This window comes from Rhinatrema bivittatum, chromosome 1 (assembly GCF_901001135.1).
Source record: "Rhinatrema bivittatum chromosome 1, aRhiBiv1.1, whole genome shotgun sequence".
NCBI classification, from domain to species: Eukaryota; Metazoa; Chordata; class Amphibia; order Gymnophiona; family Rhinatrematidae; genus Rhinatrema; species Rhinatrema bivittatum.
Genome location: NC_042615.1, coordinates 575,901,942 through 575,974,030, shown reverse-complemented (window position 1 = coordinate 575,974,030; position 72,089 = coordinate 575,901,942).

Sequence of the window (72,089 nt, the reverse complement as noted above, 5' to 3'; positions counted from 1 at the left end):
AGGTCACTCCATTGATCTTCAGTGATTAAAATCAAGAAGCTGGACTACAGATCCCATAAGGGTAGAGCCCAGCCCACTACAACTGGTCCAACACATCTGAGAGTATACCTCTACTTGCAAGATACTACCTGGAAAAACATGAGCTTACAAATCATCACACTGAATTAAGCTATTCAAGCTCAAATCTAGAGCTCTGATGACATTAAGAAACTAGCATACACTTATCTATGGGAATGATCTTGTATTGATTCATTTGAAAAAAAGAAAGAAAAGACAAGATTAGGTAAAATAATTAGAACTTATGGATGGTAAATTCTGCTACATTTTGGAAAGCTTTTGTGAATGATACCATATTTGATATGGTACATCATAACTCTGAGGTTCCTGGAAGGCAGAAGGAATAGATTGTAGATCTCTAAAGGCTAGAGGATGAAAATGAGAAAAGCGTGTCCAGGGGTAACTTGCTGGTGTGGCGGTTACTGCTCATAACAGAAGGTTTAGTTTTAGTTTATTAGCATTTCTATACCTATACAGCAGACATGCCTTCACAATGGTTTACAATTAAAATTTGAAAATGCAATAATTATAAAATAGGAACAGATAAAAAATACTACAAAAGAGAAAGAATAAATAAATTAGCTGTTGCAGTAAAAGTCAACTAAAAATTATTAAGGACAAAGTAATCGCAAATAAAAGCTTATATCCTAAAATAAAAGACTAAAAATAAATAAATACCTAAGAGTTAAGCACTTGATGTTAATCGATGTTCTGTAGCTGCTATCTAGGTTTCATGCTCTGTAAAGAAGTCTCATACTCAGCAAAAGCACATTTGAATAGCCAGGTCTTCAAATCAGATTTAAATTGCTTTCTTTCTGCTAAAAGTCTCAGATATGTTGGTAAAGAATTCCAGACTTTTGAACCTGCAATAGGAATGGCACGTTCTCTTACATTGCTGAGTCTAGCTGATTTGATTGTAGGTATGGAGATTGCTACCCTTAACCAATATTCTACAATTTTTATGGGTATCTTAAGGCTTGGGGATAACTGTACACAGAGCAATAGTTACTACCCTTAAGAGAAACATTGAAGTAACTTGCATAGACTGGCAGTTACTATCATAAGAAGATCATTGGGCAGATTTGATGGACCATTTCGTCCTTTTCTGTCATCATTTCTAGGTTTCTCGGTTACTAAATAAATGTTTAAAGCTACATATAACTGGGAATCAAAGAGTTTTGAAAGTTGTTTATTTCTCTGCTATTCAGGTCAGACTCTAAACTGTTATGTGCAAAAAAAAAAATGTTATGAACATTTCTGTAAAGTGGTACCATGTAAGAAAATAAAATTCTGTGTTATTTGTTTCAAGCTCATTCTTTTTTCTGTTAATCCATTTCATTCTTCCAGCATTAGGCAGAATGAAATAAAATTGTGTTCCATTTATTTCACTATTCTTTGAGACAGAAACAAAAGGGAGTACATTTTTTGTTTTTGCATCCTAGCTCCTTCACTCTATCTGAAGGATATGGTTTGGCAGGGTGGAATTACCCATAACTAGGGGCCTTCATTTTGGGTTTTATTGTTCTTTATTTTTCCTGGAAATGTATCAGTGTTTATTATGACAAGAACAAAAAAAAACAGAAGAAAATCAGTTGAACAAAATATTCATTATTTTTCCAGAGTTTATTTTGGTGGACAGAAGTAGGACCATAAAACAATATTAAGCAGACTTTCTCACCCACCCACATAGCAGCATTCCCATCTCTACCCCTCATCCATCCCCTACCTAGCATGTCCTTCTCTCCCCTTCCCCCACTCTGCCAAGAATCTCCCTCTCCCCCACCAAAAGCATTCATCCTTACTGGTGGTAGCTCCAGGCTTCTCCTCTCTCCCTCGGTAGCATGCATACCGAGGTTCCTGTGCTCTGCAGTACTGCACTTCTGCTTTTGTGCAGGGCTGGGAAGTACTTCTGGTGGAGAGTCCTGCTTCAAACGCATTTGTGGCACCAGACAGCAATTACTTTGGCTGCTTATAGGGTAAGAAGGCAGGACTTGAAATATGGCATGGGAGGTACTGGTGGATGACCATGTTCACTAGTAGGGAATGGGACTTGAAATATAGCATATGCTTTGGACCACACTGGCTTTCAGCAGTAGCCAGAGGCCTTGAAATGTTGCATCAGCAGCTCTGAAGCAACTTTTAAATCAGCTTAAATTAGGGTGAATATTGTTTTAAATTGATTGCCACATTTGGAAAAATCCAGGAATTTATAGATAAAATTCAGTTTAAACTGAAAATGAAGGACCCTACCCATAGCTTAAATTACCCAGTAAAGGAGTGGAATTGCAGGAAAAGGTGGCAGGGCCTTATCCCCATTGTGTCCAGGTTATCTCAGGTTGACAGGAAAACAGTTACATCAGTACTAGCCTCTTACTCCTTGGCACCATGACAGGCGGAAAGCTCCCGACTTGCTATAAAGTGACAGTCACAATATTTCTACAGGTTTCTCTCTTCTACTTGCTGTCTTCCATATTTATTACAAGATTGAACTTGGGAGGTTGTCTGATAGAAGGCAGTTTTGGTAATATTCAAAGCCATTTAACTGAATAAATCTGTATTTAACTGCGAAATTTGGCTTGACTGAAAGTGACCCTCATACATCAGGCTAAAAGTACACATGGTCCCTAATGCTGGGCATACTTTTAGCCAGGTTAAAAAAAGCACTCATGTGTGTGGGGGGAGGGGGGAGTGTATACCAGAGGAGGAAAACTGTATATATACATTGCATTTTCAAATGTATGTACACCATTTTGTCCTGGAACAGTCACCCACACAAACATCAGATGGAAGATATGCATGTTATGTTTTTGTAAGGATGTGAATCCTGGGCTGAGGTGAGAGATGTCTCCGCCCACAGGGAGGAGCCCTGTGAGCCTCACCATCGGTAGGCATGGTCTCAGCAGCGCAGGACACAGCTGTTAGATAGAGACTTTATTATGAAGGAAGTAAGGCAGAGCCCGCAGAGCGGGAGATGCAAATACAGTTCTGAGTAATGGGTACACCCAGGGTGATGCCACTGATGGTAAGGTCCGGTAGTGGCCCGCAGAGCGGGGTACACCGAAGATGTCTGCAGTGAAGATGGTTATAGTGAGGTAGTCAGAGATGCAGAACCTGGAAGTGAATCTCGTAGCTGGAACGACACTACCCTGCAGCACAGGGTATACTAGAACAAGTTCAACTGAGAGGGAACGGTAATGGCCCGAGGCACAGGGTACACCGTAGGAAGGCTTCAGTAAAGCTAGAATCGTAGAAATCTGTAATAGACACTCACAGGTGGAAGTCCGAGGAGAATGTCCTGAGAAGCGGGACAAGAAGAAGTCCAAGGCAGAAAGACCCTCCAAGGAGCAGATAGCCAGGACACGGAAGGGCCCCCGAGAAGTGGGTACTCAGAGTGTCCACACGCTGAGAGAGAATCTGGAACTGAAGTCCAAGAGTGGAGCAGATTCAGCAATGAGGGAACTCCTTGCTAACTTGAGGAAGCAACGGGCCGGTCAGCCTAAGTACAGCATTGAGTTGATGTCATCCGGAGGGGACGCCCCCGAGGTTCCCGCCATGACGTGTACAAAGGAGGCCCTTGCGCGCATGTGCGTGTTTTGGCTGATTTCAGAAACAAGGAGGCGGTCGTCAGTGCCCACGCCATCCCGGGGATGCTGGGGAGTTCGGTGTTGGTTGGCGGAGGCCGCCATTCTTCCTAGGATTGATGGAGCGGGAGAAAAGAGGTGAGCATGAGAGGTCGCAGCCATCTGCAACCGACGGGTGTAACAATGTATGCCTTTTTATGTTCATATTTTGCAGTAGCTAATTTTCAAAAGAAACTATCCAGATATTGGAGCTCTCTTTATGCAAATTAGCTGAAAGGTGCATGTGGATAAAACTGTGTATTTTACTGTAGCTGGCAACTAAGCAGTCGTCATCTTAATGGCTCACCCTGTTTACTCCAACTGCTTTACTAGTAGGGGAGAACATTTTTCTTCCCATTCTTAGTTTAAATGCTGGTCTAATAAGGTCTTGAAATTGACTAAGAAGTAATATGGTACCTTTCCCTGACAAAGGTAAACTAATGAAGGCAAACTTCTACATAGATCGTAATCCTTCCAAAAACATCTCCAGTCACCAATAAATCAAAACCATCTTCTTTGCATCAGTCTTTTAAACATGAATCAAAGCTCACTGTGAATATAATTCCTCTGACACCTGTTTGTTGCAGGTAGCACTTCTGAGACATGGGGGAAGAGGAGTACATCAGCAGTTTGAGATAGAGCTAGCAATGGGGGAAAAGAGAGAGAAAGGTTAGAAGGAAAGCAGGGGAAGAAGCAGCAGAGTAGGAAATGGAGAGTAGGGAGAAAGAGTTTGAATGGGAGGAACAGAGACTTGATGATGCAAGTTAATAGACGTCATAGGAGGAAACTAATACTTAGAACAAAAAGGAGGATAAAAGAGATTTAATGTGGAGGATATTCAGCTCAGGAAGTCAAGATGAAGCTGCAAAGAGCAGAGAAAGGAAGAAAAAAATGGAGAGAATGAGAAAAAGGATAGACCAGGAATTATGAGAGAACAAAATGAAAAACTCTTTGAAGGCATAAAACAGGAAATAGAGGAAAGAGATAAAAGGATTAGGAAAAAGACAATAAAAAAAATAAAAGGGAAAAAGAAATAAAATGGAAACAGAAAACATTTTTTATAAAGCAAGAAATTATTTTAACTCATTAAACAAAGGCTAAAACAGCTATTTTATTTATTTAAGGAAATGTTTTAAAACTAGGATTTTCAATGAAAAGGACTTTATGCATAATAAATACTATAAAGTCATCTACAAATATATGTAGTGTCATAGAATCATCACAGAATTTCAAAACATGGGCTGCATACTTTTCTAACCTCTGTTTCAAAATCTAATCCTGATCTGCTACAAGAAATGAGGGCCATTCAATCAGGTGCAAAGTGGGTTCCTAGAGATTTACAAACATCTTTAAAATAGACACACTGAAAAACTTGATAAGCATGGAAAAATTCTGAAGCTTTCCTAAATTAGATTAACAAACATTCTTTTTTCAATAAAGTAAAAATGATCTAAAGTATGTCTAAAAATCAACTTTAAATCTTTGAAAAGCCTGAAATAGATTTCCTTTTTAGTTTTTCTAAAATCATAAAGCAGTTTTTTTCCTAGCCACTTTGGATTTTGTGGGCATTCTTTACAGTAAATGATAGTTTCCATTCCTGTACATTTTCAGCTTACATGGAACTTTGACATGAGTATGAAATAACCACCAGCAATAGAAAGATGCACGTACAAGCTGAAAAAGCATGTAAACAGGAGCCACAGAGAACATAGACACACTTAGGGCCAGATTTTCAAAGGCCTGAGCGCGTAAATCCAGAGGGTTTACATGCGTAGGTGGGGGTTACGTGCGCTGGGCCTATTTTAAAAAGGCCTGGCGACGCACATAAAGCCCCGGGGCTTGCAAAAAGGGGTGGTCTGGGGGCGGGACATGGTGGGGCAGGGCAGTCCCGGGGCTTGCAAAAAGGGGTGGTCTGGGGGCGGGACATGGCGAGGCAGGACAGTCCGGTGGCAGGGCGGGGATGGGGCCAGATGCCTCCCACATAGCAGCCATTTGCCGCTGTGTTGGAAGATCGCATGCTGGCAGGCTGCCGGCGCGTGCAACATGTGCCTGCCTGGAGGCAGGCGCAAAAGGTAAGACACACACACACACAGAAACACACCCTCACATACCTTATTGAACTTCCCTGTCTATTATGCACACACAAAAGTGAAATCTCACTCTTGGTCATATACACAAATAGGGCCAGATTTTAAAATGGTTACACGTGTAAACCTGACTTACGCGCACCGGACCTATTTTAAAAAGGCTCAGTGATTCGCGTAAAGCCCCGGGACGCATGTAAGTCTAGGGGCTTTACAAAAGGGGCACTCCGGGGGCAGGGCAGGGTGGTCCAGGAGAAGGGCGAGGGCAGGGTAAGGGGCCTCTGACAGAGCAGCCATTGCCACTGTGTTGGAGGATCGCGTGCTGGCAGCGTGCCGGCACGCATAACTTGCACCTGCCTAGTGGCAGGCGCAAAAGGTAAGACAAAGGACGGGGGGGGGGGGAGGTTTAGAGTAGGGCTAGGGGGGGAAAGGTTAGGGGAAGAGGTGGGAAGATCAAGTTAGGAGGAAGTGAAGTTCCGTTCCAGGCCGCTCTGATTTCAAAATTTCTAAGATGGCACCGGCCATCCATTGCTCCTACTATGTGACAGGGTCCGACCAATGTTCTGGTGATTGAAACACAAAATTATCTCCTTTAAACTTAACCATACATTTGCATGGATATCTTAGAAAGAAGGAGGCTTCTATGGCCAGAGTGTCCTGCCACATAGCCAAGAAGCCCTTCCTTCTTTCTTGAGTGATCTTGGACAAGTCCGGGAAGATTCTCACAGATTGTCCCATGAATAAGATGTTTGATTTCTTGAAATACTTCTTGATAACAGCACTCAAGTCACTATCAGTTAAGAAGGAGACCAGCAGTGTAGCTCTTTCTATCACCTCATAATTAGAAGACTCCAGATAATCTGTTAGATTGTCCTAGTCGACAGCCGGTGCTTGTGTTTGAAATCCCAAACCAGATGGCAAAAAATATACTTTATCCAAGGGGAGGAACGCTTCCAAGGAAAATTCTAAAATATCAAGGAAAAATCTCTTTAAAGTAAAATGTAGTAGTTCCCCCACCACCCTTGGGAAGTTTAGAAAGCTCAGGCTTTGGTGTCTCAGCCTATTTTCAACAAATTGAATCCTTCTATTCAGGATATCACCATCTTGAATTAAGGAACTTTGTACTCCCTTAATTACATTTATCTCCTCTTATTTATTTATGTATGTATGTATTTATTATTTATTTGGAAGTTTTTATATACCGACATACACTCTGAGCATCACATCGGTTTACATGAAACATGAACTTGGCATGGTAGCACTTTACAGGGAACTAGTCATAAAAAACAGGTAACTTAAACAGATAACAGATGAGAACACTTAAACTTAGCTTAAAGGCGATTAACGTGAGCTTAAATTACAATATTTATAGTATTTACAGAGGGTATGTACAGGGAGGGAGATAGGGTTAAGGATAGTTCAATAAAAAGGGGGGAAGGGGACGGGGAAAAGGAGGGGGGAGTGGGACATAGAGAGGGTGAGGAATGGGGGGTGAGGACTAGAGGGGTTCAGGGGGGGGCTTTAGCCAGTGTTTAGCCAGTGTCAGTGTATGCCATTTTAATTAGCCAGGTCTTAAGTTTCTGCTTGAATTTCTTTGTGCAGACTTCCTGGTTTAGGTTAACTGGCATAGAATTCCATAGGGCGGGCGCGGCTAAAGAAAGCGAACAAGCTTTTGTTGAGGCAAGATTGTAGAGTTTGGGCGAGGGTGTGCTTAGGGTGGCTAGGTATTGATTTCTGGTCGGTCTTGTGGAGGTGTAGAAAGTTAATGATTCTTCAATGTGATTAAACTTTTTCTGATTTTCCTGATGTTTCCTGATGTTGTAATACATTTTTTTTACATACTGTCTCCAATTGTTGAGATAGTGTATAAAATTTAAGAGAACAATGTGAGATAGCATTACCCATATTTGTAACAAGGTCCCATATTGAGTCAAGAGTAACTATGGCTGGTTTGTGAATCAATGCGAAGGTTTTTTCTTCAGGCAACAACTGCCTCTCACCTTCATCTCCACCGCTTGCTCCATAAGATGTTTCCTCCGGGTGAAGCACAATTGATCCTCCCATTTCGGTCTCCAGATCCTCTAGCATGGGAGTTTTTTCTGCAGTAGCTCCCTCGGCATCAAGGACTCGAGAAACCTCTCCGGAACTCGGCCCGGCAAGCTGCTGCAGCTCCTCTCGCACAGACAGTGGAGGTCTGATGTCAAGTGGGCTCAGGGATACTTCCTCTGAAGCTGTAGTGAGCTCTCCTTCACTCGCTGCAGCGGCTGGATCACCCGGCCCCAAATGTATGGCTGTAGCCATGCTTTGCTCGATCGTTCACTGCACGGAAAGGGGGTTTCAAGGGGAAGATTTTAATTTTCCCCTTTCTTTTCGCCGGCATTTCACGGGTAAAAAAAATTGCTGAAACAAACTTTCAAAGAGGCGCCAAGCAGAGCATAGCCGGCGTTAGGCCGCCATCATGACTCCTCCCCATTCCTCTTGGCTATGCAACAAAGTTGATCAGAAAAGATACAGTGATAGACAAGAGTTCTAGTTAATAATTTGAGCAAAGTGAGAAATATGAAAAGTAACTTGGGGTGAATGATCACAGTATGCACTCTAATTACATTTAATGTTAGAACAGAAAATAGAATAATGTTTGATTAGAGGAAAAGCAAACGCCAAAGATATTGAAAGTAAATGAAATGTTACTATGTGTATAAGCTGCTGTATTTGGTACTTTAAAGTAGGTGCTTAAAAATTCTCAATGTTTAGGTAATAATTTTGCCAAAAACTAATAAAAGTTTGTTCATAATTTGCCCTCCTTTCCCATTACAGTAGCTGCATGCTGACATACAATAAAATATTGAAATTCAGTCACCTACCCATAGATGTTTCTAAAACTTAGCTCACTTTGATTGTCCAGCTGCATTTAACAATACTCTCAGATAACTCTTCCCACAAAATGATAGCAGAGAAATCTTGGAAGTCAATTTTTATCTGCCAAATAAGGTATTACAGTGAATTAGAAAGTGATAGAATCCAAATCGAGGACACTATTCATACATAAGTTATTGAGTGAATGTTTCCAGCAGACCATGACTAATTCTGGGCATCATATCATAGAATATGAATTATGAAAGCCGAAAAGTCAGATAAACCCAGGGAAATGTAAATGATTCTAACCATTAGCAATCTAAAACATAACGATAAGTCATCTCGGACAGTTTTTAGCATGTGATACTGCCTTCAGATGTAAATTAAGATTTTTCACATGCAATTCAGGTTTATTTCAATTATGGTAGAGTTAAAAAATAATGATTGCATATAAGGAATATTTAAAAGAACCATGATTTAAGACCAATGTTCAGTATTCTAATAGAGAAAAATCTAAATCCGGCATGTGTGGAAGGTAGAGAATACATTTTGATTTTGTTGATGCCTAGAGTCTATAAAAGAAATGGAATGGGGAAATTTAGAGATGAACAAGATGGTAGCAAGGGGAGTTAATTCTGAAACATACTTTAGCCTTTTGTTTTAGATTTCTTTTGAATTTTTGCTGTGCACATGAGACTTGGTTAAAGACAGTTTATGGTGATTTATTTCTATTGATCGGAGGTTTGTCCCTGATTTTAAAGGCAACAACATTAAGACTCATTTCTCATCTGTGCAATGAAATACTCCTTAGAGTTATATTCAAGTTTTAAAGAGGCCTCAGAAAATTCCACCAAGACGAGTGAGCTAAAATGAAGAAAAGCTTATTGATCTTTCTGTTTGTTTTGCTGAAAATACACACAACATTGGGCCACAATCCAAGTGACAAAGGAAAAATGCCATTATGAGATGAAAATAAAATATTTCCTATGGACTAGGGCAGACAGTTCGTGTTGTAATGAATCAGATGGCTGACAGTTTGATGTAAGAAACATTCAAAATTGTTCGCACCATGATTATTTACTGCAAAACCATCTTTCTTAAATCTGTGTACAGCTTTGCTTTTAGCACATGCAGATATTTAATAGCTTTCTATGCATCCTAAGAAGGGGTCTCAATGGTCTCAAAAGGCTATGCACTGCAATATATTTGTTTGTCAATTAAAAGGTATCACAACATACAAAAAATGCCAGTTTTCTCCAGGGTCAACACAGCTACTTACTTCTTCTGTTATTTTGCATTTATCCTGCAACAAGGTTTAAAAGTTTAATACCAATATTAATGATAGATATCCATGTCTAACTTTAATGTAACTACATCATTCGCTCAGTGGCGGTAAAGGGAACAATTACAAACAATTAACAGAAGAGGTAACAGTGGAGAACAGGTCGGAACTCATTCTTAACTTATCATAAAATAAAATAAAAATAAATCCTTTCATATCATCTCGGGACCAGGAGAGATGATAACTAGTGCAAACAGCAATGGGGAGTGTGCTGAAGTGTCCGAACTGGTATAATCGCTTGGGAGAGTAAGGTTGCAGGCGATGGGTGATTAAATGTCCTGAAAGGCTTGGCTGAATAGTCATGTTTTCAGATTTTTTTTGAACACGGAGGGGCAAGCTTCTTGTCTGAGGTCGGGGGGTAGCGCATTCCAATGGTGAGGTCCTGCTGTCGATATGGCGCGTTTTCTCAGGGATGTTTTGGCTTGGGGAGCATACAAGGTGTCTTTGTAGGCCCTCCTGATTGGTCTAGAAGAGGTGTGTGGTTTAAGTTGAGTGGATGTGTGGAGGGCAGTGAGGTTGTGTATAATGTTATGAATGATCATGAGTACCTTGAAGAGGATCCTGTATTTAATGGGTAACCAGTGTAGTTTCTGAAGGGTAGGGGAGATGTGTTCTCTTTTTTTTTGGTGTTGGTGAGAAGCCTTGCTGCTGAGTTCTGAACCTTCTGGAGGGGCTTTAAGGAGTTGGCTGGAAGGCCGAGTAGAAGGGAATTACAATAGTCCAGTTTTGACAAGATGATTGATTGCAGTACTAGTCTGAAATCTTGGAAGTGCAGGAGTGGTTTTAGGTTTCTGAGGACTTGGAGCTTAAAGAAGCACTCCTTCATGGTGGTGTTCACGAACTTCTTGAGGTTGAGCTGGTTATCCAGCAGGGATGTGAATCGTGTCCTCGATCGTCTTAACGATCGATTTCGGCTGGGAGGGGGAGGGAATCGTATTGTTGCCGTTTGGGGGGGTAAAATATCGTGAAAAATCGTTAAAAATCGTTAAAAATTGAAAAATCGAAAAATCGAAAAACCGGCACATTAAAACCCCCTAAAACCCACCCCCGACCCTTTAAATTAAATCCCCCACCCAAATAACTTAAATAACCTGCGGGTCCAGCGGCGGTCCGGAACGGCAGCGGTCCGGAACGGGCTCCTGCTCCTGAATCTTGTCGTCTTCAGCCGGCGCCATTTTCCAAAATGGCGCCGAAAAATGGCGGCGGCCATAGACGAAAAAGATTGGACGGCAGGAGGTCCTTCCGGACCCCCGCTGGACTTTTGGCAAGTCTCGTGGGGGTCAGGAGGCCCCCCACAAGCTGGCCAAAAGTTCCTGGAGGTCCAGCGGGGGTCAGGGAGCGATTTCCCGCCGCGAATCGTTTTCGTACGGAAAATGGCGCCGGCAGGAGATCGACTGCAGGAGGTCGTTCAGCGAGGCGCCGGAACCCTCGCTGAACGACCTCCTGCAGTCGATCTCCTGCCGGCGCCATTTTCCGTACGAAAACGATTTGCGGCGGGAAATCGCTCCCTGACCCCCGCTGGACCTCCAGGAACTTTTGGCCAGCTTGTGGGGGGCCTCCTGACCCCCACGAGACTTGCCAAAAGTCCAGCGGGGGTCCGGAAGGACCTCCTGCCGTCCAATCTTTTTCGTCTATGGCCGCCGCCATTTTTCGGCGCCATTTTGGAAAATGGCGCCGGCTGAAGACGACAAGATTCAGGAGCAGGAGCCCGTTCCGGACCGCTGCCGTTCCGGACCGCCGCTGGACCCGCAGGTTATTTAAGTTATTTGGGGGGGGGTTCGGGAGGGTGGGGGATTTAATTTAAAGGGTCGGGGGTGGGTTTTAGGGGGTTTTAGTGTGCCGGCTCACGATTCTAACGATTTATAACGATAAATCGTTAGAATCTGTATTGTATTGTGTTCCATAACGGTTTAAGACGATATTAAAATTATCGGACGATAATTTTAATCATCCTAAAACGATTCACATCCCTATTATCCAGCATGACGCCTAAGTCTCTGACAAAAGGAGCGAGTTTGATGGATAAGTTGGCTGATTGTGAGTCAAGTGGTGATGTAGGATAGGTGGGAAGGTTGTCTTGAGAGATGATAAGAATCTCCGTCTTGTTGGTGTTCAAAACCAGGTTGAGTGTGGAAAGCAGGTGGTTAATTGCTTGAAATTAACTTTAACTATAAATGGCTTGTATCTCACAAATTCGTGTTTGAAAAAAATGAAATTTGTGAAAAACAACAAATAATAGCATAAAGAGATCAACTGCTTAGCCAGTTAAGATCTGACTTAGCCAGCTAAGTGGGCCTGTTTGAATATTTGGGAATGCTGAGCGGCCACCATTTATCTGACTAAATGTTTATACTGCTAAACAGTTGGATAAGTGAGGGGTGGGACATAGTGTAACGGGGCAGATCTAGATTTGATGATTTTCAGCCTTAGTTAGGTTGATAAGCCTAGAACAGGTAATTGGTTGTCCTATTGTTAGCCAAATAAATTTAAGCAGCTAATTTTAAGATAGATGAGTATATTTAGTGGCTCAACCTGTTTAGCCACCTAGTAGCTTTATATTAACCTTCTTAACTTAAATAAAAATGTGGGGGTTATTTTATGTCACTGTGCTGTTTGCTATATCCCACTCTCTATGCTTTGGGGGTTTTGATTTCATTATGTTGTTTTGCTTGCCATAATGTGTGCTCTATTCTTTGGGAGTTTTGATGCTAATATGCTGTCTGCCATACCCTGCACTCTACCTCATAGGGGTTTTGATGGCACTGTCCTGTTTGTTATACATTGCATTCTACACTTTGGGGATTTTGATGCTACTATGTTGTTAAGCATTCATCACATTCTACATTTCAGGGGTTTAATGCTACTGTGCTGATTGCCATACTTCGCAATCCACCACTTGGTGGGTTTGATGCCACACTGCAGTTTGTCATACCTCATACTCCTTGGGGGTTTTGATGACCATGCGCTGTTTGCTATTTCCTACACTCTACATCTTGGGGTTTTAATGCTGCACTATTTGTCATAGTTTGCACTATATCTTTTAACGGTTTTGATGCCATACCCCACATTCTTAGAGGTAATTTTTTGAAAGAGTTGCTTGTGTAAAACGGCCCATAAATGTAAGTAACTTTATTTTAAAAGCAGCGAAGTACACATGTATGTGCGCTAGCAACAGAACGTGAGTAAAAAAAAGGAGTTTGTTAAGGGCAGGTCAGGGTCATTCCAGGGTGGGGACAACATTTACACGTGTAAATCCCGATTTTAAAACTGGCAAATACAGCACATGACTGGCTTTAACTGTGCATATTTACTTCTGCACTTTTTCAGGTGTAAGTCAGAATAAAACTTGTTATATGCAAAAACTGACTGGATGAGGGGTCTAGGTAAACTGGGGGGCATTCAGGCTGTTGTTCTCGGATATGAGCGGCTAGGCCAGGGATGGCCTGCAAGGCGGGAGACTCTGCCAAGTCCATGGCCTTGGTAACCTGTTGTGCTGGAGGTGGACCCTTGGCCTGGTGCAGGATTGGTAAGGTCCTCTGGTCATACCTAGAAAGCGCCTGCCACCAGGAGGTGGAGCACAGGAGGAAACAGAGGCTAGCTGAGGCTTCGCCAATAGCAACATGGGGTTTCCGCAGGTTGAGTTCTTGTGTACCCAGGCTACCTGGTCTTAGGTGGGCCTTGCAGTACCTGTAGTCAGACTTGGAGTAGTCACGTCAGGCAAAGGTCAAGTTCCATGCAGCACTTAGGAGTGGTCAGTGGTCAGGCAGAGGTCGGTTGCAGGCAGTGATCAGGAGTAGTCAGTGGATATGCAGAGGTCGGTTCCAGGCAGCAATCAGGAGTAGTCAGTGGTCAGGCAGAGGTCGGTTCCAGACAGAAGTCGAATGAAGTTGGTGAACAGGCAGAGGTCGGATCTAGGCAGCAGTTAGACAAGGTCAGGAGCAAGCAAAGGTCAGTACCGTGAGATCAGTCTGAAGGGTACTACCAGGAATGAAGAGATGAAGGAACAGGAGATGTTGGAACAACATCACTACCTTCAGATTGCAAGACACTAGTACCCCAGGATCCTTCTCTTTGTGGGTGCACATCAGTCTTTCACTCCCCATCACATACAGATCTTTTCAATTACCGCATCCCAGATGAATGACACTTTACTTTTTGGCATTGAATCCCAACATTCTTCAAGCTTTCTTATATCACTTTTTATTCTCTCTACTCCTTCAGGCATGTCCATGCTGTTGCAGATCTTAGTATCATCTGCAAATAGACAAACATTACCTTCTATCCCTTCCACAATCTCACTCACAAATATATTGAATAGAACTAGCCCCAATACCGATCCCTGTGGCACTCCACTTAACATGGTTCTCTCTTCCAAATATGTTCCATTTACCATTACACATTGTCTGCTATAAGTCAACCAGTTTATAATCCATGCCACCTCTTTGGTGCTCACTCCCAAGCTTCTCATTTTATTCACAAGCTTCCACTGTGGGACAGTATCAAAAGCTTTGCTGAAATCTAAGTAGATCACATCATGCGTTCTTCATTGATCCAATTCTCTAGTCACTCAATCAAAAAAATCTATTGAACATGTCCTTTGTGGACCCACCAGCATATCTCTGAGCTCCCTTAATATCCTGGGAGATATCTCATCCAGCCATATCGCCTTGTTCCCTTTCAGTTTGCTTATCTCTTCCTATACATTCTGTTCTGTAAATGAAGTTTTGTCTACCTCATCCCTATCTACAAACTTGTCTACCAGCCATGGTCCTTCTCCAGGGTCTTCTTTAGTGAACACCGAACTGAAGTATTTGTTTAATATTTCTGCTATTTCTTTGTCTCTCTCCAAACATTGCTTCTCATCATATTTCAGTTTCACTATACAACTTATGAGCTCCTTTCTTTCTCCGACATAGCTATAAAATATTTTGTCACCTTGCTTTACCTCTTTGGCAATTGTTTCTTCTGCTTGACCTTTTGCTTACTGATTTCTTTCTCCTTCTCCCTTAGTTTCACCAGGTATTTGTCCCTATGTTCCTCTGTATGGGATCCTTTATACTTCTTGAACACTGTTCTTTATACATGAATTTTTTCAGACACCTTCTTTGAGTACTAGATCAATTTCTTTTTCCTCTTACTTTTGTTTCCTTTTCTAACATATAGATTTGTTGCCTTTGTAATAGCTCCTTTTAATTTGGCCCTTGTTTTTCCACCTCACCTATTATCTCCCAGTCTTCTAGTTCTTCTTCCAGGAACATCCCCACTTTGACCAAGTCTGTATTTTTTAAATTCAAAACCCGGGTCTATGAGTGACTTTGTTTTATTTATTTGCAATATCAAACCATACCATCCGATAATCACTAGTACTCAGATGGGCACATACCCAGACATTAGAGACATTTTCCCCATTTTTGAGCACTAGCTCAAATATCACATTCTCCCTTGTGAGCTCCATTACCATTTGTTTAAGCAGAGCCCCTTCAAGGGTGTCCACTATCGTTCTACTTCTTCCAGATTCTGCAGAAGGGATACTCCAATCCACATCTGGCAGATTAAAATTTCCAACAAGCAAAACATCTCTGTTCTTTCCCACCTTTTGGATATCTTCAACCACATCTTTGTCCAGTTCTTCTATTTGAGTCAGAGGTCTGTAAACTACACTGATGTAAATGGAGGTCATTGGTCCCCAGATAGATAATAACATTGATACTGGAGTCTCTACTTTCTTCTATAATTGCATTGACTATGTGGTGGGTATTTCTAATGGCTGAATTTCCTGGAAGGCATTTAACTGTTGTGTTCCCATCAAAATTATTTCACAATTCTTTTAGATACCAAACTTTTTTAAAATTAACAAATACAGGCCTAGATTCACTAATACCGCCAGACTCTTTGAATCGCGCAGTACAGGGGGGTGGGGTAGCATGGGGCAGGCCTGCGTCAGCTGGCAGCGATCACACATCTGCGGTGTGATTACTGCCGGCTTTCGCACCCAATAGCGCCATCATAAAAGGTGGTGCTATTGGGCGCGAAATTGGCAGCGAAAAGTCCCTTTTCTTGTGTAATTGCTTTGGAAAATGACCCCCACAGTTACTTAATGCAGACCAGCAATATCTATAGCTTGGAAAAATATAGAGAAATGTAAAACCATGCAGCATAGAAATGGAGATGAATTAAAGTCAGCAACAAAGAAATCTATATTTTGGCTAACTTAAAATAACAAATCAGCTTATCTGGTCACAAGGACAGGTAGCAATGTCACTGATGTACCACCTTAGGGATCTTGCTGCCACTCTGTTTTATCTGCTAAAATACAGACTCTCCACCTTGGGGGAGTCTTACTGCCACACCCCAGACTCCACAACTTGGTTTGTTCTTGTCACTATAGCTATCTACTTTGAATCCCTCATGGTATCTTGGAGTCTTCATGCTACTCTTTGTGTTGTTTTGTCCTTTATAAATGGCTTTATTTCTCCTTCATGGTGCCTTAGCATGTTCATGCCACTCTTGATGCCACTTTGTCCCTCTCATGCTGCCTTCAGGGTTTCATTCCACTGCTGTTGGTGCTCTCTTTTTGAGCCTTTGAATGTTCTTCCAATTCTTGTTGCTGCTTTGCTCATTTTTTTTTTTTTAATTTCAAAGGGTTGTTTATTGAAACTTACCAGTCAGAACAAAGTAAACATGCCTTAGAGGACTCCCCGCACTGCTGGTACTCCTTTGCCCCTTCATGGTGCCTTAGGCTATTCATACATTTTTCTGCTACTTTGCCACAGTGCCTCATAGTTCTCCTCTTTCTGAGGATGTATGCCCATAAGTTTCATTAGAATTGTTTGGAAAACCCCAATTTTGGAGCGCAAGATAAGCTGCATTGCTTCCCCTATTGAATTTAATGGAAAAAATGCATATTGAATAAATAATCACAAATCCAGAAGCAACCTCCTCTCAAATAATCACTCAAAATCGAAGCAAAACCAGAGAGGGAAATAATATGTAAACCTATTACCAAAAATCTCAATACAACACTAGAGACATATCATCAGCACATGCTCAAAATTATTTAATCTGCTGTCTCTCTGTCCCGCAGGCAGTTTTTAGCCTTCTGAGCAATATTCATATAATCATTTATTGTCTCATGTCTCATACTCCCACTAATCAAAAACATTTTTCTTAATACCTTACTTATTTAAATACTGGAATATCCTTTATTATAGCATCTACAAATCCCAATATGCATCAGCCTAATACCAATATTTGCAAAATGAATACTTAGCCAAACTGAAGATCACTCAAAACCCGACATGGGCCATGTTTCGACTATAATAGTCTTCTTCAGGGGAAAAACCTTTTTCATAATAATGGCAAAATATTCTCAGATCCTAAAATGCAAAACACAGTAAAAATCACACACACTGTTTTATAAAGGCATCCTAACCTCAAACCGCCTTAAATGTGGATTAAAACTACACTCCAAATTACTACCGCCATTGCACCACTAGTATCCTACAATCCCACTCACCAATTTCCAAAATTCATACAACAAAACAAAAGGATCAAAAAAGCTTACCCGGACAATACTGAACGTCTCTCAAGATCTCAACATGGCATCTCAACGTCTAAGTTACGTTCTCAAACCTACAACTCAGATTTAAATCACCCTCCCGGAATACATCACCGGAAGCTGTAGTCTGGTAATAGGTTTACATACTATTTCCCTCTCTGGTTTTGCTTTGATTTTGTATGGAATAAATAAACAATTTTTTTTGTTTGAAATGAACAAACAAATAGAGGCATATGAAATAAATAAATGAACCAAATTGAAAATGTAGTCTCTGCACATACTAGGGATGTACAGAGGGATGCCATACATTGCATTTGGGATTCGTATTCATCGGGAGGCAGATACTTTACTTTCGGCAACGGGGACCCCCCCAATATGTACATGCGTTGATTCTTATTCATTTCCAGGCTAAAATTGAAATAAGTACAACCCCCCACCCTCCTGACCCCCCCCAAAAAAACTTACCAAAACTTCCTGGTGGTCCAGCGAGGGGAGGGGGGGGGGGGGGTCCGGGAGCCATCTCCTGCACTCACACCCTCGGCTGCCAGTATTCAAAATTGCGCCGATAGCCTTTGACTTTCTATGTCAAGGGGCTACCGGTGCCATTGGTCAGCCCCTGTCTATGGTAGGAGCAATGGATGGCCGGCACCATCTTGTGCTCCTACCATGTGACAGGGGCTGACCAATGGCACCGGTAGCCCCTGTGACATAGTGAGGGCAAAGGCTATTGGCGCCATTTTGATTACTGGCAGCCGACAGCCCGCGTGCAGGAGATCGCTCCCAGAACCCTGCTGGACAACCAGGGACTTTTGGCAAGTTTTGGGGGACCCTCCTGACCCCTACAAGACTTGAGAAAAGTCCTTGTTGGTCTAGCGGGGGTCCAGGAGTGATCTGCACTCGGGCCGTGGGCTGCCAGGATTCAAAATGGTGCCAATATTCTTTGCCCTCACTATGTCACAGGGGCCAACTGTTGGCGCCATTTTGAATCCTGGCAGCCGACGGCCCGAGTGCAGGAGGTCACTCCCGGACCCCTGCTGGACTTTTGGCAAGTTTTGCAAGCCAAGTACAAGATGGTGCCAGCCCACTTGACCAGAAATCCCACGCCTCCCCTTTTCCTAATTTGCATTGTACCATGCGTTAAGGCATTTTTCACATGTGAAAACGCCATTTAGCACTTTGATAAATGACCCCCTTACCTTGAAAAGTTATAAAACATCTACAAGGAAATTTTCAGTAAAACGTCACACCAATCACTAAGACTCTACTCTTCCATGTCAGGAAATGTCTCCTTCGAGCCTGAGTAGGTCTGGAGACATCAGGAAAGATATTAATTTTCTTTCCACAAAATAACACATCTTTGTTTTTAAAAAAATTCTCAAAGACCAATTCTTTATCTCTTTCCATGGAAAAGGAAACAATGTAGCACTCTTATTGATAACATCCAAAGATTCCTCTAGAAAGGTAGAAATACCAGGACTATTCACATTAACCTCACCAACCATTTTACTAGATTGGCTAGGAAAATAGAAATTTTTTGAAATAAGAGGGATCATATTCTCTTCATATAAAAGTATTTCTTGGATACATTTTTTAAACATCTCATCAGGAGACAACGATCTCGTTAATGGAAAATTAACAAATCACAAATTTTTTGATCTCATCAGATTCTCAATATTTTCCATTTCTGCATGTATTGTTAAACTATCACTAATATGCATATTTTCTACATTTTACATACTCTGAACTAGGGATATCCAGAAGGAAAAAAAATGTTTTGATTCTTATTAGTTTCGCCAGGACCCAAATTTGTTGCATTCATTTCATGGGGGGGAAACCAATTTGTTTGATTTGTTTTATTTGTTTTTTGATTTCCCATTAAAGTCAATGGGGGAAGTATTTGCAGCCTATTTTTGGCTGCAGAATTGGGGTTTTCTTATCAATTCTGATCAAACATCTGGGGAGCAATCATCAGAATGAGAAAAGAGTTCCAAAGTACGTAGACTGTGGCAAAGTGGCACCAAAGTGGCATGAATAGCCTAAGTCACTTTAAAGGGGCAAAGGGGTACCAGGAGTGGCAAGAGTGCTTTAATAGAGGTGCAAATCAGCAGTGAGAGTGTCAAAAACACACCACAGCTTCAAAAGAGAAAACCAATAACAGATGCATGAATCCTCGAAGGCAGCATGACAGACAAAGTGGCAAGACAAGTGGCATCAACATCCTACAGCACATTGAAAGGGGAACATAGCAAGCAGAAAGACTAGCACCAACACACTGAGGAACCATGATAGTGGCAAGAACACCACAAGGAGTTGAGTGGGTCATCTGATGTATGGCAGCAAAGCAGAGTGGCAGAAAGTTGATAGGGTCAAGACAGGCTGGCAGAGCGGAGGTAGTCTGGTCGCTGTGGTTTTGATAGGGGCAACACAAGCTGGCAGACTGTAGGTAGTCAGGTTGCTATGGTGTTGATAGGGGAAAGACAAGGAGGCAAGACAAGACAAGGCTCAGCATGTGGCGCGACTGTCAACCGGGGTGTACTGTCCGCCCGACCCATCTTGAAACATGGACCAAGGAGTCTAACATGCGTGCTTGGACCTGAAACATGATGAACTATGCCTGGGTGGGGTGGAGCATTGCTGCTGTGCACAGGGCCGGTGCAAGGGTATTAGGCAACCTAGGTAAACCTTACAGCCTGGTGCCCTACCCCTACCTCCCCATACACAATTTTAAATTATGCATTTAACACATATTTTACATGAAAAGTGACATTCTAAGGTAAAATTAATATATATGTTACTGTGATAATTTCATGCACTGTTGTACATGAAACCTTTGTATCTTGGAATTCATATGGCTTCATACCTATTGTAATATATTTCAGCATGGTCCTCCCATATCAACACAGTATTATCTTCCAATACTCAAAGAATAACAACCCTACCTATGAAAAAGAATACCACAAATATTACACTGGAATCTAAAATATCAATACACCTCCTATCAGGAAAACAGAACAGGCCAAGCTAAAGTTACTACAGATCCCTACAGAGAAACCACATATTAAAAGAATGCTTCATCTCAGTCTTTGCATGCAGAACACAAACCCTCACCAAATACAGAATAAAGCCAAATAAAGTATAAATAGAAATGTGCAGACAACAACTGAACTGTAAAACGCATCACACCAGACTCTATACAGTGCAACAATGGAAAAACAAAAATTTCACCATTCCTCATGAAACAATCAATAAAATCAAGATAAATCATTAATCATAATAGTAAAATCATACTAATAAAATAATTTCAAAACAGCTGATGAATAGAATATCCAATAATTAGACTCATACAAATTTTGAAAGCTTTACCAAACACCAATAAAATATTTCAAACAGCAGACACATCACATACTACCCAATAATTAAAATGGTAGTCAGTCAAGAAAAATGAACTTAAAAAGTCACCTTTACTTACCCTCTCCAGCAGTTCTCCTACTCCTTTCCCTTGCAGGCCACACCAGAAGCAGCAGTAGCTGCTAAAGCTGTCCTCACTGTCCCCTTCCTTAGGGACCACAACCAGTCTCTTCTGTCTCTCACACACACACACCAGACACACCCTCAGGACCGGTTTCTGTCTCTCACACACCAATCATCTCCCCAACCAGTCTCTCTCTCTCACTCTCTCTCTCACACACACACACACCAGTCATCTCCCTGATCAGTCTTTCTTACACAACACACGTCACCTCTCTGGCCAGTCTCGCTCAATCACACAATGTTCTCACTCTCTCTTACTTACACACAAGCTCTCAATCACACATATGTTCTGTCTCACTTACAAACAGGCTCAATCACACACATGCCCTCTCACAGCCACAAGCCAGCCAAAAACATGCTCCATCTCTCTCTCGCACACACACATTGACACCCTCCCTGACTCACATATATACCACAAACATACAGAAGCACCCTCCCGATCTCACATACATGAAGCACCTTCCCTGTCTCACACACAGAAGTACCATTCTTTTCTCACATACACTAGGGATGTGAATCGTTTTTTGACGATTTAAAATATCGTCCGATATATTTTAAATCGTCAAAAATCGTTAGAGCCGCGATACAATAACAATTCCCCCGATTTATCGTCAAAAAATCGTAAATCGGGGGAAGGGGGAGGGCGGGAAAACCGGCACACTAAAACAACCCTAAAACCCACCCCGACCATTTAAAATAAATCCCCCACCCTCCCGAACCCCCCCAAAATGCCTTAAATTACCTGGGGTCCAGAGGAAGGGTCCCGGTGTGATCTTTTACTCTCGGACCTCGGACCTCCGTGCGTTGTAGAAACAAAATGGCGCCGGCCTGTCATATGACAGGTCAAAGGTAGCGCCGGCCATACGGCAACACGAATCGACTGCAGGAGGTCGTTCTGGACCCCCGCTGGACTTTTGGCAAGTCTTGTGGGGGTCAGGAGGCCCCCCCAAGCTGGCCAAAAGTCCCTGGGGGTCCAGCGGGGGTCCGGGAGCGATCTCCTACCGTGAATCGTTTTTCCGTACGGAAAAACGATTTGACTGCAGGAGGTCATTCCGGACCCCCGCTGGACTTTTGGCAAGTCTTGTGGGGGTCAGGAGGCCCCCCCAAGCTGGCCAAAAGTCCCTGGGGGTCCAGCGGGGGTCCGGGAGCGATCTCCTATGCTCCTGACGTCGGGGGACAAAAAAACAAAATGGCGCTGGCGCTACCTTTGACCTGTCATATGACAGGCCGGCGCCATTTTGTTTCTACAACGCACAGAGGTCCGAGGTCCGAGAGTAAAAGATCACACCGGGACCCTTCCTCTGGACCCCAGGTAATTTAAGGCATTTTGGGGGGTTCGGGAGGGTGGGGGATTTATTTTAAAGGGTCGGGGTGGGTTTTAGGGTTGTTTTAGTGTGCCGGTTTTCGATTTACATGATTTACACGATATTTAAAAAACCCGAACTGCGACGATCCGATTCCCTCCCCCTCCCAGCCGAAATTGATCGTTAAGACGATCGATCACACGATTCACATCTCTAACATACACATCATACATACCCACACACAGAAGCACCATTCCTTTCTCACATACACATACACAGATCTCAAATACATATACACAGAAAGGCTCCCAACTGAACAGCTCATCTCCGTCACCGGATGGCTGTGCCGGTCTTCATTTCTCTGGCGGTGGCTGGCAGCAGCCATCTTCTTTTCTTCGGCCTATTCTCGGGCTGCGCCGATCTTGTTTTCTTTGGCCCCGCCGGCCTGCTCTCTGTCGGCGGCTGACTGTGCCGGTCTTCATTTCTCCAGCAGTGGCTGGCAGTGGTCATCTTCATTTCTCCGGTGGCAGCGACTGGCAGTGGCCATCTTCTTTTCTTCAGCCCTGCTGGCCTGGTATCTTCATTTCTTCAGCCCAGCGCCCTCAATGGCCTGGAGCAGAGGAGGCCACGTGATCTGCTAGTCCAGCCCACCGGGGAACACCCGATCCCCCGATAGGCCAATCCGCCCCTACTCTCCCATGGCCTTCTATTTCTAAAATACTGTGGCATGAACCAAAAGAATGGAAATGTTTGATATGTTGCATTCGTGGGGGTTCGCCATGCATTTCGTGGACCGATGAATGCAACAAATAGGGACCTAAACGTTGCAGATTGCGCATTCAATCAAAACAAATGCACATCCCTTCTCTGAACCTTTAAAGATAGAGCCTTAACAGAGGATTATAACTCATTTAACTTTTTACTTGTTCCTCAATAGATATTCTAATTATATTTACCATAGAAGAGAGATGAGCATTAACCTGAGATACATTAGAGTCCAATTTTACTAGCATCCTCCACAAATCACCCAGTGTGACATTGGATGGTTCTTCAATATTCATTTGAAGATTTCCAATGTCCAAGGATGGTTCCCACTGGATGTTCCTTGTAGGTGTAAAGCTGACTGGGCTATTGCGGGAGAGTTCACCATAGAAGACTCCAACAAACCCCCACTCAGATTCGTGGATTCAAATCCGGGGGAATCCTCCCCAGTTGTAATACCTGGGGGTTGGGAAGGTATAGGGCCGTTGCCAGGACTTAAGGAACCACTCAGGTTGCCCCTACACAGTCCTCCTACAGCAGAGTAGTCAACCTACTCATGTGAGCATACCAATGCAGGCAGGGGAGGAGGTGATAATCTTAGCCTTCCTCTTCTTACCCATAATGCCGAAAGTTCCATGGATAAGGAAGGAAAAATCAGTCTCACCCAGCCAAACAGCTGAAGTTGGGCAAAGCCGGACAAAGCCGCTTGCCTTTTCAGTGTGTGTGACTTAGGCGATGCACCGGCGGCAGCAGTGCGCTATTCCACCGCGGGATTTAAAGGGCCCCAGCGGTCGCCTGCTGATGACGTCAGCAGTCAGCACTTGAAGCAGCAGGGGCTCAAGATGTTGAACAGCTGGGTTACCTCAGTTGAAAGCCCCTGGGGCTGGCTGGCACATAGGGAGAGCTCACTCCAACAACTTCCTCTCTCCTCCTTGAAGTCCCCTTGCTGTACATTTCTAAGATCCCAGTCAAGTTCTCCTACCCTTCTGCTTTCTTGGTTTTATTGAGGTTTGTTGTCCCCAAAAACTCTCAGACAGAAGGAAGAAATTCAGGCACACCACACTGTACTTTGTTGTTAATCCTTAGAGGTCTTTCTTCCACTCAGAATTGCTGCCATAGCTAGGTTTTGCACCTTATGAGTCTTCCTATCACTCTACTTTGCTGACATACACCAGACTCTAAACTTTGGGATGTTCTTGCCACTGTGGAGGATTGCTTTTTATCTCTTATGGTGCCTTGGCGTGTTATGCCACTCTTTTTGCTGCTTTGTCCCTCTCTCACCCCTAGATTTATCAACATGCTATATTTTTAGCAGAAATAGTGCCCGCAATAAAAATAAGGGGTATGGTTAGGCTAATTTCCAAGCTACCGCATCAGCAATTTCCATAGCGCATGCTACATTATTACCACTTGTGTTCATTCCCACAATGCATACGTTATTTAACACATTGCAGAAAGAGAAAGAGCTAGAGAGACTCTGTCACTCTACTATTTATATAATGCACTCTCTACCTAGCTTCAGGTAGAGAATGCATTGTACAAATCAACTCCTCTTGTAACTTTCATCAATCCAAACAGCAGAAAATCTTCAGTGATGTCAACTTTGCTGTTCGTACCTCCAACGGTGCATGTTACTCCCACCAAAAGCCTCCCCTGCCTCCCCTAAACCTCACACTGAGTTAAAAGTGCCCCCTTTCACAATGGTATAAATAGTAGAGTGACATACTGCTCTCTAGAATGATTTTGTAGAATTGATAAGAAACTCAGAATTTTGTAGCCCAAAATGGATAGCAATGCTTTCCTCTTTGACTTTAACAGTAAATGAATGAATGAATTAAACAAAATAATAGGGTGAGCCCGGCCCGGACACGGAAAGGATTGACAGATTGATAGCTCTTTCTCAATTCTGTGGGTGGTGGTGCATGGCCGTTCTTAGTTGGTGGAGCGATTTGTCTGGTTAATTCCGATAACGAGGGCAAGAAGATCGTAACAAATATAAAGATTGCAACACATTAACAGCATTGGAAAAAGAGACCGAAATGAATATAAAGATTGCAACAGAACTGCCATGAGGATTGGAATACAAGATAAGTAAACGTTCTCACAGATTATGAACTAAGAATAACAAGTTCAATAGTCAATTTATATTTTATTATCACAGGTGAAGAAGCACATAAAAATATAAAAATTTGTTTTGATGGTAACATTGACCTATGATTATATGTAAGGCAGAGTGCAAAATGCTGGGAAGCACAACACAATGATGCCTATTATGATGGTCAAGATCTAAGCATTGTAAGCTTTGTTAATAAGGGAAATAAGCTACCTTGATATAGTATCTGTAAGACTGACTATTTCCACCTGAAAATAAGGGCCGTTTCAGCATCAAGAGTCATAGATTTTATGTTTTGTATTACATGGGGACCGACATTTTAACCTAAGAAAATGGAGTGTCTGAAAGAGCAACTCTAGGATATAATCCCTTGCTTGCAGCCTGCTGCTCTAACCCCTAGGCTATTCCTGTACTCTATTCATCTAGAATAGCTACTAAAGCACACACTGTATTGTGTAATTACAGGGGAAAACTGGTTGCTAAAATCAGGGTATTTCAGAACATTTTAGCCCTATCTCTTTTTTTCTGTACAGTACCCCAAAAGTCTTTACAGTCTAGAAAAAATCAGGATAGTTGGCAACCTTATACCTGGATCAATGAAAGGTGAAATGACTTGCCTAAGGTCATAAGGAACAGCAGTGGGATTTAAAGCCTGGCTTCCCTTCTTCCTCAGTGCTATCCACTAGGCTACCTCTCCAGTGGAGGGAAATGTGGATAATATTTCATCTATTGCACAGTCTGAAATGTTATCAGAAAAGAGTATTAATGATATAATTAAATTGTTGGTATATTTTCAAATTTCTGGCTTGTTATCTTATTTGGCTCATGAATAAACATGTTATTTATTTTCCTTTTTCCCATTATAGCCTGCCAAAAACATGACTCTTTAAAGCTAAATGTCAAATATATTTTCCAAATTATAGTACTATAGAAGACTTCTTATTTGGCCTTTTCAGTACTTTGCATTTTGATTAGTTGTTCTTTTTAATCATTTCAAGAATGTTAACAATAGTGTTATAATGAACTTTTAAAAATTTGATTTCATTTTTTTCAAATATATTTATACAGAATTCAGATTCCTAGTTTGAAATATAAGGATATATAGCAACGATAAATATACTGTTCTGTTAGATAAACTCAGCAAAATAAATAAATCCAGAAAATAGGGATTGCATCCTATAAAATGCAATATTTCTTATCCATTAACAAATTTTAAAGTAAATATTTTAATACAAATTTAGATCTTGTCTGCAACTGACATCAACAGAGGGAAATAATATAGTGAACATATGCTCTGTGAGCTTGGCTCATGGCAGAAAGTAGTTAACTGGATTTTGTATTCATCGCAGTGCCAACATTTAAAATATAAATTGCAGTGGAATATATGAACTAACATAATGCAATCAACATTCAATTTTCCCACAAATTTCCTTGAATTATATTATTTTGAGTTTCAAACACTTAGAAACATTGATACTTATATTTAAACCAATTCTAACTAATTTGAGGGAAAGTTAAATGAAGAATTTAATGCATGTCAATAGTTTGGTAGTGATGAAAAATGAAAATCATGCATTTAGGGAGCAGAAGTGCACAATTTTGGAGGGGAAAATCTAGCAGTCTCCAATAAGAGAGCACCCTATAAAGTCCTGAAGGAGGTTCTCTTTGGCACAATTCAAGTACCAAGAAAAGCATTAGCAGTAAAGTTGAGAGCCTGAGATCATTTCCAACATACACTGGCTTAGAAATGAGGTTCATTGCTGCCAGGTATGTGCAAAATGATCCCATTTGTAGACACTGTGCTGAGAAAAGCAATTTAAATGTTCTGAACGTGATAAATATTTCAGACAGAAGCAAACTTGCAAAGATATGAAAAGATCCACATTAGATCTGGAAAGAAATGATGAAAACAGAAAGGAGAGGAATCAAAATAAAATATAGGGATGGCAACTTTAAATTGAGCATACATGCTCCGACATTCACAAATTTTAACTCGCACATGCGCATAATGTATTTATTTATGTATTTATTTAAAATATTTCTATACCGTCTTAACAATGTTAATTGACCAAAACAGTTTACAAAAGTAATAAAAAATAATAGCAAAGTATAATAAAATAAAATAAAATTACATAGATTTCACAGTTTAAATCTATGCATAAACATAAAATAAACATCTAAAAAAAACAAGGAAAATGAACATAATAAATAAATAAAAATAAAGATTTGAGAAAAATACAATTTACTTATTTAAATCCCTATACTTCTCTAGCATCTTGGTATGTCACAGAACTAAAATTCCCTACTATGCTTTACAAAAATCAAGATCAGAGAGAAATACACCTAGCGCACAAATTTTTGGTCTTAATTTTAAGCAGTTTGCAAGGAACATTATTCGTGTATCTTTCCTTAGGACTTGGCTTTGAAAGCATATGCACAAGTGAGCACATTTGAAAACATGTGCACATAAAGGAAATAACCAGTTTGACCACTTAGTCCACCAGTTTGCCTCTAGTTCGTTAGTCTTCCTTCAGTTTATGCAGACCCCTCACCCAGGCCTTTTAGGTCTAAAATGTTTTATGCAGATTTATACCTCATCAAGAGAAGAAGTAAATACGCACAGCTAACAGTGCTGAAATGCCCCCAAATTCCCTAATTCCATCCTCTTTTGCCATACATTGGGTTACACATGTGTGTAATTGGGTCACTTTAAAATACAAGTTGCTTGCGCGTGATCCAGATTCTCACATATTTGGGCTTTTTAACATGAACACATTTTTTAAAATTCATCCTTTAAATTACCACATTTTCTTGCATCTCTTGCTTCTTAAGGATCTTCACTTTCTCTGTACGATGTACAGAATAATCACTGCATATTGACATCTCTATCAACTATGCTGTTCTTGCGTTCTTCTTGTTCAACACAGTATCTAATTATCTAGCATCAGTCTTCCTGTCAGTAGAAATAAAAATATCCCAAGTGATTGCGACTTCTTTATTCTATTCTATTCTGTTGGGTTGACCAAACCAAGTGTTTTTTGGTGCTTCAATTTTATAATGTTTACACATTTTGTGATGAATAAGTTATTCCATCTTGTGCCATTCTTTTCTGAAATCAGCATGTTACAGTCAGAGATGAGATGTGGAACCATTTCACATTTTCTTCTGTAAAATCTGCATTCATCCATTTACCATTCTTTTCTGTTCTGGCTGTGAACTATCTTGTCCATAGTCCACTATTATGGGCATCAACTATCAATCTTTCATCTACATATTTGAGTTTATGTCTCCTTAACAAATGCTGTATTAAATCATGATCCAAGTAGAATTTATGTATTTACTTCTGTATTTGTGCTTCTGCCAGTTATCTTTTCTTGTTTGCTGGTCTAATTTTTTCTCTTGTTTTGCTAATTCTGTAATTTCTTTCCGTACATTATTTTCAGTCATTCCCTCTATTTGCCAGAATAATCATTCATGCTTAAGGACTGTGAGAAAGGAAATTCAGCCCAAGATGAGATTTGGGCAATGTTCTCTCCACCTAGCTTGATGTTACCCAGGTAGAGAGTCCATCAAGCTAGGTTGAGAGAACCTTGCACAAATATCATCTTGGAGTGAGTTTCCTCACTCTGAAGGTCATCAAATCTTCACAAGAGACCAGTGTTCTGTTCGTACGTCTCACATTGAATGTCAGAGTGGATCCTAACCCCCTACACTAATACCTAAACCTCACCTCGAGTTAATAGGTGGGCCACTCAGAGGGATACAAATACCTAATCTAGGACACAGACATTATGGCTAGGTGCTCTCTCCCTCTCTCTCTCTCTTTCTCTCTCTCACTCACTCTCTCACTCAATGCAGGACATACAACAGGCATGGCATTTATTGCAAAGTCTGAAAATATTTGTGCTAACTTAGCTCCTTGCATAGGTAATTAGTGCAAATGTGTGATAAACTGCTATATTAGCATAAAACACACCCCTTTTACTATTGCATGCGATACTTATCGCATTTTGATACATCCAGGCCTGAGATTGTTAATGCTTTCTCTTTCATACTTCAGCACTGTTTGAGCATTTGGGTCTATTGCCATTAGGTATGCCTGAAGGCCCATTATGGTAGCTCTATATACAGTATGCTATCAATTTCAATATTGCCTTCAGTTCTCAGGATGTACAGTCTTTGCATACACTCATTCTTATACTGTAGATTACCTGATGGATATGGAGGAACTTTCTTGTTTTTATATCCAGTTCTTCAAGATATTTTTGGGGCCAGTCTACTATTCCAAAGCTGTATGACAGTGCAGGAATTGCAAGCTGATTAATAGCCTGTATTTTTTTAAAGTTATATTTTATTAAGTTGTAAATGTATAACAATAATACAACCGCTGCATAATAACAAAACAATACATCCATAAACATAGCAGTTTGTCTTGTCATGTTATTCATAGATGAAAACATCAAAACTTCAGAATAGCCTGTATTTTATTCTATGCTGTTGAAGGCACTTTTCAATATCAACTTTAGTCTTCTATACTGATCTTTTCTTTCAATACTTGATGCCAGTTTTTTCCAGCTTCTTCTACATATATTTTTTCTTGCTCTAGATCCTTTATATTTCAATCTTCAGTCAGGGAGATGTTTCCAGTTTTGCTTAATTATCCTCTAAGCAAAGTTGCTTTAGCACATTTGTCAAGGCCAAATGTCATCCTGATGTCATCTGAGAAACCCTTTACTACCCAGAGTTGTTCTGCTAAATGATCATCACAAGAGCTGTACAGTTTCAAGTCATCTAAAAATAGTAGGTGAGATATTATTTGCAGGGGATTGGTAGCTCTAATTAAGGCTAATTCCATAGCCCAATGAATTAATTAGAGTACTCAGCAGATTTAATGCCAGATAAAAGAAAAGTAATGACAGGGAATCTCTCTGAAATATTCTTAGCTGGATCTTAATGTTAGAATTGATCAATTGTCCATCTTCATAATTCAGATGGCGTGTAGTCTATCATATTTTCATGGTGAACCTGATGTACTCAATCAGTGCAGGTTTCATTTTATATATTTCAAGGCAAATTATTATCCAAGAGTGTGGGATGCTATCAATAGCTTTCTTATTGTCAATCCATACTATACTAAGGTTTTGATTATTTATTCAACTTGTCATAATGGCTTTATACATCATCAAATGGTCTTTGAGTCCATATGTTCCTCCTTTGTTACACTTCTGTTCCAAGATGTTATTAGATTCAATATGATCATATATCTTGTGTATTGCAGTGAACAGCTTATAGATTGAAGGCAAGTAAGTTATTGGCTGATAGATTTGGTACACATTGTTTTACTTTATCTTTGAAAGGAGGCATATTATTATACTTATTAGCCATTGTGGAGCTAATTCTGACCACCTGATCTATTAGTTTTGCAGTTAGGTTTTGGTGGAGAGATGACATGGGAATCAGAAAGGAGGAGGCTACAGGGGCCATGGTCCTCCCAAAATTCGGACTACAGCTAGTAACAACTGCTTTTCCCCACTCCCCTTCTGCTAACTCAGCATTTCCCAACTGGTATATTGCTGTTTCAAGGAGATTGAGGGAGAGGAAAGGTGGTGATGATGCCAAGGAGTGGGGAGGTATGTGGGAGGGAGAGAGAAGGTGAATATGATACAAGGGAGGTGGTGGGAAATGAATGCAAAGAGAAAGCAATTCCAAGGGGTGGAGAGATAAGGAAGATGATGATGCCAGGAAGTGAGGGAGGGGGTGGAAGCAGAAGGAAGACTGAGCCTGTAAGAGTCTCTCTCTCTCTCTCTTTGTGTAAAAGCTTCAGATATACACGCATGAGGAATATTTTAAAACCTATGCTTATACTTTATAAAATAGCGCATTTATGGGCGCACAGGTGGCCCTTTTAAAATCTACCCATAAGATTCCTTCTTCATCTTCCTCATCTGAGATCTCCTCTCCCCATTCCAAGAACCCTTGCTCTCCTTCTTCCTCATCTTAATCATTAAAGATTCCTATTTCTCTATTAAAGAACCATATGAATTAGCTGGATACAGCAATGTCAGAAAACAGCTTTTTGCTTCCTACACACAGTTTTAACTTGATTTTGAAATTAGTGTTATATGTTTTACATGAAGAATGTATGTAAGAGAATAAAAGTTGGGCACGGAGTTGGGGGCAATTTTTATGGGCCCTCCTAACCCAAAATATGTTATGCTGATCCTGATAGAGGATAAACATTTGAGCCAAAAGTTGGACACTATATCAGGATCAGGGTACTTCCAATTTAGGGCAAACTCACAGCCAACCCATTTTGCACCTATAGTGAAGTGAAAAAGTGCACCCTCACTGTTAACACAACACATAACAGCACAAGTTGGGAGATTCAGTTAAATATAGGGTAATATAATTTCTAATTTTATCTGGAAGTTTACTGCTGCTCCTTTGGGCTTCCAGCTCAATTGGAACTAGTAGGGGGATCCTGTTGCCTTCAGCCTTATTTATTTATAAAAATGTATAACCCACTTTATCTAAAATTCTAGGCAGGGTACAAAATGATACATAATGAAAACTTATAACAATCAAAAGATTAACCAAAAAATATACATCCATGCATCAAATACTGTTCACCAGGGGGCGGAGTCATCCAGGCCGAACGGAGTCATCCAGGCTGAACGGAGCCATGCGACTGGCCTCAGCAGCGGCCGTGGCCGTGAGGGGAATGCCGGGGAAGGTTGCCTGCACCAGCGGGAGCCAATGTACAGACCTGATGCCGCGGGTGAGCATTTGGTCCCAGCTGCGGACTGTATGCTGTAGACAACATATGAAGTATTGTCACAGGCCCCTGAAGAAGTATTAATACGAAACACGAGCCATGTTGGGCAAAGTACAGCGGCGGCTCTCACGCAGAGCGGCGGCTCTTGCAGCATAACGCCTGTTTCAAAGCAAACGGGGTGGCTTCCGGATAAAAGAGTGGAGCAGTGACTCCTCAGTAAAAGAGCGGTAGCCCCCGGATAATGCTCTAAGGGAGAGCGGCAGCACTTGTCAAGCTTCAGGGGAGAGCGGCGGCGCGTGTTAACATTATGCAGGTTCTACATTAAGAAGGCAAGAAACAAGTCTAAGAAGGCAAGAAAAAGTCAAAGATAAGTGTCCTACATAATTGACTGTTTAAAACCTTTACATCCGGTTTTCTTAAAGTCAGTGAATGGAAATCAATGATTTAAAAACGGAGCATAACAGTCTCAATACATTTGACTTTCTAAAGCTTTTATAGCTGGCTTTTTCAAAGTTGAAAATTTATGAGATTTCCATTCATATTAAGCAAAAAACTTTAGTTTCCATTTATGATGTTTTATTAGAAATGAAACATAGAAACATAGAAATGAAGACACCGCCAATGAAGAGTGGGTGACTCGCCAGAATGATGGCTATTGACACAATACCCTTATTAAATAAACATACACATGCTTACTGTGACTCCTACATCGCTCTAAGCTTCAACAGCAAGAGGTAATGGAAAAAAGGATTTGCACTCACAAAGAGGGGAGTAGCTGGCTTGTTACGGCGGTTACTACCCCAAACCAAATATGCCTGATACTTCACTTTCAATGCATATACAGCATAGCTCTCTGCTTCAATGACAGGGGAGAAGAATAACTGATACTTCACACATCCAGCAGAGCTCTCTGCTACAACGGCAAGGGAGAAGAAACGGGGTTCGCACTCAAAAAGCGGGGAGTAGCTGGCTTGTTACGGCGGATACTACCCCAAACCAAATGTGCCTGATACTTCACTTTCCATGCATATCCAGCATGGTTCTCTGCTTCATCGGCATGGGAGAAAGACTGATACATCACGCATTTCCAGCATAGCTCTCTGCTTCAACGGCAGGGGAAAAAAAAAAAACCAAAAACAAAAACTGATGCCTCACGCATATCCTGCATAGCTTCAACGACAGGGGTGAAGAAATAAAGGATTCGCAATCACAAAGCGAGGAGTAGCTGGCTTGTTACGGCGGTTACTACCCCAACCAAATGTGCCTGATACTTCACTTTCAATGCATATCCAGCATGGCTCTCTGCTTCAACGGCAGGGGAGAAGAAAAAAAAACCAACAAGGGCTGTACAACATAGTCTAGGTAAAACAAATAAGCATGGGTGTAGCTTGCTTATCGCGGCGGTTACTGCCCCTACTACCCCTAACTAATCAAGCTAGATATTTCACTTGGATGCAGCTCCATCACTGCTCTCTACATTAATGGTGGGGGTGGAAGGGGAATAGAACAAGGAGCTAAGAGAAACAGATAAGAATGAGAGAAAAAATGTGTGAGGCTTGCTGGGCAGACTGGATGGGCCATTCGGTCTTCTTCTGCCGTCATTTCTATGTTTCTATGTTTCTATGGACACCAGTAGAAAAAGTTAAACTATAGTTCACCTAGATATCTCTTTATTTTGATACTTTACCATTAAACATAAAGCAAGAACAAAGTTATTTGCAGTTTTGTAAACAGGTGAAAACATTTCTATTTACACAGGCTTTTGCAGGTAGTTTGAATTAATTGGAGGTTGTTAATGATAGTTATATAGGACTGTGATCTGTGCCATGTTGTTTTTATGTTTGTTTTATTTGTGTTGTCTTAAAGATATTTTAATGATTATGTTTTATGAATATTCATTATGTATGTATCTAGTGAACCCATAAGATAAAAACCACACAATGAAAAGACACAACCAGAAAGTGTTTTGTTCAAATCTGTGACCACTTTATTGTACAATAGATGTAGTCAACAGATTGAAAGCAAGTCAATGTCTTTGGTAATCACCTTCTGCAAGGAAAAGTTATCAAATACCACATGACATTGTAACTGAAATGAACAGCATATTAAGTGCAGCCCTGTACATACATTCTTAGAAATGGTGTAATTTACATACACAGGCTTAGCATCTTATCCTTTTTGAACAATCATGAATACAGTAAAGAACATAGAGAGTAGAAGTGGCATCCCAGTAGCTACAGTACAGCTCTTAGATTAGAGTTGAAACAGCACAACTATGTCCTGGCAAGTGAAGGCCCCAGGCAGTCCATTTTGAAAGTCTTCACTCGGGGGTTGGGGAGAGAGGGGAGAACAGCCAAAGGTCCAAGGTAGCAGAGTTCAAGTGAAGGCTCCAGACATGCCATGTTGAAAGAGTGTACTCAAAGGGGGGCAGCCTAAGGGCCATGGTAGCAAAGGTTAAGTAGCAGAGAGCAGGACCAGGACTGGAGAGCACAGCTTGGAACAGAAGCCCCAAGAGTAGATACCACAGCATTGAGGCAGGAGCCTCAGAGATTATCCAGCAGCAAAGAGGTAGCAGAGAGAGGAGAGGAAATTAGATGAGACACCAGCATGGAGGTAGCAGCAGGATCCGATGAGATGAGACAGCAGGTGGGCCATGACAGGAGCCAGCAGCAATGAGGCTGGAGTATGGGCTGAGCATCGAGGAAGGCATTAAAATTAGGCAGCAGGAATATACTGGCAGACAGTCATCGGCAAGCTGGCACAGGAACATTGTAGTCTGGCTGGGACCAGCAGGTTTCTTCTATCTAGCTGGCACAGGAAAGCTATAGAGAGGCTTAGCCAGGCTTGTTGGTACAACTCTTCTTATTTGTCATTTAATGCCACTCACTCTGCCTCCTCATGGCCCCTTGTCATAGTGTGGCTTGCCACTTAGGGTGGCATGTCTTTGGGGGGCCTACCCTTCAAAAATCTGTCAGGCTTGAGACTGCCATGAGTCATGGAGTCCTGTGATGCTGAGAAAGGCTTGGGCATCCTTTGAAGGATTTGCATGAGGACACTGGTCATAGAGTTCAATGATGTGGCCACCATCTTTAGAGCTTGTGTATATGTGTGCGACAGTCTGCCTGTTCACAGCCTTCCTGTGGCAGTCTGCCTGTTCACAGCCCTCCTGAGGTGCATTAGCTTGGCCCATATCTGGCGGAGGTATACCCCCATGCTTCCTTTCCAGCTGGTCTAGCTGCTCATGAATCAACTCCTCCGTAGGTGACATAGATGGTGCTGGTGCTGCTGGTGGTGATCTGCTGGTGTTGTGGAGTGTTGAAATTTGGGCCTCCAACTGTGGCATGAGGGGGCTACTGAGCTGCTCCTGCTGAGGGCATGGTGCTTCAGGCTGGTGGCGTGCTGTCCTGGCCCGAGGTTGTGCTGTATCAACTGGCTCCCAGTGCAGGCTGGTTTCCTCTATGAAGCCGGAGAGATTCAGTGACATATTCAATAGGCTGGCTGAGCCCAGGGGGTTCAAGGATCTGCGTGGACTCCTAAGGCTGTTGCTGCTGCTGCTGCTCCTCCTCCTCCTCGCTCACCTGAGTCTGGGCATCCATCACCCAGGGACTCCACAAAAGGGCTAGTACATTGCTAGCCCCTGGAGTTTGATGGCTGGGACCAGCAGTTTCATGGGCAAGAGCTGTGGAAACAAAAAGAAGGCATAATTACCAATGGGAAGAAGAAGTCATTTTCCATTTGGCATCAGAGGTGCACTTTGCATCTCAAGTATTGTGAGCATCTTATGTCAATTGATGTCTTCAACTGTAGTAGCCTTGCTATTTACAGTTGAGGTGAACTTACCAGCTGTGGCTCACATGGTGTCCAGCCACTCAGCCATGCCCTCAAACACATCTTGTCTCAGCTATTGCACGATGCACTCCTCCATGGGTGTGAGGATGATAGGACAAGTGGTTCCTCCTCCAGTTTGGCGTATGTATTTATTTCAGTTTACCACATTTGCCTTCACCTGCGTCTTGATGTCCCGGCACTTGTGACCACCTACTCCATGCTGCGTTTGACTCCGCTGTGCCTGGAGATATTCTGGGCAATGGTGTACAAGATCTGGCCCCTGGGTTGCCCTTGAGGTCTTGGCTGCACAGTTGCCAAAGTGCATGGCATAATGTACCAGGACCCCTTCAATCACCATCTCGTTCTACTTCATACTGATCTTCAAGGCCTTTGGACGAACACGCCCTGCTGCCTAGCTGCAGAATGGCGTGCTGCTTCCAATTCAGGAGAGGTATCCTCCCTTTCCTTACTCTCATTCCAACTTTACTCCCCACTCCCTTCCTCTCCTCTTGCCCCTGCCCTCCAAACTCCCTTCCCCTCTGCCCTCTCTCTCTCTCTATCCCTAGCCTGTCGTTCTCCTCCATCCGTCCCTGCCTGCCTATTCCCTTCCTCCTACCGCCTCCTCCTATCCTTTTCATCTTGCCTATCTCTACTCCTATCCCTGTTCCCACTCCTGCTCTTACTCCTACTTCTAGCACTCCTGCACTCATTCTCTCACCTCCTTTCCTCCCCCTCCCTCTCTTCTTCTCAGTCCTCTCCTCTCTCTCCATACCTTTTATGCTTCATCCTCTCCACTGCTCTCTCCTCTGCACCACCACTTCACCAAAGCTCCTCCTCACCACCACTATCACCACTCCTCCTCACTTCTGCACCACTACTCCTCCTCGCCGCCACCACCACCACTCCTCCTCCTCACCACCACCACTCTTCCTCACTCCTCCACAAAAATAGACTTATAGACAAATGTGACAAACTAACAAAAAACTTTCACACACAGAAAAAGACAAAAGACCAAGGAACAGGGAAACAGATGAGAAACACAAAACAGAACACACAGCACTCAGAAATTGCTACCTTAACCTACTTCAGCTATCCAATAACTCACCTCTTCTCCTCTCTCTTTTACACCTAACATATCTAAAGAGGCAGCTGCAGGTAGTAGGGATGTACAGAAGGAAAACATTTGTTTTGATTCATTTTTCGTTTCGCCGGGACCCACATTTGTTCCATTAGTTTCATAGGGGGGAAAAAACAATTTGTTGATTAGTTTTATTTGTTTTCCGTTTCCCATTAAAGTCAGTGGGTAAAGTATTTGCAACCTATTTTTGACTGCAGAATTGAGGTTTTCATATCAATTCTGATGAAACTTCTGGGGAGCAATCATCAGAACGAGAAAAGAGCTCCAAAGTATTTAGACTGTGGCAAAGTGGCACCAAAGTGGCATGAATACCCTAAGGCACTGTAAAAGGACAAACGGGTACTAGGAGTGGCAAGAGTGCTTTAACAGAGGTGCAAAGCAGCAGTGAGAGTGTCAAAAACACACCACAGCTTCAAAAGAGAGCAACAATAACAACTGCATGAACCCTCGAAGGCAGCATGACAGGCAAAATGGCAAGACAAGTGTCATCAACATCCTACAGCACAATGAAGTGGGAACATAGCAAGCAGAAAGAGTGTCAGAAAAAACCACAAGACACCAATAAAGGGACAAAGCAGCAGAAAGACTAGCACCAACACACTGAGGAACCATTATAGTGGCAAGAACACCACAAGGAGTAGAGTGAGTCATCTGATGAATGGCAGCAAGGCAGAGTGGCAGAAAGTTAATGGGGGCAAGACAGGCTGGCAGAGCGGAGGTAGTCTGGTCTATGTGTTTTTGATAGGGGCAAGACAGGCTGGCCCTGGGAAGAGTTCCCTTTCCTTTGTGCAGGAAAGGGCTCCCTAGAATGGCGTTGTGCAGGAAAGGGCGCCCCTAGAGTGGCGTTGTTCCATTGGTGTCTAGTGCACTCTCGCTGGTCTTTTAAAATCTGGTGGACATAGCAGATATACAAACGAGAATTTTGAAGGCCAAGGCAGAGGAGATTTCCATGTGAACAGCGGTTCTGGTTCAACATGGGTCAACGGGTACTAAGAGATAAGCTGGCTACACCCGGGGAGCATTCCCTTTCCTTTGCACAGGAAAGGGCTCCCTACAATGGGTTGTTGGCCCCTAGAGTGGAGTACAAGCATTCTAAGTGTGGCGAGTCGACGTGGAGGAGGTTTCCATGTAAACAGCGGTTCAACATGGGTCAGAGGGTGCTAACAGATAGGCTGGCTACACCTGGGGAGAGTTCCCTTTCCTTTGCACAGGAAAGGGCTCCCTAGAATGGGTTGGCCCCGAACATGTGGTGGTTCTGTTGGCATCTAGTAAATACCCAGAAGCTATTAACTGTACTTATGCACTTCAGCTGATGACAAAGGAACTTGAAGAGCTCTCAGAAATAAAAAACTGCTAATCAATTCCAATTCTACAATATCAACCTATGTTGTCTTTGTACCCTACAGTGCCTCTGTAAACTATGGCAACACAGAGTATGAAATAGAGTACAACTACCACCAGTTTTCTATAGTACTAGAAAAATTAATGTTGGCACCTAAGAAAGATTTAGGAAAAATGGCCCATATTATGAAGGTCATGAAAACTATTAAGCATATAAAATATACAAGCTCCAAGCTGGACAGACAAGCACAGCATTTGAGGTCAAGCCCTTGTATGGACATAAGGCCTGGACAGTGGACAGACTGGCACAGCGTTTCAGGTCAAGCCCTTGTAGGGACATAAGGCCTGGACAGACAGGCACAGCGTTTGAGGTCAAGCCCTTGTAGGGATGTATGGCCTGGACAGTGGACAGACTGGCACAGCATTTAAGGTCAGGCCCTTGTAGGGACGTAAATCCTGGACAGACAGGCACAGCGTTTGAGGTCAAGAGCTTGTAGGGACATAAGGCTTGGACGGACAGGGACAGCATTTGAGGTCAAGCCCTTGTAGGGATGTATGGCCTGGATGGACAGGCACAGTGTTTGAGGTCAGGCCCTTATAGGGAAGTAAGGCCTGGACAGTGGCAGACAGGCACAGTGTTTGAGGTCAGGCCTTTGTTGGCACGTAAGGCCTATACGTACAGGCACAACATTTGAGGTCAGGCCCTTGTAGGGACGTAAGGCCTAGATGGATAGGCACAGTGTTTCAGGTCAAGCCCTTGTAGGGACATATGGCCTGGACGGACAGGCACAACATTTGAGGTCAAGCCCTTGTAGGGACATAAGGCCTGGATGGACAGGCACAGCATTTGAGGTAAGGCCCTTGTAGACATGTACGGCCTGGATGGACAGCCATAGCGTTTGAGGTCAGGCCCTTGTAGTGACATAAGGACTGAACCTTGGACACTGCAGACAGGTACAGCATTTGCGGTAAGGCCCTTGTAAATACCCAGAAGCTATAACTGTTCTTAATCACTTCAGCTGATGACAAAGGAGCTTGAAGAGCTCTCAGAAATAAGAAAACCACTACTCAAGTCCAAATCTACAATATCAACATATGTTGACTTTGTAACCTGTGGTGCATCTGTAAAATATGGGAAAACAGATGATGAACTAGAGTACAACTAACACCAGTTTTCTTTAGTACTAGAAACATTAATGCTGGCACCTAAGAAAGATTTAGGGAACATGGCCCATATTATGAAGGTCATAAAACTATTGAGCATATGAAATATGCAAGCTGCAAACATCTTAAGTCAGCTTTTTAAGTTCTTACATTCCAAATGTTGCAAAACAGGAAAAAGAATATTCTGTAAATAAGTGATGCACAAATACATGAAACTGAAATTAGAAATACTAGAACTAAACTCAGACAGGCACAAAGTTTGAGGTCAGGCCCTTGTAGTGTTGTAAGGGATGGACAGTGAACACTGCAGACAGGCACAACGTTTGAGGTCAGGCCCTTGTGGTGACGTAAGGACTGGATGGACAGGCACAGTGTTTGAGATCAGGCCCTTATAGGGATGTAACGGCTGGATGGACAGCCACAGCATTTGAGGTCAAGCCCTTTTAGGGACGTAAGGGCTGGACGGGCAGGCACAGCATTTGAGATCAGGTCCTTGTGGAAACATAAGGACTGGACAGACAGGCACAGCATTTGAGGTCAGGCCCTTGTAGTGACATAAGGGCTGGATGGACAGCCACAGAGTTTGAGGTCAAGCCCTTGTAGGGACGTAAGGCCTGGATAGACAGGCATAGTGTTTGAGGTCAGGTGCTTCTAGTGGCATAAGGGCTGGACAGAGAGGCACAACGTTTGAGGTCAGGCCCTTCTAGTAACGTAATGGCTGGACAGACAGGCAAAGCGGTTGAGGTCAGGTACATGTGCTGATTTTATCTGGATCATACAAGGCAGTTGGAGTTGCTGCAAGGCTTTAAATTGCTTTTATTCATCTTGCCATTCACAAGGAAAATTTGGAAACCCAAGCAAAGGCATGTTTATTTTCAAAAACACTAGCATTTCCATCAACTCTGGTGCCATCCTTGAGTGGTGATGGCTCATGATATCCCCTGTCATTGAAAATACACGTTCACTGGGCACACTGGTTGGTGGTCATGACAGATATCGCTGAGCCACTTTGGATAGGTGTGCTCAGACAGTGGACCTGTGTGCCCAATATGCCAGCGGATCTGTCTGTATGTCCTCTGTGGGCTCTGTGAGATACCATGTCACTGACATTAGCGTTGGTGTCTCCTTTGCTTGGGTGGGCTGAGAGTCCTTCTTGCCAGCTGCTGTCACTCTAGCCCATTCCAGAACAGATGCTTGTTTATGGGCAACATGGATTTGGCGCACTGAAATGGAGCAGGAAGTATTAGCTGTTGCTGACAGAGTGCTGCTCCAGCTTGGGCTAGCACTACTCTCTGAAGTGCCCGCTGTTTCCTCCTCTGCTTCATACGTAATCTGTCTCTGCCTATGGCGCTCCTGTTCACGGACATTTACTAACACCGGGCCCTTCACAAATGTGAGACAATTGGACTGTAGGGTGAGTTTCCCTTTCACACGGGGATCACAGACTGTGGCGAGCATGTATGTGTGGTCTTTTGTTAAAGGTCTTAATATCTCTTGCACCTGCTTCTGCAAAAATTCCAGACAATGCAGCACCTCCGCTGTCATTCCCTCTTCCTGTTTAAATCCCTCCAAATTTTTCTCCAGAAAATTAACTATAGGGATGATGTCAGCCAAGGTAGCACTTCTGGAACTCAGCTCCTCCATGGCATCCTTGAAGGGCTGCAGGATTTTTACCAGCTGACTCTTGACTAACCAATCATGATGCCCTAGGGGACTATGCACACCTATCTCCATTTCCAGAGGAAGGTCTTGAAGGGGTGTCTGCTGCTCCACTAACCTCTGCAGCATCATATAGGTGGAATTTCACTGGGTGCCAATGTCTTGAATGAGACTCTTGAGGCATCTCCAAATCAGTCTGCTTTTGTCGGAGAACCTGCCCCACATTCACACTTCTGTGGAACTGCATTGCTATTTTCCTGCAGTATGCAGATATTCATTCTCTTGGTGAGAGGACTCCAACCCCAGAGCTGAATTCACTAACAGGTGCAGAGTGTGTGCAAAACATTGGATTCTGAAAGCGCCCGTCGCACATTGCCTTTACCATGTTTATTTATTTATTTAAACGTTTTTATATACAACACAAATAAGGCATGTATATGCCCATCTAGGTGGTTTACAGTGGTACATTCATAACATCAACAATCCATATTCAAAAAATAAAATAAAAAGTAAAATACATTAAAGTGCAAAAGGAGATTTTGTCTTAGTGACAGTATAGGTAAAGTACTGTCTTACTACAATAATTGGATGTTGGGTTTTCAATTTTTTCTTAAAAATTTGCAGTCAAACGGATATGTTCAGGAATAGCGTTCCACAAAGTCAGACCTGCCACAGAAAAAGCCCATTTTCAGGTTAGTGCTAGGCTTACTGTTCTGACTGAGGAAATTTCCAGAATACATTTGTCCATAGACTGAAGTTGTCTTGATGGTCTATATATGCATAGTAATGAGCAAAGCCAGACGAGGTTGTATTGTAGAGCAGGTTATGGATAGTAGACAAGATTTTGTAAGTAATACGGTGAGTTATTGGTAGCCAGTAAAGCTGTTGTAATATGGGTGTTATGTGTTCTTTTTGGGGTAGATTAAAAATGGTTCTGGCTGTAGCGTTTTGAACAAGCTGTAGAGGATGTATTGTTGATAATGGTAAACCTAGATATAGGGAATTACGGTAATCCAGTTTTGTTAGTATTAAAGCTTGGTGATTGCGTGAAAATCAGCTGCTGGTAATAGGGGTTTGAGTTTTTTGAATATGTATAGTTTAAAGAAAGATTTTTTTAACTATTTCAGATATGTTGTTGGTCATTGATAATTTAGAATCTATAATCATGCCTAGATTTTTTGTGAAGTGTTTTATGGGTATAGGTTGATTTTCGAATGCAAATGTAGGTGGGGGTTAGTTGTCTGAATCTGGAACTGTTGATAGGTATACTAATTCTGTTTTTGTAGCATTTCGTTTCAGCCTATTATGGGATAACCAGGATTTTATTGTCTTTAAGTAAATATGTAGAGAAGAAAATGTTTTGGACCATGAGTCAGAGAAAGATATCGTAAACTGAATGTTTGACAAAGAAACCTGGCTGAATATTCCTGTCTTGCTGGTGTAGTTGCCAGCCTGCCAACATCTGTCTGATGCATGCTAGAATATTGGCTGAGGTATGGGCCTTGTCCGTCAGATTGGTGTGCAGTAAAGCCCACCTCCACCCTGATACTTGTTCACTAATAGAGCTGCTTCCTGCCCTTGCCTCAGCCAGATTCCCACCAGTGTGCTGTCAGGGAGAGTTAAGAGTGTGCAACATTCATGGTGTTCTAGATATCACAGGTGAAATGCACACTACCCTCTGCCTTAGCTAGCAGTGCTTGGATGCGACTGCAGCACTTGTTGTACAGGCTGTGGATGACCTTTCTGCTAAATGTGGTTCTGGAGGGGACTTTGTAATTTGGAACTAAGACCTTCAGCAAATGCTTGAAACCCATGGTGGGTTGTCGCTTCTGACACTTGGCAGGGGGCTGCTGGCCTGCCACCTGACTGCTAGAAGGGGCTGAGGGCGTGGGGTGACTCTGCTCCTTTTCAACCACTTTACGCTGCCTGGAAAAATGGGTCCCCTGACTGGTACTGCCACCATCCCCAAATGGCAATACTGTTGGGTGTTGCTTCTGCATATGATGCATCATGCCAAAATTAGTTAGATGTCCTATTTGCTTGCCTCTGCTAATAGCCCTGGCACAGTAAATACACTGAGCAAAATGCGGGCCCTCCGTCACTTTAAAGTGGCTCCAGATCGCAGATTTCTTTCGTGATCCCTTCTCTATAGCCTTCGGGGTGGATGCTGGCACTGGAGATGAAGTAGTGGGTGCATCCCGAGAAGCAACACCAGGGGCATCAGTCACACTTTGTGCCTGTGATGACTGTTCTTTCTCCTCCTCCTCCTCATCATCATCAGTTTCATCTCTCCCCTGCTGCACTGAAATGGAGGCTAAGATGGGACTAACTGATCCTCCTAAAGCTTCTTCAGCAATACATCTTTCATTTCTGATGATGAGAATTCCACACAAGATGATTCTTCATCGGAATCAGAAGCAAACAGTGCCTGCGTTACATTTTCAACTGTAAGTCGAGTCTGCTGTTGCACTGCTGCTTTTGGGTCTCTCCCTTTTGTCTTGCATGACTCAGCCTCCCCTTCCCTCATCTCCAAACCTATAGGGTCAGAAACAGGTGGTGGTGATGCATCATCTTTAAATTTCAGTTTTTTCCAGATGGAACTGCCTGCCCCTCCAGAGATTATGGATTGGAACAGTTCCCTTTTAAACTTTAATGGGGAACTGGCACTGCCTTTTGAATTGCTTCCTCTGCCAGTCCCAATCACTCGACCACATCTACCTTTCCCTGACATCATGGATTTAATGTCACTGCCTAGTGCCTACTAGGAATTTCAATTAAAATAATTATTTCTTTATTGGTGAATGAACACCTCTGTCCCAATATATGTGAGTCTGCAAAACTGCCCACAGACACACGATGCACACAACAAACTTGTAACTACAAAAGAAGCCTACTGGGGATTTGGCTCCAAAGAGCACAGCTGTCCCAATATATGTGAGTCTGCAAAACTGCCCACAGATGCAGTGCAGTGCCTTGATGTACACTACAACTGAGACTGCTCTGTGTGCACAAAAAAATGAAACAGCAAAGAAAAAACTTGACTGGAAGACTGAGCCAGCACAATTCCTAGTGATGCTGCTTCTTGTTTGAAAATACCAACTCACACTATATCCCTCCCACACCCTGCCTGTGCCTGCAACTACCTACCCCAGGGGGGTAAGATAAGCAGCAAAATGTTACTGCTAGAAGCTTGTCTCAGTGGGAGAGACAGAGAGACTGTCTGAGTTCAATAAAAAAAAAAAGTGCAGTCAAAAAAAGCCTGGCAGGCTGGCACTGCAGCAAAAATGAATAACTATCTTTTTCAATGGAAAATTCTATCAAAGTAGCTAGCAACTGAATACAGATTTGAGATACTCAGACTAGCTCTGAGTAAAGCCACCTCCCAGGACCACCCCCGCAAAGAAAGAGCATGGCATGCCATGTGCTTAAGGTATAAATAGTACAGCGTCATCAGGAACAGCGTCACAGAGAATTGAGTGAGAGCGGTGATTGGCTGCATTTTAAAAATGCTTAGCTCTGATAGGTTGCATTATCGTCTCCTTGCCAACATGTCTGACCCACTCTATGACAGGGCTGTGAAGTCACTTATGACTCACAGGAAAGGGCTGTTTTTTCTTATGGATACTCCCACATTGCCTTCTCCTCTTTCAAATGGCCACTAAGAAATCACTGCGAATCAAAAGAATGAAACGAATATGATATGTTTTATTCGTGGGGGATCGCCATGTGTTTCGCGAACCCACGTATCAAACGAACAGGGACTTATGAGTTGCAAATTGCACATTTGTTGAAAATGAATGCACATCCCTAGCAGGTAGCTGGTATATATAAAATCAGAAAATAGCATATCATGCATTAACCAACACGTGCCATGTAAAATGACGAGCAAATCACTGATGTATTGTGCGGCGTGATAACCTATCATGCTTTGTGAAAATTGCCTACACAATGCAGGAGAGGAAATTAGCCTAACCACGCCCATTTTTTATTGAGATTGTTATTTCTGCTATATTTATTGCATTTTGATGAATTTAGGCCTTAGATCAAAGTCATGAGATTAATATCAATAATAAAACTGGGCCCATAAGTATCTCGGTGTGAAATCAAAACTTTTTTTTGCTTATCCACACTTTGCAGACACTGGTGGCTAGAGGAGATCAAGAACAGAAAATCTGTATTTGCATGTTCAGGAAAAGTTTTGCTAAAACCTGATCTTGGATAGTGAGGCAATAATTATATACTCAATGATAATTTCATTATTGAGCAGTGGTTTTAGAATGTACCTCTGCACCTACTTTGATCCTGTTACATCTTTCCAGAACAGTATTTGCTATTGAAGATTAACAGAAAATATGTTTACATTTTGTGACCTATGATATTGTCCACAGTACATTGTTCTCACACATGTTGTTGGATCAGCCTTAATGATGGATCATCACTGGGAATATCAAGGTCTTATACTTCATCCTGCAAGGACAGAAAATTATAATCTATTTCAGTTTATTGTGTTGTGTTATACTCAAAGTTATCATTTGTTTAAACCCCAGCTGCTTTATTCTCTTGTGTTTTTATGGTATCTAAGGCCCTAGCCTTTCAACTGCTGTCAATACTGCTGCCATCTGTAGAGCCCTTGATATTTTATACTATTCTTATGAAGGACCTAATTGAGAATTCTATGCTTCTGGCAAGCAGAAGCTTTATTATGAGGCTATGGCAGATGAGCCTGTACAATTAGGAATCTAAGAGCTGTGCCCCCTGTTGTGGGGCCATTAAGCAATGAATCTACAACATTAAATTGGCATAAAAAAGTACTTAATTCAAATTGCAACAGATTGCATTATTAGTGAAATCTTAGATCTAGATATTTCCCCATTACAGACTGAGCCCTGAATGTGAAAATCTAAAGTCATGAATGTAGCTAAGGTTTATTCATATATTTTTGCTATTGCATCATAATGCATGTGGCTGTGAGTGTATGTTGGCAAGATTATTCAGAAGGATAAACTTAGTGGGAAAAGGTTGGAAGGCTGGGTTAGAAATCTTTCATTCTGATTGGATGAACATTCTGCAGAACTAGGAATTGAGTATTAGAAAACAATTGCTATTAACCTATGAGCCCCATTTTATCTATACAACTCTATCACAATTGAATATATTCTTTTCAGCTGAAATGTATTACTTCAGAATTCAGCTTTCAAAATGACCTTCTGAACAAGTTAATTTCAGATAAGTACAGTTCAATTCTAGTTTCTTTCTGCTTTATATTTAATGTATATTATTACACTATTCAAGAATTAATTATAAGGGTTGATCCTCTGTGAATCCTTTTTATCATTTCAGGTTACTATTTAAGAAGTTGCAAGGACCTTAATACTTTCAGGTAAGTATATTAATTATATATGTTTGTAATATGTCTATTAACTAGCTCTTACTAATGTGTACTGTGTTAATAAATTAAACGGTGTTTGAATTTGGAAATGTCTCAATGTCTTTAAAATCTTTCTTGAGTGTTGATGCACTTAACTATGGTTCCTGTGATGAAGCTGCTTGTGGATGGAGCTTGGGTTCCAGTGCCACATTAGCTTTAGTGGATAGCTATCGAAGATTGTGAGCACTGCTTGTTAGCATGGGTGGGAACTGTGGACCTCTTAATTAGAGATGTGAATCGTGTCCTCGATCGTCTTAACGATCGATTTCGGCTGGGAGGGGGAGGGAATCGTATTGTTGCCGTTTGGGTGTGTAAACTATCGTGAAAAATCGTTAAAATCGTGAGCCGGCACACTAAACCCCCCTAAAACCCACCCCGACCCTTTAAATTAAATCCCCCACCCTCCCGAAACCCCCAAATGCTTTAAATTACCTGGGGATCCGGCGGTGGTCCAGATCGGCGGCGGTCTGGAACGGTCCCCTCAATAGAATCGTGTTGTCTTCAGCCGGCGCCATTTTTCAAAATGGCCGCCGCAAAATGGCGGCGGCCATAGACAAAAACGATTCAACGGAGGAGGTCGTTCTGGACCCCCGCTGGACTTTTGGCAAGTCTTGTGGGGGTCAGGAGGCCCCCCCAAGCTGGCCAAAAGTTTCCTGGGAGTCCAGCGGGGTTCCGGGAGCGATTTCTTGCCGCAAATCGTTTTCGTACGGAAAATGGCGCCGGCAGGAGATCGACTGCAGGAGGTCATTCAGCGGGGGTTCCGGACCGCCGCTGAACGACCTCCTGCACTCGATCTCCTGCCGGCGCCATTTTCCGTACGAAAACGATTCGCGGCAAGAAATCGCTCCCGGAACCCCGCTGGACTCCCAGGAAACTTTTGGCCAGCTTGGGGGGGCCTCCTGACCCCCACAAGACTTGCCAAAAGTCCAGCGGGGGTCCGGAACGACCTCCTCCGTCGAATCGTTTTTGTCTATGGCCGCCGCCATTTTGCGGTGGCCATTTTGAAAAATGGCGCCGGCTGAAGACAACACGATTCTATTGAGGGGGCCGTTCCGGACCGCCGCCGTTCTGGACCACCGCCGGATCCCCAGGTAATTTAAAGCATTGGGGGGGGGTTTCGGGAGGGTGGGGGATTTAATTTAAAGGGTCGGGGGTGGGTTTTAGGGGGTTTTAGTGTGCCGGTTTTCCTGCCCTCCCCCTTCCCCCGATTTACGATTTTTTAACGATAAATTGGGGGAATTGGTATTGTATCGTGGCCCTAACGATTTTTTGACGATTTAAAATATATCGGACGATATTTTAAATCGTCAAAAAACGATTCACATCCCTACTCTTAATCTTGACCACATGATCTCTGGAATAGCTGAATTTCCTACTCCTCTATCTTTACCAAATTAACAGAAAAAAACCTGTCTCCCTATCACTACCAAGCTTCCATTTACTAATACGTTGCAATATGAGAGTTTTTGTTGTTTTAGTGAGTGTAATTTCTTACTAATAGAAATAAAAGGATAATTATATTCACCCTATATATTACTTAGAACTTAATTTACACAGGTTTAAAGACAGCTTCTTAAGTGAATCTTTAAATGCATCAAACAAATCATGTATCCATATACATACATTCAGTATTCAAGTATCTCATTTAAATTTTGCAATGAAGACAGCAATAGGGATAATTATGGGATATCCAAATCAGTAAAAATATTTTTTTCCAATAAGGTAAATATACTATGAACATTTATTTACAAGTTGTGTATATGATACTACAACACATTTATCTGCAGGTTGAGTGTCTGTTGCGCTGGAGGTGAACCCTTGGCCTGGCGCAGGATTGATACAGCCCTCAGGTAGGTCCCAGAGGGTGCCTGCCGCCAGGAGACGGAGCACATGAGGAGACAGAGGCAAGCTGGTTCTTCACCAATAACAGTCCGGGGGGTTCGCAGGTTGAGCCCTTGGGTATCCAGACTGCCTGGGCTTAGGTGGGCCTCAGAGGGTCTCCGGAGAGGTAGCGGAGAGGTGTGCCCACCAAGAGCAAGGGTGCATGGCTAGTGGAGAACACAGTATACCAGAGACCACTGGCAGGGAACAGGAACTGAAGGTCCTCTGGACAGGATAGGCAGCGCCTAGTGGTCTAGCTTGCAGAAGGCCGTGGGCAGCGTCAGAGCAGGCAGACCTGGTGGTCACAGGAGAAGCAAAGAGAGTGTCCGAGTGAAGTGCAAGGGTCAAAGTCAGGGTATCCGTCTGAGGGTGGTCAGCCAAAGCAAGGGTCAGTTTCAGGTATCAGTCCGAACATGATCAGTGGCAAGCAGAGGTCAGTTCCAGGTATCAGTCCAAGCGTGGTCAGTGGCGAGCAGAGGTCAGTTCCAGGTATCAGTCCGAGCATGGTCAATGGCGAGCAGAGATCAGTTCCAGGCAGCAGTCCAAACGCGGTCAGTGGCAAGCAGAGGTCAATACCGGGTATCAGTCCTAACGTGGTCAGAGCAGTGGTGTAGCCACGGGTGGGCCTGGGTGGGCAGGTGCCCACCCAACTTAGACCCAGGCCCACCCAACTGGCACCGGAACTGCAAGGCTGTCGCGGGATCCCATCCCCGCGACAGCGAACAAGAGAACCCACGCATCGCGCGCCATCACGGCACACATGGGGAAGCGCTGCTGCGGCCGTATGGCCAACCGGTCTTCCTGTTTGGGGGTGGGGGAGCAGAAGCGCCGCGCACAGCTTCCGCTTTCTCCCCCAAAGCAGGAAGATCAGCTGCCTCTCCTGCTGCCACCGGCCTCCTGCTATCTTCGGGCGTCGGGCCGTATGGCCCGCCGATCTTCCTGCTTGGGGGGAGGGAGGAAGCGGACGTTGTGCGCTGCGCTTCCGCTCCCCCCCCCCGACAGGAAGTTCGGCGGGCCGTACTGCCCGACGCCCGAAGATAGCAGGAGTCCGGTGGCAGCAGGAGAGGCAGCCGCTCTTCCTGCTTTGGGGGGAGGAAGCGGAAGCTGTGCACGTGCTTGAATGTGTATGTGTGGATGAGAATGGGAGTGTGTGTGGGTGAAAACTGGAGCCTGGGTGTGTATGTGGGTGAGAATGGAAGCTTGAATATGTGGGTGAATGGGAGCTCGAATGTGTGTATGTGTGGTTGAGAATGGGAGCCTGGGTTTGTGTGTGGGTGAGAATGGGAGCTTGAATGTGTGTATATATGGGTGAGAATGAGAGCCTGGGTTTGTGTGGGTGGGTGAGAATGGAAGCTTGAATATGTGGATAAGAATGGGTGCTTGAATGTGTGTATGTGTGGGTGAGACTAGGACCTTAAATGTGTATATGTATGGATGAGAATGGGAGCTTGAATATGTGTGGGTGAGACTGGGAGCATGGGTTTGTGGGTGAGAATGGGAGTCTGGGTTTATGTGTGTGGGTGAGAATGGGTGCCTGGATGTGCGTCTGTGTGTGCATAAGAATATAAGCCTGGGGAGGGGTGAGAAAGTGAGAACTTGTATGTGTGTCTGCAGAGAATGTGAGCTTTGGGGGGGGGGGGGGAGAGCATATGAGAGTGAGAGCTTGAGTGTGTGAGAGAAAGCGTGTATGTGTGTGTGGAAGGGAAGAAGACAGTAATAGAAGAAAGACACTGAAAAGGAATTAGGAAATGAGCTATAAGGGAAAAAATGGGAAAAGAGACCAGGACCAACTGATTAGAAAAATACAAAGATCAGACAACAAAGGTAAAAATATATATCTATATTTTGAGATGTTAGCAATTTAAATATAAGCAACACAACCGCTCTCTCAAAATTTATGGACAGGTAGGAGCCGTGTATAAAATCGTAATAATAAGAAGGCTAAAGTACCACAAATCACCGTGAATTATGTTTGTATCATTAAGTAAACCTCATACTTAGGCGTAGATGTGAATGCTATGCTGCATAATTTGGCATTATTTATCAGTAAAAAAACAACTAGTAGACCTGCATGCCTACAGCCCACCCATGTTAACCTTGTGCCCACCCAAAAAATCAATTCTGGCTACGCCACTGGGTCAGAGGCAAGCCAAAGTCAGTACCGTGAATCAGTCTGAGAAGGTATAACCTGGGAAGCGGAGCAGGAATCAGGAACAGACGCTGGAAAACAGGAAGGACCACATGAACACAGGAACACTGGAACAAGCACAGGATCAAGGAAGCAGAAACACAGGATGGAAACTAGCTTCTCACGAATGAGACGACCCGTTTGCCAAGACAAGGAACTGGAGACTGAGCCCTGCCTTTTATGCAGGGCTCAGGTGACGTCATTGTCACATGCCACGGAGGAGTTTCCCGCGCTTGGCCCTTTAAAGGGCCGGGTGATCCGCGGGCGCGCACCTAGGGGTGGACCCGATGCTGATAAGGACGACGAGCCCTGCCCTGAGGAGCAGTGTGAGGTCGATGGCTCCGAGGGGCCTGGAGATGTCGTGGGACACCGCGGGCGCCGGGGGCTGGCTGCAGCTGTGAGGGAGGATGGACCAGGCCTCGCGGAGGGGAATCCAAGGTGAGCAGGCCCAGCCGTGGCACCAGCACGGCCGGGACGCGCAACAGTGTCTTTAATTTTATTGTTTGAAACTATGGAATCATTTTCTGAAGTGACTTGTAATTCCAAATAATTAATTTGTATTTCAACTATTAAACATTCACTTTTCACAGATTCCACAAACTATCAAAATTGACAAAATGCTGTGGGTCACTTATGGAATTATCATTAATTTTAACTAATTCCTTACCTTAAATGGGATCACATTTCAATCAATAATGTGCATACACTTTCATATGCTATTTAAGTGTTTCATAAGTATTTTTGGTGTAAACTGGGCCTTTGTGACAGAAATCATCTGTCACAAAGGGACACAAAGGGACACAAAGATCTATGGGACACGCTTGCGGTGCAAGCGTGTCCCATAGATCTTTCTCCCATTGAACAATATGAGATGGCGGAGTGGCGATATCTTTATTAAGCAGGATATACATCTTAGAGAGTACCTTCTTGAGTTTATTTGCATAATCACAGTAACTCTCAAACAGTGATTTACCCCTGTTTAAATCCGATCGTACTGCTTTCTGTGACAGGTAGTGTCTGAGTTGCAGGTAGAAAAATTGATCCATCACTGGAATCTGAAACTCCTCAGATAGCATAGAGAATTCCTTAATTTTCCCCTGACACCACACATGTTCAATACACGTGCATCCAATTTGCGCCCACCGATGAGCTATGCTCCTGGAAGTGCCAGGCAGAAATGCTTTATTATGGAAGATTGGGAATTTGAAAAAGACTACTCTATCGCCTACAATCTCTTTCTTCCAACTGTCCCAGATAGATAAGGTGTGAGCAATAGTAGGTGCCATGCTTGATGCTAGATGAGGCGGTAGCCATATTAGTGACTACGGGTGCAGGCCTCCCAAGAGATCCCGTTCCAGTTGGACCCATCGTTTGTGGGTACCCACCACATGCCAATCTATGAGGTAACACAATTGAGCAGCTGCATAGTAAAATTGCAGGCATGGAACCCCCAGTCCACCTTTATCCCTGGGCAGATGAAGTACCCTTCCACTGACCCGAGGGGGCTGTCGTTTCCACAGGAATCGGAACAGATGCTTTTGCCAATTGCAAAGGTCAACCGCCGAAACTGGGGTTGGCAGCGTTTGGAATAAGTAGCTAAGCCTTGGTAAAACATTCATTTTAATAGTGGAAATTCTTCCCAACCAGGAAAGTTCTAACCTTTCCCATTTCTGTAAGTCTTCCTTTATGGTTTTCCATATGGGTCATAATTTAAAGTGTAGAGATCACAAAGGTCAGTTCCAATCCTAACACCCAAATATTTGAGAGATCTCTTAACCAATTTAAATGAGAAGTTATGCTGTAACATTTTCACTTCATTGGGGCTTAGGGAAATGTTAAGTAATTCCGATTTTTCCATGTTTAATTTGTATCCCGAAACCCCACTGAACTGGCTCAAGGCCCGCACTAGGTAAGGAAGTGACTCCGAGGGATTTACCACTGTAAACAGTACATCATCTGTGAATAGAGAGAGTTTATATTCATGATCCCCTATTTGAATCCCCTGAATCGCCCCCATAGTTCTGATGGTCGAGGCTAAAGGCTCCAGATAGAGAGCAAATAAAAGTGGGGAAAGGGGGCAATCCTGCCTGGTTCCTCTTTCAATCAGGAATGACTTTGAATACCCCCCATTGACTTTTATACAAGCATTGGGATGGGAATACAATTTACAAATCCAAGTCAGAAAGTTGTCTCCCAGGCCCATTTTTTGTAAGACAGATAAAAGATAATCCCAGTGGACAAGATCAAACACTTTTTCGGCATCAATGGTAAGTAATATCAATGGCTGTTGGGTAGACCGTGTGTACCATATCAAATCAAGGACCCTCCGGACATTGCCTGCCACGAGTCTGCCTGGTACAAACCCCGTTTGATCTGGATGAATTAGGGAGGGAGCAATGTTACCCAGACGTGTGGCCAGAATTTTCGTTAGCAACTTCAAGTCTAGATTAATAAGTGATATGGGTCTGTATGAACAACAAAGCATGGTGTCCCGTCCTGGTTTAGCTAAGATAGTTATCCCTACCCTGTTGGCATCCCTAGCAATTTCCCCATTGGTCAACAGATTATTAAAAGCCGCCGTCAATAGAGGAGTGATAATAGTACTCAATGATTTATAGAAACTGGCAGTATAGCCGTCAATTCCCGGTGACTTCCCCAATTTTAAGCCTTGTATAGCCTTATTTACCTCCTCTTTCAGGATGGGTTTGTTAAGGTAATTTTGGTGGACCTGTTCCGCCTGTGGTAGGGAGATATTCTCGAGATATGAATCTATTTCCCCTTGTGAAATCTCCTTTTGATGGGAATAAAGTTGTTGGTAAAACTGTATAAATCTCTGGCGTATTTTTTCATTGTCCGAGAGCATCTCTCCCGATTCTGATCTAATTTTTAGAATTTGATTCTGGATTGCTCTAGCCTTTAATCGGTGGGCAAGAAGCCTCCCAGCTTTGTTTCCACCTTCAAAGAATTCCTGTTTGGCCCTATCCAACTGGAACACAATCTGTCCCACAGAGATATTTCTCAATTCCTCTCGTAATTTGTCTAATTGATCTGTTATACCCTGGCCTCCCTGTCTTTTATGCTGAATTTCTAATTTGCCTATTATTTTTGAGTTTCTAGACATAGGAAGCTTGGGCTATTAATTTACCTCTAGCAACCGCTTTAAAACAATCCCATAAAGTGTTAGCAGAGACCTCCCCAGTGTCATTTTCCCTTAAGAATGTCTCCATGTCCCCTCTAAGTTCCGCGCAATACTCAGTGTCCATGAGTAAGCAATCATTGAGGCGCCAGAACCTGTCTCCGGACTGAATACCTAATTTATGGAATGTGAGAGAGATGGCCACGTGATCTGAGCATTTTATAGGTGAGATCTCTGCATATTTAGTCTTATTGGTCAGATCCCTGTCCACAAGGAAATAATCTATTCTTGAATACGTCTTATGTATCTTGGATTAGAAAGTGTAATTATGCTCAGAGGGATGGTGGAGTCGCCATACATCATTTAAGTTCCATTCCTGAATTAGGACTCTCAAACTCTTCCTGTGGTGACGAGAATGGCTCCCTCCTCCTCCACTGGAGTTGAGAAAGGGATATCTGGTTAAGTTGAAGTCCCCCCTTATTAAGGAACCCTCGACCCATTGTTGTAGAGTGTGAGTAAGCTGTTCAAAAAATGGCCCCTGTCCCATATTAGGAGCATAGATATAACTACTGTATATATATCTTTTCCTAATTTGAACTTAATGATATATCGGCCTTTTGTGTCTTGCACTATGGATACAATATCTGCTGTTATCTCTTTGGAGAATAATATCCCCACACACCCATACTTATGTCTCACTGTTGCAGCTACATAGAATTGAAAAGGAAACTGCTGAGAGACCATTAGCTTTTCATATTTCTTTTGGAGATGAGTCTCCTGGCATAGGAGAATATGTACCTTTCCCTCACAGCATCTTGCAGCAATTGTTTCTCTTATAAAAGTAATTAAGCCCCTTAACATTCCAGGACATAATGCATAGTTCACCCATCATGGCTGGTTCTCCCCCCTCCTTTAACACATCTCCATTCTCCAAACCTCCCAATATCCCTGCCCTCCACCATACATACTGAATAGTCTGGTCTGCCCTCACCCCCATATTAAGATTACTGCCAGGACTGCTGTTTATCCAAGAACCATTCCCCCATCTAAGTCCCCCCCCTCCCCCTCTCCCCCCCTCCCTCCCCCCCCCCCCCACCCTCTTCCCTCCACAAAGTAAGCCTCTCCCTCACCTGGAGGGCTAACGAATGTTCCCTCCCCCCCCCCCCCCCGAAACCTATGCTATATATAAAACATGCTAACTTGTGTTATGATGGTAGCTTTAACTGACACCCAGCAGTAAACGTGCTGAGCAAACACATATGAGAAATAGGACTAATGAAATGAATCACCTATCAACAGAGCACATTAGCCCCTAACCTCCCATCATTATCAAATTAGTAATAATAATGAATAAACTGAGTCCCAGTAATTTCACGGCACATTGTCTCTAGAGGATCTCTGGTCGTCTGATTGTCTTCTAAGCTGTTTTCCTCCATGTTGGACCCTCTGCCATTTCTGTGGGGCTCCTACTGGTAAGCCCGGGTTCTGATTTTGGTCGGTTTCCAGATGATGTTTCAAGAGACCAGCAGCTTTTAATAACTTGGAGGTCTCGTCCACCGATTTCACTCTTGAGGAGACCCCTTGAATAGTGAATTGGAGACCAAATGGGAACAACCATTTATATTGATAGTTTCCTTCCCTCAGAATCTGAAGCACTTCGCGTAACTCGTGCCTTTTTCTGATGGTGATGGGAGATAGATCCTGAAAAATTTCCACTTTGGCTCCGTGCCACTGAAAATCCTCCAGCTGTCTGGCTTGTTGTAAAATCTTTTTGTTTTGAGCATATGCATGGAAACAGACCACGATATCCCTTGGTGTGTTTCCCCGTGGTTTAGTAAGTGCTCTTTGCACCTTGTCCAATTTAATTTCTGGGAGGGTGTCTTCTGTATGCTGAGGTTGCAGTATCTGGGCGCAGATATCCTGTATAATTCTATTGCAGTCTTGAAATTCTTCCCCTTCCAGAACACCCCATAATCTTAAATTTCCTCTTCTGGAGCGATTCTCCAGATCTTCTAGCCAGCAGGATTGATCATCCACTCCTTGCTTGAGCTGCTCCATTTCTTTCTGCAGGGTAGAAAGCGCTGTGCTCTGCTCCTCTGCCTGGGTTTCTAGCGAGTCCACCTGGTCCCCCAGGCCTGCAAAATCATGACGGAGCTCCGCAGCAATTTGCTGTATTTCACTTTTTAGATTCCCCATCCCCTTTTTCAGCTCACCACACCATCGCTGGAAATCAGCGCGGGTGATTTCGGGCTCTCCAGCTGACCTGAGCGGTTCACCATGTTCCCCAGTCGGGGGAGGCTCGGCATTCTCTTCTATCTCCTCGTGGTTGGCCATGTTGTCTCGGAGATGTTCGGCCACGGCTGTGAAAGAAAACTGTTTTAGGTCGGCGATTTTCTTCCGCGCTGCCATCTGAAGTGCTCTCAATGCTATTTTGACTATTTTTGCCGGGTTTGTGAGATTTCAGAGCTAGATGTTGATCGATTTCTCTACCGAGGGGAAGGAGCTCAGAATTCAGGCAGCCATTGCGTTGGATGACGTCACTTCCTCCTCTGAACAGGACTAATTTTTAATCACTTTTTACATTGTCCAATAAAATGAATAGGAAAATTAGTTAAATTAAATCAATAACATCCTACTCATACTATTTCCAAAACACACCAAACCTTTTTGGTAATTTTTTAAATAAATCATACTGATGTCCTGTGTCTTTTCATAAGCATTATAGCTAATTTGATCACTTTTAGAGCCAATTATATTTATAACTTGAGACTGAAATATTTGCATTTCAAACCAAGTTTCAAATTCTTATTTATATAACCCTTTCTGATGACCAACACCAGAAAGTCACATTTTTAAAGTGTTTTTTATGCTTTTTCTCTTCAGGAACTCCCTGGGTAAAACAGATATAATAACTCCTTTAAAATATTCTTTTCACCCCAAACTTCTAATGTGGTCTTGTCAGGAGAATCCTTTAACTTGACCACCACTGGCAAAGAATTGACTTTTATACAAAGTAAGAAGTTAAATAAGCTTATTACTACCAAATTTTCCAAAGTGCTCCTTTCAAACTGAAATTTTTGTGAGTGTACACCAAGTGTCCCCCCACCAAAAATGCCAGTTTTTTAAATGATAAAAGTGTTTATTTTATTTTTTTATTAACTTTAAAAGTACCTACAGGCACTGCTGCAGCTATCTCATTGCTCACTGACATCACCAGCAGCTTCAACTCGGTCCCTTGGGCCCATACACACAGCGCACCAGGGCTTTGTTGACAGTCCTAGGCTGATTTCTGCTCCTTATCCTGCTGTGCAGCTCCCCACAGTTACTACTGCTTTCTGAATCCAGCTGTACTCAGCCTTTTATTTTAAAATGCTGCCTCTCTCAATCACAACTATCACATCGCTTCAGGGAATGCTCCTAGCCCCTCTTCTCTCACTCACTGTACTGTCACAGCTCCTCACAGGCCAGTTTAAATTAATCATTGCATCTCCTTTCTACTAGAAAATAAAAGCTACCTCTCCTGCTTTACTTAAAATCCTCTCTGGGAACTTCTCAAACCGCAGGGCACTGCTTACAGAAGCTACATGCTATGTTCCCCCCTTTTTTTTTTTTTTAATAAAAAAACATCAGGACATTTCTTTTCTAGGCTCTCCCACAACAGAGCCAGACATCTGGGACCCCAGCAAATGCTTCTGCACAACAACTTTCCTCCCAGGCAAGTAAATGAATATATTTTTTTTACTTTATTTACACATGCTTTATCTTACCCCCACCACTTGCTGTCCTCTCTCTCACACACACATACACCGGGCCCTCCTTATTTCAAACACATATGCCACCAGCAAAACCTTTCTCTCATTCCTTCAGAACTTCCTCGCCCTTCATCCAGCCCACAGCTCATACACAGCCACTGATTTGGGCCAGCATTGCCTTGTGCTGCTTCCTCCTCCTCTCTTGCTAGAGCATGGCTAGCACTGGGAACTGCATGGGAAACCATATTGCCACAAATGAATTGTGCAGCGATTTGGGTTTTCCTTGTGTTTCAAAGTGCAAGTCATCCCTTGGGTGAATTGCTCTTAACTGCCAATCAGGTTGAGGGTGGCGGAGGAGGAAGGTATGGCCTGAGGCAACGCCTCTTGTCACCCTTCTTTTTTCTGGCCTGGATCAGCGATAGAGACAGAGAGAGCAAACGTTTACCACTGGCAAAATCAGCCTTCAGCCCAGTGGGATGGACTTTCCAAGGCCACCTTGGGCCACCTCCTCATTTCAGCCACTAGGTATAGTGCGGAAACATAGGTGCCTGATTCATAAATAGATGAAAAAGGAATAAGATGGAAACATTGACAGGTACATAAGGCATTTCATGATAAACATACTGAAGTTCCTATTGAGCAGAGAAACAAGCAGGAAGTTACCTGGGTAAAATTACCAACTTACCTTTACAAAAAAAAAAATTCTTGTGTAAAGTAACCCGGGTAACTTTGAGGTCCATATTAAATAAAAAGCCATTTAGGCAGATAACAAAATAGTTATCCATCTAAATGGTTTACCCAGCTAAATTCAGCCTTTATCCAGCTAATTTCTAGCCGGCTAGTAAGTTAGGAGGCTTGAATTTAGCCAGTTAAGTTAGGGGCGGTCCAAGGGCATAACTGGGAGGAGTTGAGTTAGCCGGTTAGGTTAACTGGCTAACGTCAATAAAAAGCCAGATGACATACCGGTTAAGTCTGGTCAAGTCAAAGAGCCATTCTAAAGTTAGCTGTCTATAGTTAGCCGGCTAACTAATTGACAGGGTCATTCATCAAACTGCGTTATGGCATTTTTGTGGGCGTTAGGCCCCTAATGCCCATGATAATGCCAAAGCGCATGCAACAAATAATGCATCGTGAGACCGATGCACATGCACATTTTTAAAATGTAGTCAAAAGGGAGAGGTTTGGGTGGAGTTTATGTTTAATGTGGCATGTGATAGCATAACACACACTATTCCAAGATTTAACACTGGAAATTACTACATTTTTTTCCTGGCATTATCTCCAAAACAAGATTTGTGAAAAATATTGCAAATCCCATTTTGGATGGGGGTGGGGGGGGGGGGTTTGGAGAGGGAGTGAAAGAGAGAGAGAGAGAGAGAGCACCTCTCGGGAGGCACATATATTAGTCAACTTTTTATACCACTGTAAGAGGGGCAACTAGTAACTCGGGGTGAGGATTTTGTGGTGGCCTAGATTTTGGGGGGCTTTTTTATATGCACTTTAAGAGGTATGAACAGCACGTTGATCGAGGTACATCTCCTCTCTCACACAGGTTGGGACGATGACCAGGTGAGTTCAGTCAATAGCTCCCAGAACACTGGGAAAATTTGCGAAGGCATAAAAGCACCTCTTCACGTACATCAAGTTCTGCCTGTCACAAGGAAATGCTACATAGTGATTAATGAAGTCAGAGACTGCTTCAATGACCTGGTTCAGACAGCGTGATAACGTGGTTTGGGACATTCCTTCCACGACCCCTACTGTCATTTGGAATGAGCCGCTTGCTATGAAATGCAGGGCAGCCAACAGTTTGGTGAGGCTGGGCACAGTGTGGAAACTTTCGGTGACGGGATCCAGATCCCGTACCGGATTTCTTCATATAATTCCAGGATAGTCTAAGAGCTGAGGAGATACCTATAAACCACATAGTCCTCTAGCATGCCTAGCAAGAATGTTCGTGGACGAAAGATACGCTCCCTGTATCTACTGCGCCTTGGCTGCCTGCGTGCCAAGTGCTGGGCTGTGCCTTGACCCTACAGGGTACGTGGCTCTGGCTGTGGTGCAGAAACTTTCCTAGGAGGGCTTAGAACTGGCCTTTCCGGTTCTTCAGCTTGTTGTTCCGCTTGTCGTCTGTGGTGAGCCTGCCAAAGCATCTAGTATGTCGCAACTATTAGACTTCCACAAACAGTATGGCTTTAGTAAGAGAGACCAGGAATAACAAGTGTTTTTATTGGGCCAGGAAGGCCTGGTAGGTGTGTCCCATTCCATTGGACTTTTTATCACTTGCAATAGTTGCTGTGATAATACAGCGATCCCCAATATTGGCTGCAATAAACACTTTTTTCACCCTACTGCAAAAACATAGGTGTAGTTATTTCCCATGTGTTATTGTTTGTAAGGTTTTGGGTGGACCCTTGGACACTATGCCTGCTGACCATGCCCACGGGGGGAAGTCCCATGAGGGACCACAGGTCAGGCTCAGCTTTAGGACATACAACACAGAATTATCTTTTATTAAACAGAGTTGAGGAGCCACCAGAGGTGGCAGTAGTGAGTAGAGATGAAGCCCGGCTGGGCTTATAGTCCCTCAGGACACTGGAACAGCGATCCCTCAATAGCTGTGCTGTAGTGGAGAGAAACTGAGATAGTGAGTACAGTGGAGCATACACAGTGTTCTGGAATAGAGCCTCGTTGGTTGATTACTCACACAGCGGTTTCTCCCAGAAGGTAACACAGAAGCTGGAATAGAGGCAGGCCCTCGAGGAGCGAGTACCTGGCTCCAGGGAACAGCTCTGTGAGAAATAGATGGTAACTCACTGATGGTGTAGGCAGCGGTATCTTCCAAGCAGAAGTGAAACTCAGGTAGTGAGTCCTGGAACATGTGCCCTCGAGGAACGAGTACTGGTTCCAAACAGCGACCTGAAAGAAAAGAGAGAGGCCCCCGAGGAGCGGGTACCCCAATAGAGTAAGTCCAATAAGGAGAGGCAGAGTAGCTAGGTACGGAGAGCGAATCCCATCCGTAAGGAATCCCTCCATAAGGAGTCCCTTGCTAACTCGATTATCTAGCAAACAGAGTAGGCTTTTGTATCAGGGATGCGTGATGTCATCACAGGGGGCCGCCCATGAGGTTCGTGCCAAAGAAAGCATAAGAAGCAGGGCCGTGCGGCGCGGGTGCTCTATGGTAGCTGAACAGCATGGCGGGATGCAGCGCCCAAGCCAGACCGGGGATGCCGGAGTGGACGGCAGGCAGATGCCGCAGCAGCCAGACGTCCATCAACAACGGGAGGAGTCGCAAAAGAGGTAAGGAGGGCGGAGTGGAGACGTCTGGCAGCAACAATCGTAACACCGTGTTATATCCTGCGATAATGTGCAACACTGTATTGTACACTGCATTAGCAGACCCTCATTTCCATTAACCCCGCCCAAACTCCTTCCACTTGACTACTAATTTTGAATTTGCATACGCATTTTGTAATGCAGTATTTAAAACGTGCATTAGGGCTTTATTGCCTATGATTAGGCCCTAACATGATTTAATAAATGACTCTCTTAGCCAGATAAGTCTTAAATAGTTTTACTGAGTCAGATAAGTCACCACAGTGCTACTTATCCAGATATTTGTCACCACTTAGCCTTATAAGTCAAAACATATGCGGCTATGTTTAAAATACATGACATATTTTTTGATACATGAACATTTTGTTGAGTAGATTTACACGTAATTTATATAGTGTGAATGCTTTGCACACATGATATAAAATATGTGTGCATCTGCTTGCATGTCCATATAGCTTTGTATATGGGTGTACTTGCATATATTTTATTAAATGTATCCTCATAATTTATACTTTAATCTTTTGACAGTGTGTAATACTCCTAAGAACACTACAAGTTGTTTAAGCACTGTGAAAGTGAATGGCAGGGAATGGAATGCTTGGCATTTTCTTTTAGCCCAATAAATAATTCATAAGCAGATGTTGACATAGCTTATTGGTCATTATTATCAATATGAGAGTTTTCACAATGTAATTTCACAATGTAATTCGCTGAAAATGTCTTTAGTTAAAAAATGAGGTAACAATGAAACATTTTTAAATGTAGATTATGGATTAAAGAAAGATTATACATGTTCTCCAGTTGTTAATAAGACTCTATCATTTACATTTATTCACTGAGGATTGTGCAATGGAATTAGCCTCAATGTAAAGTTTATGTTGCAAATGCAAATGATGCAACAATATTGTCTGAAAGGCAAAAGGGGAATGCATTTTTATACCAAGAAAAAACATGGCTTCCTCTGACAACTGACATGCATATTAAAGCAACCTCATTTCCTCATTGCCTTTAATATGATCATCAGTAAATACCTGGAACAAACATGACCACATTGGAATCTGCTTCTTGTGTCAGTGTTTAGTAAGGGTGATAGTGTTTTGCTTTTAGGCATTCTTTAAAGAGAGGTTCATATTGAAAGGGATTTGGCCAGGTAACTTTTCAGTTATCTTGACAAAACCCTTTAATTGAACATTGCCACCTCCACCACCTCCCCGATATTTAATTAAAGAAAACATTTTACCTGGATACAATTTAGTTGGGTAAAAAAGAGGGCAGAGGATATCCCAGGGTTTAAGTTTAACCAGGTAGAGATTATATTGAGTGCTAGCCAGCTCAACTTGCCTGGCTAAGTCTGGTTGAATGCAGTCCTAAAGAGGTCTATATTCAGACACCTTAGCAAAGTTAGCCAGATGAATATAGCCAGCCATCTTAGACCTAAATTTATCATTTTGCTATAAATTTCTCCTGTGATAAAAAAGGGGCATGGTTAGGGTAATTTTCCAGTTACCACATTGCTAAATTACCATACCTACAATATTTTCACATTGCACGCTGATAAGTGCCCAGACAAGCTTTGCATTTTGGGAGAGAGAGAGAGTGAGACTTTACAAGGCTCTCATATAAGTAAATATTTATACCATTGTAAGAGGGGCAACTAGTAACTTGGGGGTGAGGATTTTTGATGCTGTGTACTTGGATACTGTTGGAACAGAGTGTCAGCTGCTGTGTGACAACTAGGGAGGAGGAGGAAGTAGTGTCTTGTCAAGAATGCCCTCGGGTAAAGAACAGAGGGCACAGAGGGCTGCTGCTGTTATTTGGGACCAGAAAGACTTCCAAAGACTGTCTGCCATTCCTGTAGTGGGCCGCCTTTGGGATCTGGATACTACCTGTAAGGTCATCCAAGCCATACCAGAACAGGAGTGTCAGCCAGTCTGTAGAAGGCTGCCTTGTCCCAAGCAGCAGTAGCAGCCCTCTAGGCATCTGCTGTTGGCCTGTGGACATTCTCGAAGTGACAATACTCCCTCACTCCTCCTCCCTAGTTGTTTCACAGCAGCTGACACTCTGTTCCAACTTTCACCAAGTAGACATCATATTTGGTTTAGTGTGAAAGGTATAAATGGTTTGTTACAGATAGCCTTTGAATCATGACACAAATGAGGGGCCGAAGATCAAGTCTTGTGTGATGATGACTCTAATTTTCCCTTAACACTACACAAGCTCTACATGTACACAATATACTATGTTGGGCATCTAGCTACTGTCCATCTCACATACAGGCCCATGTAAGCAGGAGTTAGCTAAGAGTATGCAGTGTGAAGAAGGCAAAAAGAGGCAATAATGAATGTCCCCACATTCAGTTGTATGGCCTAGCCCATATAGTCTTGCCTGCTAGATATGTAGCTACTAGAATGTGCAAGGGCATTCTAGCATGCAAGGTCTTATGGAGGGCAAGCCTTGTACCTAGCAAACCATTAACACAAAAACTACACAATGAAAGGAGCCAACGAGGAAGTGTATTTTTCAAACCAGTGACCACTTTATTAGCGAAGACATGAGGTCCACTGTTTGAAATAAAGTCAAAATCTTAGGTAATCACATTCTGCAAGGACAAGATAACTAATAGCACAAAACATTGTAAATTACATGAACAGCACATTCTGTGTAGACGTATATACATTGTTTAAAATGATATCATTACATATAGAGGCTTTGCATCTTATCTTTTTGGCACAATTATGACTACAACAAAGAACATAGAAAGCAGAAGTGGCACCCCCAGTAGCTACAGTATGACTCTTTTGTTGGAACTGATAGTAGCCTTGCTATGTGATGGCTAGGGAAAGGCTTCAGGCAGTCCATGTTGAAAGAGTGCTCTCAAGGGGATAGCCTAAGTGCCAAGGCAGCAGAGTTCAGCATGAAGGCTGCAGAACCAGGTCTGGAGAGTGCTGCATGATGGCAGGAGGCCCAAGTGAAGACCCAGCAGCATAGTGGCAGCAGCAGCAGTAGGAGCTGAGATGAGATGAGACACCAGCATCCAAAGCAGGAGATGAGACACGATGAGAAGATGCAGCAGCTGCACCATCAATGGAGGCCACTTGAAGAAGGATAGAATATGGGCAGAGCATGGAGGAGGGCTGTATAGTTAGGCTGCTGGATGACAAAACTTCACAGTTCAACATCCCTTCTCATTGCTGGCACAGGAACTCTGTAATTAGGATGGGTCCAATAGGCTTCTTCCATCTAGCCGGCACAGGAACTCTATAGTGAGGACAGGCCCAGCAGGCTTCTTCCATCTAGCTGGCACAGGACATCTGGGTAGAGGCCTGGCCAGGCTTGTCCTATAAGTGTGGTTCTTCACCTTTACAGGCCAGATGATTATGCTGTTCATGGCCCATTGTTACTTTGGGGGGGAGGTGGGTCTACTAGGGATGTGCAGCAGGGACAGATACGTTCAATTCGATATTCGTATTCATCAGGACTCAAATCTGTTACATCCGTTTTCGGGGGACCCCGATTCATCCATTAGTTACATATGGTATTCGTTTCCCATTAAAGTTAAAAAAAAACCCCATCCCAACCCTTTAAATTTAATTAATTACAAACCTCCACCCTCCTGACCCCCCCCAAGACTTGCCAAAAGTCCCTGGTGGTCCAGCGGGGGTCCTGGAGCGATCTCTTGCACTCGGGCCGTCAGCTGCCAGTATTCAAAATGGCGCCGATAGCCTTTGCCCTTACTATGTCACAGGGGCTACCAGTGCCATTGGTCGGCCCCTGTCACATGGTAGGAGCACAAGATGGCACTGGCCATCCATTGCTCCTACCATGTGACAGGGGATGACCTGTGACATAGTAAGGGCAAAAGCTATCGGCGCCATTTTGAATACCGGCAGCCAACGGCCCAAGTGCAGGAGATCACTCCAGGACCCCCGCTGGACCACCAGGGACTTTTGGCAAGCCTTGGGGGGGTCAGGAGGGTGGGGGTTTTATTCGTTAGTGATACATTGCATTTGTGGGGATTCGCCATACGTTTTGGAACCCCACGAATGTAACGAATAGGGACCTATACATTGCGGATTGTGCATTCATTCAAAACGAATGCACATTCCTAGGGTCTACCTCTCAGGTGTCTTACATCACAGGGATTGCTGTGTGGTGTGGAGTCCAGTGATACTGGGGACAACTCAGATGGCAGTTCTGGCATCCATTGTAGAATCTGAGTGAGCACATTGGTGATGTTGTTCATTGCTGTCGTCAGCGTCGTCACATTGCATGTTTGGGCTGCTGTTTGCTTCACGGGATTCTGTTTTGTGTGGTTTTTTTTTTGTGTGAATTTGTTTATTGAGTGATATCAACAAAACATCGTACAGAGGCATAAATAGTACAGAACAATATTTCAATAAGTATTATTATGTTATGATATGTTTACCTTGTTTGTTAGTTTACCTTGTTTGGTGTAAAAAACATCAAATACCAATCAGCGACTAATAAAAATCAGTTACATATAAATATCAGCAACAAAAAACAAATAAAAACAAATAAATGCTTAAATGCCCTGTGACATATACAGAAACTTACTTAGTTGTTACACTCTCACATTCATTATACTTCTAAAGAACAGGGTTACTTCATAAAATCTCGTCTTTACTAACAGAGAAAAAACAAGGTGTAAGAGCAACTGCAATATAATACTTTGGAAATAAACAACTGTTGATATCCTTTTTGTGTTTTTTCTTATCATTATTGTAAATGTAAACAATCTAAACAATCTAAACAATCTAAAACCCCCCTATTCCTATGATAGATGTTTCTCCATACCCTAAATAAACAAGAATGCAACATCACCAGATAAATCTGTGGAGCTATCAATCTTTTCCCCAGTAACAACATTTTTTATATTATAGTATAGTACATTATACTACCTAATACTACATTTTCTCCTCTCTAACCTTCCTCCACTCCCCCCCAAAAAAAAACATTCCCCCCCCCCCAATCAACAAACCCTCCCAAAAATACGCATACATGGAACAGTGTAAACTCAAGAGATACCGTACCATCACTTTACATACTGTCAACTGTGAATATCCAAGGAAGCGACACCGTCTGGTTATCAAGACTTCAATAAGTCATTGAAGAGAGAAAGAAATAAAGAAACAAAGAAATAAAGAAATGGAGCAATGAAGAGACCCAGTAGTGAGACATTGTAAAACCATATAGCTATTTATATACAGCAATTTATATACCGTAGAGCCCCACTCTATCCTTGATGAGGAGTTAAGTCAAGCTTGTTGCAGCAGATGGATTCAGAAAGAGTCTTTCTTCTGTTGATAACAATTGTTTATAATCTGCCCAAATTTTTTCAGTCTGTATACTATATTTTCCAGACAACTGCTTAGCGGTCATGTACTCATGTATTAGTAATTTCTGTAATTTGCCTTGGTAGATAAACCAGTATTGAGGTTGTGCGGCAGTCCATTGTGCTAAGAGAGTATCCTTAGCTATTAATATCAGTTTGTGAAATAACAGTAGCCGATGGCTAGCAAGAGTGATATCAGTCTCCCCTATCAAACCAAAGAGCCATATCTTTGGGAGTAACGGGAGAGAGAGATCCCACATTCGTTGAATTAGGTGCTGCACTGCTGACCAGAAGACCTGTATTTTAGAGCAGGACCATACATCATGAAACAGATCTGGGTTCGCAGCCCTGCATCTTATACACACGTCGACCCCTGTCACTCCCATATAAAACGCAACCTTTTGAGAATAGTATGCCATATAATAAAATTTATAAAGTTTATCCCGTAAAGCTACACTTTCAACAGTTTTTGGTATTGCTTGAATGCTAGATCGGAACTCTCGTTGTGTTATATAAGTAGGTAGCCATCTATTCCACTTAGCCACCACTTCTGAAACGTCAGTAGGATGCATCAGGGCAAGGATCGCTACATAAAACTGAGAACATTTAACACGTTTACCATCTGGTCCTTGAAGCAGTTGATGGAGCTTGTCCGGATAGGAGAAAAGTGTGTTTGATAGTAACTTTTCCAGTATAAAATGCCGCAACTGTAGATAACAATAGAATTCCTTATGTGGTAGAAAATAAATATCCTGTAGTTCTTGGTAGCTAAGGAGTTGAAGAGGCCTCGATTCCACATGCAGTAACTGACCTACTGTAGTCAACCCTCGGGTCGCCCACTGAAGGAAAGGGCCTTTATCCATTCCTGGTTTGAAGAGGGGGCAACCCTGTATTGGTTGATTGGTGGTAAATTCTGGAGCAACTTCTAGTAAGGTGCAAAGTTTTTCCATGCCATCCTAAAGGGACTTATGATAACACTAGTAAGTATATGGGAAGGCAACATTGTGCTGGAAACTTGTAATACTGCACTTGGGCTATAGGGTTCTAACCAGTTTTTATAATGAGTTAATGGTGAGAAATTCTCTGTATCATAGATCCAGTCCTTTAGGTGTCGTAAAAGACTTGCATAATTATAGGCTCTTAGATCCGGACAGTTCAGCCCCCCTTCTTTCTTTGGTCTCATTAAGATTCGTAGTGGAATCCTGGATCGTTTGTTTCCCCATAGATAACGATTCAGCTCCTTATGTATAATGAGAATATCCTGCCGTTTTAGCCAAGTAGGTAACATTGCAAAGAGATAAAGCCATTTGGAAATCTCCATCATTTTCAGGAGTAAGATCTTCCCTGACAAGGAGAGTGGTAAGTTCCTCCAGGCTTGCAGTTTGGTGATGAGTTTTTGTTTTAATGGAGTAATATTAAGGGAGTAAAGTTGGTGCAAGTCAGCTGGAATGTGGATCCCCAAATACTTGAGTGATTTTGTAACCCATTTTAATGGGAATTGTCCCGGCCAAGTAGTCTGGAGACTCCCCAAAATATCCAGTGCTTCCGACTTTTCAATGTTTATTTTTAGACCTGCAAACCTTCCGAATGCCGCTTGAATACCCAACACATGTGGAAGAGCCTTGATGGGGTTACTTAAATAAATTAGCATATCATCAGCAAAAGCTGCTACTTTGAAATGGACGCCCGATATTTGCAGCCCCTTTATATCAGGTGATCTGTTTTGTGTGTTTATAACCCTCCTGAGGCACACTAGCTCTGCCCATATGTGTCTCTGCTGTTCCCCATGGCTTCTTTGCATCTGTGCAGTTGCTCATGCATGGACTCTTCTGGTGGTGGGGATGTTGATGGTGCTGGTGCTCATGCTAGTTCTGCTGCAGGTGTGGGTGCCGGTGGTGGTGCTGGGATTTGTGGCTGCAAAATAACCATAAGTGGGTCGAGGTTGTGGTGGTTCCTGCTGGTGCTGTGGTATGCTGGCTCAATGTTCTGTAGATCCTGGAGGCTTCTACTCTAGGCTCTGTTCCTCCATGAACCCTGACAGGTTGAGGGAGATATTTAGTTGGCTTGGTGAACCCAGGGGTTGCAGCACAGCAAATGGGTCTGGAGCCTGTGGCTGCTGCTGCTCCTCCTCCTCCTCCTCTTCCTCGCTAACTTGCATCTAGGAATCCATGAAGAAAGGCCTGTTGAAAGCTGGTGGTGGCTGGTTGATCCCTGGGCTTGTTAGCTAGTCCCTGAGGTGTCGTGCCTGGTCCCTGGGGATTCATGGCTGGGACTGGCAACTTTGTGTGTAAGAACTGTGGAAACAAAACATAAGACATAAGTACCAATGGCAGCAAATATCCTTTTTTTCTTTTGGTATCAGAGTGCATTCTGCTTCTTTGCATTGTGAGGATCTTATGTCAAATGATGTGTATACCCATTGCTGTCTGCCCATTTAGAGGTGAGGTGAACTTACCAGCTGCGGCTCACATGAGGTCCAGCCACTCATCCATATATTCAAATACATCCCAACCTTTGGATGAGTTGATTCTCCATGTGGGTGAGGATGATGATACAAGGGCTCTTCCTCTAGCCTGCCAATGGTACTTGTTTTGGGCCACTACCTCGGCTTTCAGCTGGGCCTTGATATCCTTGTACTGGTGGGTGACTTGCTCCTTGCTTTTTGGTACTCTACTGAGCCTGGTGATGGCTTAGGCTAGGTTTCGACAGATCTGGCCCTTGGCTGCCTTGGATGTTTTGGCCAACCGATTGCCAAACAGCATGGCATAATTTAGCAGGACCCCTTCAATGATGCTGAACTTTCTGGCCCTGTGATGAGGGCATCCTGCTGTCTGGCTGCCAGAAGCGGGTGCCACTTCTTCTCCTGGAGAAGTGTCCTCCCTTTACTCACTCTCTGTCCCACTCCCCTCTCTCCTCCCTTCCTTCCCCCCTCCTGCCCCTGTCCTGCCAGCTCCCTTCCCCTCTGCCCTCTATCTCTATCTGGCATCCTCTTTCCTCTGTGCTCGACTGGCAATCTCTTCCCCCACTCACCTCCTCCTATCCCTTCCATCCTGCCTCTCTCTACTCTTGTCCCTGTCCCTACTCCTACTCCTACTCCCACTCCACCAGCATTCCTGCCCTAGTCTCCCCCCATCTTCTGCTTCTTCCTCGCCCTCCTCTCCCCATGCCTCTCATGCTCACATCCTCTGCACAACCTCCACACACACCTCCTCCATATACCACCTCCTCCACACATACACACACACACCTCCTCCACACACTACCTCCTCCACTTCTCCATTCCTCTACACACCTCCTCACTCCTCCATAGAAAGTGACAAACGAAAAAACTTAACAAACCAACACAAACTTTCATACACACAGATAGACAAAAGACAACGGTTAAGGTAAACCAAAGGAAAAACAATAAATAACAAGACAATGCACTCAGAAATCACTATATCAACTCTCTCCTACTACTACCACAACTAACCTCATCTCCTCTAAACCACATCTCAACACACCCTCAATGAGTCAGGTGCAGGAAGGCTGTATATATAACCTGAAAAAATAACGTGCCATATGATGACGCAATACACGACGCGCTGACGCTATGCCACAGGTGTTGCTACAATGCTGTATGCTATGACGCAATGCCTCATGCAATGAAGCAACACCACGTGTTATATTTAGCAATGCGCTACCTCCGGCTGCATATTACCCTAAACACGCTCCTTTCTTTTACCACAAGCGCTATTTTCACTATATTTATAGCAAAATGATGAATCTAGGCCTAAGTAAAATAGCCAAATAAGGGCCTGATTCATTAAGGCGTTTCTCCCATTCTGTGTCTATGGGAAAATGCCGTGATGAATCATACCCTAAGTTAAAGAAAAACGCCACATAGGCGGATAAATAAGAAAGATGGATAATCAGCCTTTGAAGACATCTAGCTAGTTTATTTATCTGGCTATGTATTTCATTTAAACTGTCGTACACCAAAATTGTACCTTTGGCTGAAGAGGGAGACACCAGAGTTAATTAACTCCAGTGCATCCCCAGTGGACACTGACATTTTAAAAAGAAGACAGAAGAGGAAGACATTACGAGGCCTGGGCTCTGGGTATCCATGCCTGGGCCAAGGTTCCTCGGTCTGGGAAAAGACTCCAGCATGGGGACCGGGCCCCAGCATTGAGCCTTCGCCTAGGGTGAGGCCTAGGCATTGGGACTCAGCCTCCAGGCCAGCCCCAGTATTGGCTCTGGATCAAGGCTGAGGTTCCGGCATCAGGATCTGGCCTCTGGGCTGGGCCCAGGCTTTGGCCTAGGCTGAGGCCCAGGCATTGAGGCCTGGCCTTTGGGCCTGGCCTCGGTGTCAGGACATGGCCTCTGGGTTTGTATCCGGTATCAGGCCTGCTCCTGAGCCGCAACATTGGATCCTTGAAAGATGAGGTAAGTGTGTGACAGGAAGTTTCTCAATCCTGGGAAAAGATTTTGGGTCTCAGCTGAGGCCCTAGCATCAGGCCTGATCCTAGCTGAGACCCCAGCATTGCTTTCATGCCTAGGCCATTGCCCTTGTGTCAGGCCAATCCTATACCTAGGTGAGGCCCTGGCCTCAGACCTAGGCCAAGGCCTTGGTGTCATGCTTTGGCATAGGCTGAGGCTAATTCCCCTTCTTGGGCCTTGGCCTATTCCCTAGGTGAGATCCCAGCCTGGGCCTAGGCTTGATGAATGAATTTTTTGTTGTTGTTTTCAAAATGAAACATGAAAACTTCAAAATTTTGTTGGATTTTTAATTGTTTCATTTTATTGTTATTTCCTATTTCATTTCTCCTGAATGCACATCTTTAATTCTGACTTAAGGAAGTGCTGAAAAGCAGAATATTAAAAAAAAGAAAAATAGCAGGTGTAAATATAGACAGGTAACAGCTGTGTGAATGTCTCATTCACAAGTTTTAAAATGGCACCTAATAAGGTGGATTTTAAAAGCCCTGCGCACAATAGAGCCAAAGGGTACGCGCACAAGTTGGACCGGCACGCGCCAAGCGTAATTTATAAGCTGCCCGAGTACATGTGTATCTCCCGCTAACTCACAAGGCAAAAATTTCGAAAAAGGAGAGGGGCGTGGGTATGTTGGGGAAAGGCAAAGAGATGTGTGTGCAAATATCTAACATACACAGGCACGCACTGGGATCCCCTGTTGCCTAACTTTACTACTGCTATGGATGGTGTGTAAGTAATACAATAAAAAATTCTAGGCTAGTCAGCGGGGCTTTAAGAGTTGGTGCTAATGGGGGAAAGGGAGACTATTAAATCAGAGGGTGTTGCAAGTCTTATCCATAAACTGGATGAACTGGCAATGAACTGGAAAAACGGAGAATGGTGTCAGCATGCGCCCCTTATAATATTCCCCCTTATGAGGTAGAAGTGGCATTTGTGCACGTTCATTTAACATGGCACACACATGTATGCCCTTCCGGCTATTTTATAATATGCATGCATATATGCACATATGATATAAAATGGATGCGTCTCTGGACACGAGCCGGAAAACACGGGCATATGTGTACCTGTGTGGCTGTTTAAAAGTTACCATCCCTATGTGTAAATGTTGGCCCTGCCTCAGAATATCCTGCCCAGTTTTGTATATGAGCAAGTTTATTCATGCACCATTACTTGTGCATGTATGTTTGCGCTTTATAAAATAGCATTTACGAGAATATGCACTATTTGTGCGCTCATGTGCTCATTTTTATGTGCTCACAACTGCAAAAATTCACCTTTAAGTATTTTATTGCTAAAGCTGATAATGTCCTAATATTATTCACCAACGTAGTTCAGTATTTTATGTTGAATATTCTAAATTGGTACATTCATAGAGGTGTAGCATAGAGTTTTACATATTGT